Consider the following 72089-nt stretch of genomic DNA (forward strand, 5'->3'; position numbering starts at 1 on the left):
TATTATTTAATTCTTTACTTTCATGGATGAATATTTATAGAAGAAGATATATATCCAAGCATTTGAAAGGATAGATAAAAAATAGAAATATATAAACTCCTTAGATTATGTATATTTTTCTAGTGATATAAATATTATTAATTTATTTTGGCTTAGGTATTTTGAAAATTAGATTTTATTTCGTGAAAATTTCCTTGCTATAACTTTTATATATCAATATTATATACATTTCATATATTAAATTTTTGAAATATATAATGTAACACAGTTGTTGAATTAATAATAATTAAATACTTATTGTATGGACAATATATCTTATACGTTTTTTTTTATATAATTTAGTTAATTTTTTTTTTTTTTGTAGTTTTGTATAGCTTTATTATAATACCCCTATTATTATAGTGATAATTATATGAATATTTGAATGCCTACTAAATAGCTATTGTATTTAGTTCTAATTATGAAGATTTTATTTATGTGTTATTATAAATCCATTCATTTAAAAATTTTTTAAAATAATACTAACTTGTGTTAATGTATTGAACATTTATGATTAATATTTAATGAAAAATATGACTGATTAACATATTTTCAAGGTTTCGTTTCATTGTATATATTCCGTACGTAATTATAATGTAAAATCTGAAACTTAAGCACAGAATCCTAAGCATAAAATCTAAATAATGAAACCATGAAACGTAACATCTTTAGTAGTAAAATAGAGGAAAATTTTATAAATGTTTTAATATTTATTCTTAGATATAACACTTGTTTGATTTACCTCTATGTTTTTTCTAATTTAAAGCTTCTTATTCATTTAGCTATCAATTCCATTGTTTATTATTTTTCCTTTTCTTAACAAAGGAATACTTCTATTAATTAAATAAAAGAGTTTATCCATATTTACTTCTTTTTGTAGTCTCGAAATATTAAAGTAGATAGAATTTTTGTAAATTATCTACTAATTTTTCCATTGTTTTGCCTTTTTGTGAATAGTTTTCAAGTTATCAGTCAATTTTTCAATACGAATATATAAACGTTATCATTGTAGGCCATTCTCATAGAATACTATCTATCGCACGTATTATATTCTTAATATTTGACATGTATATAAGTGAATTTAAGATATGTATGTTTTGTCTACGAACATATTTCTATATATGTTAAATTATATAATTTTTAATTTTTCGTTAATATGGAATATTGAGTTACAATATATGTTGATAATGCCAAAAAAAAGGGAAAATTAGTACCTTTTATTTTTTGTTATTAAAAATTAAACAAAAAAAAAGGATATATATTTGTATGTAAAGAGGTAATACAATGAAATATATTTTTAAAGGGATACTTTATTAGAATAAATGAAGAAAAAAGGAAATAATAAAATTTTAGATAATATATTAACTCTGCGACTGTAGAAAAAAAAAAAAATATTTAATTAAAAACCATCTTCCAGAAGTATAATAAATAAAAAAAATATAAAAATGTACTAGAAAGTATTTAAATATTTTAATCCTTTATAATAATAGTTAAATATATAGCGTGTAATCCTTTCAATTTATATTATATAAAATAATACAAAAACTATATACATATAATTTTGAATAATATTATTAAATGTCATAATGTGCAACATTATGATTAAAAATGATTATTAAATCTTATTTATCTAATAAAAATATAATAACCTTTAAGTCAATAAATTGAGGGTAATTTATATATATACTTTTACAAATTAAACAAAGCTCATGTTATATAGTGCAAAGTACGCTTTTTTTTTATTCAATTTTTTTTTAATATTAATGAAATAAAAAAATTTATTCAAATGTGGATTTATATACTCATTTTTTTTAATATTAACTGTAGAATGAAATGTTTATATTCTCACTAATAAATTTAAATATAAAGAAAAGTGTTTAATTATATGAGATATACTAATTATAGAAGTATGATTATGATATATGGAAATAAATATAGTAATAACTAAGAATTATCTGTGTAATAAAAACACATAATGGTATATATGATTATAAATATTAAATTATTTTTATGACTTACAAGAAAAAAACAAAAGTACTTTTTTAAAATATTATATTTTACATATACTAAATAAATTCAATAAAAAAAAAAAAATGTAAAAAAGTAAACACTATTTAAACACAAATACAATAAATGCTAATAAATTTAAAAATAAGTAGTGATTTTTTATTTAGGTTTCTAAAATTACATTTACCATTATATAAGTATTCTATGTTTTGAGTTAATGTGATTTTTCAAATGTAAACACTACCCTCTTCAATTTTTGTTTTCAGTGATCCAGCTTTATTTTTATTCTACTTTTTTTTTTTTAGAATAGCCATCTTCTTCCTTTAAGAAAAATATAAGATATTCACTTAACATGACTCTATAATGAAAAATAGTTAACTTATAAATCGCTATTTTATATGTTTTTCATTATGCATATTTTTCTGTCTCCTAGCCTTCATTTTTGCATGGTGAAATATCCACCTTGGAAATTAAATAGAAGAAAATTTTGTAATTACATTCCGTTCATTTTAATATAATATTAATTATTTTTATTCACAAGTCTATTTCATCTTTTTTTCTTTAATCCACCAATTCCATTATTTATTTTCTATCCAATTTATATTAAAGGATGTTAACCAATTATTATAAGCCCCCGTAGTTTTTTTGCACCACTGTGTCAACGCTGAGTTTTTATAGTCTACATATTTTTTTTTAAAACGCTTAATTAAACGGTCCCACTGTTTCTCTTCATTTTTTTTTTCTTTTTACCCAATATAAATAGGCTGAAACTTTTATATTAATATCTGGATCTTCATATAATGCTTTTCCATTCCAATGTATCCAATAAAGCGTTTCGTAATATCTATTTGGATTTGAATTCCATTCATATTTCTTCCTTTTACTCCAGTTAGTCAGTTTGGATGTCATAATTTTATTGTAGGCGGACACATTTATATTTTCGTTGAACCAACTTTCAAAATCTGATATTATATAATCTAATCCACGTGTTCTGAACCACTCTATCCATTCATCGTCACTCCAGTTAGATCATACATCATAAAGATCTGACTGATATTCTTCGTGCATTCTGGGATTATAATGCGACAATTTTTCCTCTAATCTGTTCAAAAAATTATTAAATGCCTCATTTTTGTTTTTTAACCAAGCAGCATGTTCCTTTTCAAAATCTTCTATCATTTCTTTTTCCTGCTTCCTCAACCATAATTCCCAATCAAATGTTTTACGTGATTTTTCTGATAGAATGTTTTTCTCTATAGTTTGTCTTAAATATGCTATTGGCATATCTTCAGAAGTAGTATAAGATTTACAAAGTGCAGGTTTTGTTTTTCCACTACATATCTAAATAAAATATAAAAAGGAATATATGTTTTTTATATTAACATAATTTTTAAATAGAATTAACTAAAATTTAAATATATTTATTTGAAATATTTTATATTACCCCATTACAGCAACCATTAACATTTTCAGAGGTAGAAGATAATTTAAATATAATAGCGGAAGCTGATACAAAAAAGAGTATTGATTTCATCTTAAATATTTTATAGTTTTATTTTATATTATTTATTTTTCAATAAAATATATTAAATTACAAAAGTATGAACTCTAAAATAATAAGTATAAAAATAACGCGGAACATGAGAAAATGGTTTACAAAAAGTATTTAAATTACTATTTAAAAAAAAATAATAAAATAAAAATTTTTCAATGAAAAAAATATGGATCCAAAAAATTAAGAATTATAATTTTATAATAAGGTTAAAACAATTCTATAGAGAAACACCTATATTTACTTAAATGTAATTAAATATTTATTTATGTACTTGTGTCAACTTACAATATTTTAATAATATTTAATTATTTTTATTATTATTTTTTTTTTAAATATTTAATTTTAAAATATAAATAATAATAAAATATAGGATTATTGTAAAACTTAAACTAAACATGTATATGTATATATATATATATATATATATATATATAGATATAGATAGAAAGATAAATTTTCAAGCGTTATAATAAGTAATCCAATTCGTTACTTTTTAACATATAAGTATATCATCAATATTATCCATATATGTTTTATTAATAAATACCTTACCTCTTTATTAACATTCTTGTTATTATAAATTTTTTTTTTTATGAAAATATTATTCTGCGTAATTATGTGAATATAATAAATATAATAATTTAGAAATGAAGATAAAAATTAAATTAGAAAAAAATACAGAAAAATAAAAATTACAATATTGAATTTATACTTAAATTATGTTTAAACATAATTGACAATTATACAGAGAATAATAATAAGGAATTAAAAAAAAAACTTTTTAACATTTAAAATGGATTATATTTTCCTTAGGTTTTTTTACACTTTTTTTCAAAAATTTACTTACATTATTTTAGGAGTTTTTTTAATTTTGTTTTTTATTTTTCTACTCGTTCTATTATTTTCTGAATTTATTTTATGTAGTATATATATTCTTCTTAGTTTTTTATTTTTATTCTCTTTTTACTTTATATCATAATTTTTTAAACTTTGTTAATTATTTTTTATTTTTTCAATGTTAATTATTGTTTCTTTTTTTTATTTTATTTTTTGCTTCATATTTTATATTTTATATTTTTTGTCCAATTTTTATTTATTAATAAACGAAGTTCTCTAAAATACATTCTGATACTTGCCATTATTTTTGACACAATTTGTTTAATTAAAAGAAACATTATTTACATATTTTTATTATTTAATTTTTTTACTGATTGAATATTTCTGATATTAAAATATAAGAATAAATTTAATGAAATATCCTAAGAAAAAATTATTATATATCTCTTTGTTTGGTATGAATTTTATTAATTCTAAAGAAAACGGAATAACAGTTTGCTTGTATAATTTTTTACTATTATACGTTAATAACAGGAATATTATTTGTTATATTAATAAAATTTTATAATAAAAATATTTTTTATTTATTAATACATATTAAGAATTGTAATTTTAAAAAATTTTAATTAATATTTTTAGAATAATTTTAAAAAAAAATTTTTGTAATAGGAAGTAAAATATTATAAAAAATATGGGTACCAAACTTTTTATGGTTGTTGAAATAAGCGCAAAAAGGTAAAAAGGGGTTTATATTTTAAAAGAAAATATTAACTTATTAAATGTGAAAGATAGTATTTAGTCAAAAATTAATTAATATCATGTTTTAGTGAGGACAGAAAATGATAATATAGTAAAGTATATTTATATAACATAGCATAGCATGGCAAATGAATAATAATATTGCAAAATAGATTTGATATATCATTTCCATGATTTACTATAAAGTTGTTATTTTTAATAATATTTTATAAATCATTAATAATAATTATTTTACATTTTAGCAATTTATAAGTAATACAATAAATAATACAATCCTTTAGAAATATTATTATATAACACTTCCTAATTGAGCATGGCTCCCACATTTGTAGTAAAATATAAAGGAAAATGATTTATGCTATCTTTTTCCTATTTTCCTATGAATGGAAAAACATTCTTTTTATCAATATATATATATATATATGTAAATGTGTTTCGTTTATAATACCATATATATTATGGATAAAATGAATTTCGTCATTAAGAAATAAAATTTTTAAATATAATTTTTTAATTTGGAGAAAAAATAAATAATTTAAAAGAACACAAATATATCTAATAGATAAATGTTTAAAGATATACAATAAATGAACGCTATTAATATGCAAACATCAATTAACTCATAACAGATTAAGATGTTTTCATTAAGTACATAGCATATATTTTTCTATAATGTAACTTATAATATAAATTTTCCGTAAATTATCATTATGTTTTCATAAGTAGTTTTTTTCCTTTTTTTTTTTTTTATGAACAAAATCTTTATATAAATTAAAACATAAAATGGTCGAACTATGGGAATGTAAAAAAGATACAAATAAATATATTTATAAATGTGAAAATAACTACATATTATGAAGTAATAGGATAAAATAGAATTACAGAAATTTTTGTAATAATATTGTATTAATTCAAGAATAGTGTTACAATTTATTTATTTTGTTTTGTTTCCTTATTCCAAATTATAATTTTTTCCAAGTTTAACATTTTCGGAAAATATTAATATTAACTGCATTTTTGTATAGGTATATTAATATCTTAGTACTTTTATTGAAACAAGTATTAATATATTGTTTTAATGGATAATATTACAGAAAGAAAAAATGTATATATAATTGTAATATATTTGAAGTGCTTCAATTTTAAACTTCATATTTAATGATTTTTTTTTTCTTTCTATTACTTATTACTTTATATTTATTTTCTTTATTACCTAGAGACATTAAAAAATTTAAATAATATTTTTCATTAATAGCCTTTTTTCTTAAATATCATCTAAATATATTATGGAAGTATACCTATGAATTTATAGAAACGGTTTTTCTGCTATTTCATCCGATTTGTCTACTGTTCTATCACTAACTATAGGATTCGCATATACGTTATCTTCTCTTACCCAGTTTTCTATCTCATTCCTGAAAGTATTATTCCCTATATGAGCATGGATTTCTTTATTTTTTATATATTCTAAATCGTTACTATTATATTTAATTATATTTTCTGTAATTACTGGTTTTTTATATGAATATACTTCTTTCTTTGATTCATTTATGGATTTATCCAAATATGATTCCCTATTTTCAAAGTTCACCTCCTTTTTACATTCTTCTAATATCGTCATAAGAACTAGAATACATAGCCTTGTTATTAAGTTTTTTTTTACATATTTATATAATTTCTCATAATTTTCTTTTTTTTGGAATTCTTCTATATTCATTAATGATATATAGTTTTTAGTATTTTCATTTAGATATTGATCTGATATATTGTGAAAATCCTCTAAGAATTCATTGAAGCATTCCTGTTCCAAATACTGTTCTATAATAATAGCCTTTTTTGATATCCATTGTTTCCATATATCTTTTTCTCTTTGTAAAAATATAACATTGCTATTTTCATTAGCACATTTCATTTTTAATTCTTCCATTTCTTGTATATAATATAGTTCTTTTTTCCATTCATTTTTTAAATTAATAAACCAGTTTGCTTTTTTCAATTTTTCAGAAATATTTCTGTTACTTTCAATCCATTTATTCCGTAGAAAATTTTGTTGTTTAATATCATTACTACTTTTAATATTTTCTGTTATTAGATCATCATCAATTAAATTATGATAGGTTATATTATCCTTTTTTTTGAACTCATCTATGCATATTTCTAAGAATTCGTCTTTGTTGTTTTCCCATTTTTTATTTCTGAATTCTTCGAGTACTTCCATATGTACTTCTACTATGGTTTTGGTTCTGTCTCTTGTTCGCTTTGATAAATTTACATTTTTTGTAAGTTCATTTATTTTTATTTTTTTTATAATCTTTTCATCATCATATATTGGGTGTTCTAAACGATCATCCGTAAAAATTTTACTTTTCTTGTGAGAAAATGAAGGTACAAGAAATCTCAGAAATTTCACATGTCTTCTTCTTTTTTTTTTTTTTTTAAACATTCCAGTTAAAGCAAACTATAGTATAAGAAAAAAATTTTTATAAAATAAGTTATTACAATAAATAAATAATTTTCATATTTTTAACCTTTTATTATTATATTACTTTAATAAAAAGAGAAAGTATAATAATAATTACCAAGCTTATTAAAATAGATGAAGTATATTTATCACTTGGATTTAATGTCGTACCTATAATTGTTTTTTATTAATATATATATATATTATTTAGTATACTTATTTCAAATGTAGAAATATATGTAGAATTAGTGATACCTGTAGTATGGGATATTTGAGGAGGACTACGTGCTAAGGTATACGTCGACGCTTTATCAGTTTGCTGGGTATTCTCAGGATCAGGAGATAATTGTATGTCTTGAACAGTTGGAGAGGGTAATTCAATGGTATCTTTTGATTCTACATGTACATCACCAGAACTATTATCTGCTTCTAATGATGGATTTGTTAAAGATTGTGAATTCTCAGCTTCTTTAGTTGAATGTTGAATTTTTGAAACTTCACTTTTAATATGTTCTGGTGGAGGTTGTGGTAAAATATGTGATTCAATTTCAGTTTGATCTTCGGGTGTAACTTGCACATCTGTTTCCTGTTGGACGTGAGAGTTGGGTATATTTTGAGCTGTATTTTGAATTTGAGTTTCTAAAACTTTTCTTTCTGCGGAATTCTGGGTTATACATTCAGGAAGTTCTTTAAATGTATCCTGATCCAATATGTTGCATACAGGTTCTGGGGATTTGTTTTTTTGATTTTTTTTTTGGACTTTCTTTTGAGTAACAATTTTTAAAGACACTTTTCTTTTCTTCAAATTGCTTCTGCATCTGTTTAATCCATGCATTATATGCTTTGCATTTTTCTAAACATATAGCTTCACATTTACCTGAGTTAGTTTTTTTTAAGCCCTCTATTTCCTTAAAATCTCTAGTTCTTTTTTTACAAAAATCCTCTTCTTTATATTTTAATTCTAAAAGTTCTTTATGTTCTTTTTTTAAAATCATAGGACATCCACCATATTTAGTTAAATCCTTAAAGTATTGATGTAGATGAAACTTTAATAAGGATTCCCACATATGGGTGGCTTGTATCCTGAGGAGGAGACATATTCTTAATTAGATAATCAGCTAATTGTTTGCATTCTTCTCTAAATAAATTTTCGTTATTTGCCGTTTTTAAGAATTTAGTTCTATTTTGTACGTAAGTTCTAATAGTCCTAAATTGTTCTGTGAGGGTTAGCGAAAATCCTGCCGTTCCAGAAAGAGCGAAATGCTGAATTTAAAAGAATTATTAAAAATTACCTAGGTATTAAGTTTTGTGTTAATTGCACTGTAATATATTTTATCATAAATAAATAATTTATGTATGAATTTAATAGTTTAAAAAAAAAATGAATATTACCTTAGGTATACAATTTTCCATAATGACCCTAATTGATGCTCTAGTTCGTTGAAAATAAAAAACTTAAAGAAAATTAATCGTGTACACTTTGTATCAGTAGCGTATTTTAAAAATGAAGATCTATTAAAAGCAATTACATATTTATGAGCTACGTAGTAATTTATATTAGAAATATAAAGTAAATAAATTTATTATTATTTATTCTCTGAGAGTTCTATCTTATTTTACGTTAAATAAATATAAAACAACTTAATATATATCCTATACATGCTTTGAAATTAAATGAGAGTAAGGTATATTTTCGTGTATAAAATTTATATAACCTTCATTAAAGGAATCCCAATAACTTACAAAAAAGAAATTACATATAAATTAAATGAAAAATAAATTAAAATTTATTATATAAAACTATCATTAATCAATTTATTTCTTTTTTTTTGGCTCTTTTTTTTTTTTTTTTAACGCAAAAAAATTATATAAATACTCTTGTATTAAGGTAAACAATTCTTTTTGTTCAAGTTTTTTTGGAAAATAAATAATCTATAAACCAGATAATTATTAACACTTATAGTATGTTTGTTATTATCTTAAATTTATCATTTTTCCCATATTGCGTACTACACTGTAATTATATTGTTAACGGATTTTTATTTTTAATACCTTATATATAGATATGGGAAATAAAAATATATAAATTATACTATATTGTTTCTGTTTTTGAGAATGATAAATAACATTATAATGCACTTAATCCATTTAATAATATATGCAAATAATCTACCAAAAATTTAATAATTTATGCTATATATTATGCTATAAAATAATTTTAAATAGTATACATTATCATACATATACATACATATGTATATTCTGTACTTGTCTATTACCACTTTTGAAAAAAATTGATTTCATTTGGACTAAATGTTAATTAATAAAGAATAAGTTAAGGTATATTATTTATTGAATAAAATGTTGAGTGCTTATGAAATATATGAAAAATTATGAGAATACACTTGTGAGAACGTTATTCGTATTATATGTCTAAAAAAACGTAAAATGAATTATAACTATGTAAAGAAAAATAATAATAAAAAATTTCACGTAAATGCAATAATATATTAAATTAAATAATACAAAATTATTGAAGTTTCGTAACAGTTTTTTTGTACTTATTCATATATATAATCTAATAAATACATCAAAAAGATTTTTCTTTAATTTTATTTCTATTTTTATTTTTTTTTCTGCATTTGTTATGAATATGAAAATATAGTTTTAAGACTATTATTAAGTATTCATTTATGATTTAGAATGAAAAAATTAAGTATTAGCTTATAATATATTTTTAAATATTAATCAAAAAATGAAATCACAGAACTTTTTAAAAATATTATTGCAATATAATTTATTATTTGTTAATGTAAATATATTATTACTTATTTTAAAATTTCTTGTGAAACAAGCATATAAAAGATAATGAATAAGCAAGAAATTAAAATAATATATATATTAATAAATTTTAGTAAATAATTATTTGAATTAGTGGTTGATGTAATATAATTATGTATAACCAATCTGTTATATTAAATGATTATTGGTTTTTACTTATTTGTAATTTTTCAATTTATTTTTACTCAATTTTTTTTGTTTTTTTTTCTGTTTTTTATATTTTAATCCCTTACATTCCATCTCATTTTTTTTTTAAATATTTATATTTATTACATTGTACATGGGAATATATGTGATAGTAATTCATCATTTTTTAAGATATTATATATTTAAAATATCTCATTTGAATGTATAAAATATGTGGAAAATATAGTACATAATATATATGTAATAGTGGTTGATTAGGTAGCAAAATAAAAGAAAATATAATTTTCTGAAATATGTGAAAGTATACTGGAAGAACATTATTATAATAGTTATCAAGTGTATATAAAACAATTTATTTCCTATATTTTCTTTTTTTTTTATTGTTTTATATATATATATGAAAAATCTTACTGTTTCGATGTATCCTTTATTATTATATTTTTAATATATTATAAAATTTATTGCATAACATTACAGTTTATACATAACATATAATTTATGTAAATGAAAAAAATAGTAAATATTATTATGAATTATTTGATATTTGTCTATATTACGATGATTATTTTATTAATTTATTTAAATAGTATATTTTAATGTTAAAATAGATATATTAAATAAGTGGAATTTTCATATAAAATGGACTAACGATATTCCATTATGTATATATATATATATATAAATAATATTTTATTAAGAATACATTTAACGGAAAAAATATGCAAAAATATTTGTATTCATTGTGTGTTAAAAACAAATTTCTAATAAATATAAAAAAATTATATGCCCAATATTAATTATAATAACGTAAATACATTATACTATTGTTCACTTAAAAAAATATTATTATTCCAAATGAATAATTAAAAAATAATAAAAAAAAAAAATTTACAATAATTAACAATAATATATTATTATCTTTTTAATATATATATAATTTTGTTACGATAGCATTTATGGAAGCGCTCATTTGGTTTTTATTAATTTTTAGCACAACTAGGTTCTCTGACTATCTTACATATAGCTGATGTTTAGAATGAAATAAATAATAATGTATTTTTATATATTCACAATAATACAAATGTAACTTACAAAACAGAATAAAAATAAACGTTATATATAATGAAATTCCCTTAAACATTTACAATTAAAGAGGATTTTTCTATTTTAGTAAAAATCCTTGTTCCTAAATATTTTTTTGAGGATGTTTTAATAAAACAAAATATATATATTTGAATAACTTATTTATGTTTTTTCTATATTAAATAATACTATAAAAATTATTTATTATCTTTGTAAAATATTATATTTTCTCCTTATTGAGTATATATTATATAAGGAAAATGCATTCTTATATGTACGTCGGCATAAAGTTCAGAAACCTTTCACATTAAGTCTTTTTTATATTTGCTAAATTATACATACATAAAAAATAAAATATATATAAAATAATATTAACAATTTTTAAAGTATTATTTATATATTTATGCTAGCTATATATTAGAATATATACAAAAAATAAAATGTTCGATTTTTATGGAATACAATGTTTTATATATGAGTTTTCAAACATAACTTGAAGATATCTATTTTTATACTTTTCTAAAAAGAAGATTACTTTAAAATGTTTTTCTTTAATATACATTTTAATATAAATTATATGTATTAATGATTCTAAAAAGTTTACTATGAATCAATTTAATACGTATAATTATGGCATCTATGATGAAAAATATTATTAATTATATAATAGTAATATAAATAGATATGCTGAGCAAAATTGAAATAATTCATATAATCAATTGCAAAAATTTTTAAATGAATATGGAACTCGTAAAAAGTATATATCTAACTTTAAAAGTGTAGAATAGTTAAAATATGTTAATGAACTACATGAAGTTGCTGAATCTCATTCATTTTTAGTTTCAGTAAAATACTTATTATAGAGATTATTGTCATATAAACAACCTTATGATGCTACTAGGTGTTAATTTAATTATTAATTTTCCATAATTAGATTAATATTTAATGCAATATTTTTCATGTATTTCCTTTTGTATTACACTATATATCATTCTAATTAAAAACGTGAACACGTTTCTACAATCCTAATATATAACGATAATTATTTATTACTCCATTAGAATTGTTTCTCTCTGTATGTAATTCTTAGTAATATTTGTTTTTTCCATCTTGGCAATGATGTTGTTTTCAATAAAAAAAAAATTAAAAGATGTCGAAATGTGCAGGTGAACAAAGTGGTAAAATGCTGATAAGTGCTTTTGAAGGTCATGACATATATTAGTGTAACAAGGGATATTAAACAATATATACATAACAAAATTCTAATCTATAAATTTCCAAAAACACATATCTTTGTGAATATAAAAAAAGACCTTAATAAACTTAATGAAATATATTTTAAAAGAATGCAAAAAAAAAAAAAAGTTAAAATAATTTTTTTTTAATAATAATACTACTAATGTAATATATAAGTGTATGATTCTAACAGAATTATAAAACGTTGATAAGTGAAGAGCAGTATAAACTATTGTAACAAGGTTAAAAAAAAAAATATTTAATTAAAAATCAAGTATTTTACTAAAAGACTAAGTTATGAAATACATAGGATGAGAAAATGACAAAGCATTAATTTTTATTGTATAAGCAATATTCATATTATTGTTTAGTATGAACATAGTAAGGATATATAAAATTTCTTCTAAGTAACTTATCTCATAATATATATAAATGGATAGTAAAAAAGAGACTTTTATTAATTGAATAAGTGTAACACGAATAGAAACTATTAAATGTAAACAGAATTAAGATTAAATTAACTAAAATTTCGTAATAGATAGAGTATATAATATATTGTAATGCAGAATTAATATATAAATTATGTTTTTTGTACTATAGTTATATATTTGTCAAAAATATCATAAAGTCTGTAATCCAAAATTTGAAATACAAATGCTATAAAATAGAATTTTATATTAAAAATATTTATAGAGAACAAAAATATGTATTCCAATATTATTAAAAAATTTTAATTATATATTAACAATACTATCTGATATTTTATATTAAGATAATGGGGATATAATTTATTGAATTTTTACTAAAATCAAAGATATAGACAAATTTCATGTATAGTGTTAGTAGACTATATATTTACTTGTATTTCTAAAAAATAAAACGTAAAATTAAAAAATATTTAAGGTAAAATAAATTTTTATGTTATAATTTTCTACTATATTATGCTTTAATACTGCTTGAACTATTGTAATATATTTATAATGACATATTGCAGAAGGAAATAATATGAACTATAAAATTTTAATACTTAATTGTACTTTTTTTTAAAATAATATATATGACAGTAACTTAAATTTTTCATTTATACAAATTAAATATGAGAAAATTATATTGTGTTATATGAAGTAATCGAAAAATATTATATAGGATTGTTTTTTAGTATATTTGTAGCTAGAAATTGTGCTGCTTAATATATAATGTAATACTGTTGATGTGTTTAATGTGAAATGTTTAAATGACAAACAAATCTATTTTAATGTTAAATATTATTTTTTAAATAAATAATATATTCATGATGCTACGAAAAAATAAAATATTCAGTAATATGTTTGAATTTTTATTAATTTTTCATTACTTTTAATAAAATAAGAAGCATAAATTTCGATAGGATAAAATAATTTTGATCATTTATAAAAGCAAAATCATAAAAAATACATTAAGAAAAAAAAAAACATCTCGTTATATAAATTTTTGAAAGCAAATTTCACTTATTTGTTTTCATAATCTAAATTTATTTTGGGAAAAACTTATATTGTTTTATGTTTGTACATGTTCAAATACAATTTTAAGTTTTATTAAGTATGTAAATAATGTATTCAATTACAACCTAAATATATAATATCCTAAAATACAATAACATTATATTTATATATATTCCAATGTATACGGTTATTAAAGAACATATTTCAAAAAAAAAAATTGCATATATAGTAAGAGATTAAAATAAAAAGATTGTGTTTGTGAAGTAACAAAAAATTGTATATAGATAAATTGAAAAGTTAAAAATGCTTTATTTCAATAAATCTTATATAGAATGAATAAACTTAACTATAATAAATTTAATTGTATACTTGAAAGTATTATTAAAAAATTAATTATTAATTAATATATATTTTTTATATAATTTCTTCAATATTTTTAATCTTTTATTTACTTAATTCAATTGAAGTATTAAAATTAGATATAAATTTACATTGTAATGGAATAATATATAATGTATATAATACATTTAAATTTTTCTGTAATTTCTTTTGTAAATACATATCTTAAAAATATAGTAAAATAATATATGAATATTTTTATTTTTTATAGTAAATAATATTTACTGACAGTGTTAAAGAGATATATTCATACAGTTATCAAATGCATTAAAAATTGAAAAAATAAATAACAAATTTTAATCTATTTATTTGAACATTTATATTAATAATTAGAGAAAAATTATTACGAAAGTTCAACATTTTTGTTTAATTTCATATAATATTGCATTTACATGAAATTATAATAATTTTATTTTTTATTGTAATGTTCTAACAAAATCTTTTTTTTTTTAACCATATTGTATGATTATTTTCTTTATAAGTATAATCTAATAATTTTTCATATTTTGAATAAGTTGTTAAACGTATTTTTATTAATAAATATACGTTAATGTCCATTTTACTAATTGAAATTTAGTCCTAATGGAATCATTCGTATACAAATGTGGCAACATATATATCCAGTAGAACACTTATATATAATAAATTATACTAATTTAAAAATATTAAATTTCATAATGTTTACCATGAGTAATGAACTTTATGTAATTCACATATATAGAATGATTAGACAAGTTCGTACATATTAATCCCATGTATTTGCATTAACTATAGCAAAAATTTAGTGTAATTTATATATTATTAATTCTCACCAAGGGATAAAAGGAATTAAATATAAAAAACTATTTATAAAGTTATAACATTATAATGGAATACATCAAAAATAAATAACAAAGAAGAATAAAAAGAAACATACTATAAGTACTTATGACTATTTTTCTTAGAGATTATATGTTATTTTTCACGTAAAAGTTTAAAAAGTGTCATTTACATTAATACAGGTAAAAAATAATTATACATATAAAATTTATAACTAAAAAATAAAGGATATAATACATATTTTATTGATAATTTTATACAATAATTCTTGTATTGCTTATTATTGTTACTTATATGTAATTTTTTATATTTAGCTAATGAGATTTTTTTTATAAGAGGAAATATTAATTTTATAAAAAAATATATACTCATCTTTGTTTTGATATCAAAAAGGAATAGGATGCATCTACTATTGTGATAAATTCTTTTAATGTAAAATGAGATAAGAAGATTATAAAGGAAATAATAATGTATTCAATTAATTTCTAGTTATAATATAAATACTTCTGTATTTTATTAATTTCTTTTTGCTCTTAAATAATAATGATTTTAAAATTACTATATTGATAAATAAAAAGATATAATTTCATATTTTTTCTTCTTCTTTATTATTTACAACGAACTAAAATAGCAACGAATTGTCATTATGAAATGGGTAAAATATATTCTTCCTTAATATACCTAAATTTAGATATAAACTGTTTATTAATAAAAAAAACCGTCATATTTTAAATAATATAAAATTTGATGAAAAAATAATTCCTAATTATTCTTTTAATTTTAGAATTTCAGTGGACAAGGTTATGGGGTTTTCGAATATTTTAGTAATCCACAATTTAAGGAAATTATAGAATATATTAAAAAGGAAACTCCTAAATTAAAGTCTATAAGACGTAAAAATGAATTTAGAGAAAAATGCTTACGTTTTGCTGAATATGTAATTGAAAAAAAGTATAAAAATCCACCTATATTTAAACAAGAAAATTGGGAAGCAGCACTTAAAACATGGGTAAAGCATTATTTCTTCAAGGAGAAAACTAAATATGGCATCTGTCCTGTTATTTTTGAGCAGAACGATAAATATCTTTTAGAATTAACATATAAGGCAGAGGATTTCTTTGAAAAAAAAGAAAAAGAATTAAAAAAAATAAAACACTTAAAAGAAAAAAACGAAATTTCAAATAATTGCATTAATGATAATAAATGTAAACGTTCATGTGAGAAATATAATGAATGGATTATATCTATGAAGAAAGAATTTGAAGGAAAACAAGTCTTTATTTTAAACAATTCTAATAAGGAATTTACAAAATTAAAGGATAAAAAAACATTGAGCGACTTGCTTAAATCTGATACATTTGAAGAAATTCCTAATTGCTCATACAGGGAAGCAGCTGTTAATGCTGAACCTGTATCTGAGGAAAAAGAGGAAGCTCCTGTAGTAAAACCAAAAGGAGCTCCAAAAGAACAAATTATGAGTTCAGCTGGAGAAGATGGGCAATCTATGGAAGCTGGAGTTCCATCTGAAAGAAATGATCAAATGCCACAAGAAACGTGTACTTCTCATTCAGATCAAGTACAACGTGAAAAAGAATCCTTACATGAAGGTCCCCATAAAGATACTGAAACTAATAGTGGAGAAAACGCACAATATGAACCGGAAAGTATGTTACAAATTCCAGGAGATTCTGAAACAACAGTTAAAGGAAATGTAATTTCACCTCAAGAAAAACCCCTAACTGATGTCCATGCAACTACTTTTAAACCTGCTGCACTATCAATTCCTAACTTACCTTCTGTAACATCTGACATCCTTAAAAAGCCTGGTAGCACTAATGCTTGTTATTTTTATATTTTTGAAATAACTACAATATAAAATACATATATATAAGGTTTAATTACAGGTGACAATGAAGTACTCGTATGACGCATATACCGCTCTTTTAATAAGCCTTCTAATTATTATATTATTTTCTTTTATTATTAAAGTAAAATAAATGTAAAACATTAAAAATATTATAAAGATTTCCTTACTAAAATAATTTGTTTTATAAATACATTTTGCTAAAATTGTAGTATTTTTTAACAGGGTTGTTTAAAAAAAAAAAAAAGATAAAAAGAAGAGAAGTTAAATTTCTGAGAATATTAGTACCTTCCTATTATAAAAGAAGTAAATTTTTAAGACAAAGTCATTTGGAGCACCCAATAAATGAAGAAGAAGAAATAATTAAAAAAATAAAAATACAAGAACATAATATGAACAAAAATGAAAATGTATCATACGGAAAAAAGGACAGATCCATAACTATTATAGAAGTACATATGGAAATACTGGAAGAATGCAGAAATAAAGAATGGGAATATAACAAAGGAGAATTTTTAGCAATATGCCAAGAAGTATTAACAAAAAAAGAAAATAGAACCTACACTAACTTAAAAGATGATGAAGTAGTAATGGATAATATTAAAAGTACCAATGAAATTGAAAAACAAAAAAGTCTATGGAGTAAATGGGTGGAAAGACATAAAATATGTTTGGAAAAATTGAGAAAAAAGGATTGGTTTAACAATCTGAAAAATGATTGGAAAGAAGAAAGATCATACATAAAAAATAGTGAAAAATTAAGAAAATATCTTTCAAATGAAAATGAAAAAGATCCATTTTTAGAAAGAAAAAAAGATATATGGAGACATTGGGTGTCAAGGAAGGGTACTATTGTAGAAAAATATTTGGAAGAGGAATTGTTTGAAAAATTGACAGAGGAAATATATAATATGTTAGATACATATGAAAATGAAGGAAGAAAGGATGATATATTATTTATGAATAAAGAAGAATTGGAAAACAAAGAAAATTATGAAGTATTATGTAAATACTTTAAAACAAAATTATTAGAAAAACTGTGTATACTAGTATTTATGATGGTATTAGAGGAATGTAAAAATGAGGAGTACATAGAAAATATGGAATCACATTTCGATAATTCTATAAATGAATGTATAACAGGAAAAAACTTAGATATTAAACCAGAAATTGAGGAAAATTTAACTGATATTAACGGAGATGTTTTAGGGAATATAAAAAATAATAAAAATTATACTTATGAGGGAGAAGACTGTTTCAGAGAAGAATTGAAAGAATGGATAAGAGAAAATGATGCATACATAAATTCCTTAGATAGTGATAATAACATAGACGAATGCTATCAAGTGGTAGAATAATACATACTATATATTAATAAAGACAAATTCAAAATATATTTGAATAATAATCAGGAGAAGTTGTACGATATCTATGAAATAAATTTCTTAAATTTTGTTATAATCTAAGGAAGAAAGAAAAAGTAGAATGCAAAGAAATGTGTTATGTAAAATAGAAAAACAGGCATAGTATATGAAGATTCAAACGTTTTTATTTAAAAGATATTCCAAGATTATATAATTGTTTATATTCTTATTAGAATATTTCTACAAAAGTTATAGTTACACATGATTCAATAAAAATTAGCAATATTTTAATGTGTATATAAAACAAATAGTAATTTTTATATGTTATATAATAGCATATTTATTTAAAAAGTTTTAAGCAATGTTTTTTTTTTTTTGATTCCTTAATAAAAGTTTTTTTTTATTGAAATATTTGGATATATTAAATTTTTTACATATATTATTAAATTGTATTTATTTTATTATCTATATTTTAGATAAGTATATAGTAAAATTGTCGGTGCCCGGTTCCCATGAAATTGATATTAATGCGTATATCAGGATCTTATATAAAAAATTTTTTTTAGTATATATATATTACATTATTTGTTAATTCTTAAATTTTCATAAATTTCACTTTAGAAATAATAAAAAGAATGCATTATTTTATATTATATAAAAACAATAATATGTCAATTAAAATAAGATGGTACAATTATATAAAACTGTTAAATTGGATAATACGTTTTAAAATAAAAACGTTTGTACGTTAATTGAATCCTAGAATATAAATTTTATATTTTTACAGTATAAATTTTTTTCATGTCGTAGGTTCATGTCACATTTTAATAAAACATGTGTCATATAAAAAATTTGTGTTATTTTATTTTTTTTTTCTTTCATTCCTATCAATACTGTTGTATGTAGTACAAAATATTTATATTTTTTAATTATAACGTAATTTTTAGAGGGTATAAACTATATATAGCCGAAAGATCATTTTTTGGATGATAAGCAACAAATTAATAACTATATACATTGTATAAGCTAATGCACCAATTTTCACAGCATATATTATATTTATACTAATTCTGAAATAAAATCCCTATGAACTAAAGAAGTCATTTTATTTTAATTTTATTATGGAAATTATTGATTATAAAAATTTAGAATTGTTCTGTTCGAATATTAATATATATATATATATATATATTCTTTTTTTTTTTGGAACGTTTAGGAATATTATTGGATTTACAAAAAATTATTTTTTTTTTATTGCTTTTTATATAAATTTGTTGAAAATATTTACAAAAATATATTTAAAATTATATATGATTTTTATACTTTATATTTATATTCTATTTATATATCTTTATGCGTTTTTAAGTATAAAAGAACAATGCAAATACATATATATTTATATCGCTATCTTGTAGATAAACAGTTATTATTTTTCTTAATTAAAAATATTGTAAAATTAAACAATACTAATATGAAAGAAAAAATGTAATCTTTTATTATAGTAAAAAATCAGAATTATATTTTTTATTTAGGGATGTTCTAATTTATATTGCATGGCCTAATGATAACATAGCTGAGAATTTAACTTATAATTTTTGATATCTGAAATTAAATGTATTATAAGAAAATTTCCATTATATGTACATTTATAATATTATAAATAATAAAAATATATTTTTTTCATTAATCGTATCCTAGATAAATATTTTGTTAACTAGAACTGTGAAGATGGAACCTTAATTCAACAACCGATATATTATTATCAGAAAATGAGAAAAAACAAATAATATATAATTAAAGATATATTATTTAAAATTGGATAAGATGATTCTGAAAATGAAAGTGATTATATTGAGTCGACTTATTGATGAAAAGGTTAGTGTAATGTCAAACACAATTCAAATTCTACAGAAAATAAATTAATCAAGGAATGAGTGTTATTATATGTTAATCATTTGAAGTGATAAATATATTTTTGTTTTTCAAAAATAATTATATAGAGGATTTAGTTCTATATATTAATGTCGGAAATATACCAGTACTACTCAGAAAAAAAGTATACAATATTTAGCTTGTATGAATATCTTTTATTATTTACCTTGTAGGAATACTTTTGTTTATAATATTTTTGTTACTTTTTTATTTTTAATTTATTAGAAAATTTATTGTTTATTAAGAAATAAATTACGGAAAATAATATTTTACTCTAACAATAGGGTACAACTACAATGAACTTAGTTACTTTATTTTGTAGTTTAATGACCATTTATGTACTTGTAAATTTTTAAAATATATCGTTGGTGTTTGAGAAAATTATTTATAACCTATTTACATTTCATATATTGTTTTTATAAATAATATTCTTCATGAATCTAATGAAGTTTTTCTTTATACTAAATGGAATTATATTCTTAGCAAGAACAATTGTTTCATAATTATAAATTTTTTCTTATGAGCACTGAATATTATATAAATATATATGGATACATAAAAGTAGAAAAAAATATATTAAATAGTTTTAACATTCGCTTGTTCATACATTAGCTTTATTATAATAATGAATTATTTTTGCGATAATTTAATAATCTTCTGAATTGTATATAAATATATATTTTTCTCAACATATATAATTGAAATTTATATTTCTCATTATTCACAATATAAATATGTGCATTATAAGAAAAAATTATACGTACAACATGTATCATGTGTATTTACATTGTGATAAGTATGAGATCGTTTAAATTAATTTATAAAATTAGAGTTAATATAATCTCTCTAACCTAGTGAATTAATTAATATTTTTAAAAATTATATAATTTTTTTTTTTTATTGTTCTAAGTGATCACTTGAATGAACTTTTAAAAACGTATTTTATACATTAGTTTTATTTTCATTATATTACGTTGTTCTTCATATATTAAAATCAAAACCATATCTGTTCTCATGTTTATATGTATTTTCTATTTAAAAGTAAATATAACAAGTCATATTTATAAAAAAACTCTTATGTGAAATATATGTTTCATAACTTATTTGATATAAAGTTTTTTTAAGTAGATATTTTTTTTTGTGCAAGTATGAAATTATGAATACATAAGTATATAATTCTTTTTTATGGTATAAATTATTAAGAGAAAATTATCGATTTAAGAATTCTTGAAACATTATTTTTATATTAGAGTTTTAAAAATTTATACGATTAATTTTTATGTTATGTAATTTTTTGAGCTAAGAACTTTTTTAAAAAATTAATTATATGTGAAACATATATTGATAATAAAAAATTATATTGACTTTGCTATCGAATTAATTAAATAACTAAATTATATTAACTATAATGTTATTATGTTATATACCTTGGACAAAATTTCTCTATAAATATTTAATAATTTTTTATTATATTTCTTATAAATATATATATAACATTAAAAAAGAAAAAGGTAATATAAAAAAAGTCGATGAATTTATAAACATTTCTTATAGATATAATAATATAAATAATATATAATTAAATACTATAACCTTCAATATTTATATTAAGGAAGTAAATGATAAGTTCTTATATATCTTCCAAATATGTACTTTTTCAGTAGTTCATATACTATATATTTGATGTTATAAATACATTACAAATCATAATATAAAGTGAATTTTTATAAAATAATTAAGAAATATACGGCGAAGAGAATAAAAAAAAATGTTGTAATAAATATTGTTTTCTTCATTTATTACTGTATTGTTAAATTTATTAATAATATTATGGGAATAACCAGTTTTTCCTTGATATATAAAATAAGAAGATATACAAATTAATAAGGATACATCAATTAAATGAGTTATACTTTACTTAATATACAGAATAACGTATTATGTATGTTCTCTACATTCTATATTTTCTATATATTCCATACTTGGATATATTATGAAAACATATATATAATTTTTTATTTTATTTTGTAAATTAAAAACATTATTATTTAATTAATTTACTGTATTTAATAAATAACTTATATACTTTGAATATTTATTTATGTATTATATTTATAGTATATTTTGTAATGTTACCTTTTTATAAATAATATTAACATAACAATTTTAGATTATATTTTTGAAGTTATAATTCCCTTTTTCACTGTAATATAAATTGTAATTATACAATATTTTTAATAATTTTATCAAAAAAAAAAAAAAAATTTAATAAATAATAATAGAGTTCTATACCATTAAAATTATATTATATTGTTGCTAATTATATCATTTCTGCGTTTATTAGCGTATTAAATACTTATATTATGGAACAAAAATTTAAGTCATTCTTATATATTAAAATTTCTACCTTTATAATTTTAACATGGATATGTCATTTTTACATTTATATGGTTATGATAATGACTTCTAAGTATATATGTATTATTTATCTTTTGGTGTTTTACTATTGTTAGTGTTTTATTTTACTGAGAATTTATTCATTTGATTAAATAATAATTTTTTTCTATTTTTTAGAGTAGGCAAGGTAAATCTTTGGTTGAATGCTACAACCAACATAGAAGGTTATACGCAAGAAATAACCGTTTACTGGCAAAATATATGCAGGATAAGTATACACGTATTTTGTATTTAAAAGAAGAGATACCAAATAGACAGAACAATGTTAATGATATATTTAATAATGTAAAATATTCCTCGGGAAAAACTAAACAGTTAAATTGGAGTTCACAAGGAAATAAAAGAAGACATAATAAAGATATGAAAAATAAATCTTGTATATTTGAAACGAAAAAATATTCCCATTTAGAATAAAAAATCTTCAAAGAACTTGATTACGTAGATTTTCTCAAAAACAACAAAACAATTAGTGATAAGATTTACAAAAAAATAATGATTAAAAAATGCGGATTACGAGTAGCCTTACCAATATTACTGTTTTTTGTATTAGTGATATCGTTCATATTAGATAATTTTTGTGGATGTGGGCTTACACATGGTTTGCTTAAAGTAATAGTTCTTACTTCACCTGCCGTAGGTATTGCTCAACTTAGAGAATATTCATATCTTAAAGGAATTGGAAATCTTTCAAATATAATTAATGAGGGGAAGGCTTCTCCCGCTCTATTAACTTTGCATATCTGGTTAATGAAATCACCTTTAAAAAGGTTCACACAAACACTGATAGTAAACCCATCTACGAAAAAGTTGAGCAACTATTGTGCGTCAGGATTCTTGGGATTTCTTATATATTTTGTACCTATTTTCATATTAAGTATAATTCTTATATCAGGACTTGTTTATTATCATAAAAAAGTTAAAAAATATGAAAAAATTAAATTCAGGAAAAGGTAAAATGAATAATAAGCAGTTTTTCTTTACTGTAATGAAACCATCCATATGATCTAACACACTTAATATTTTAAATGTTATTCATAATGTATATAACTATAAATGACTAAATTTTATAATTGTATGTTAATATAACTGGTTTAATTCATACGCAACAGTAAAAGAGTATATTCGTATTTTTTGTTTGTAATTTTGAATGTTTTAATATATTTCAATTTATAGTTTAAGGTATCGTCTGAGATTTATTTACTATTTTGTCTTAATGTTTATATATGTATATTTTCATATATTCCTAGGATAAATATGTTTTTGTGTGTTATAATTAATATACATTATGAAAATTTATATAATTTTATTGATACCATGTGTTAATTTTTATTTTAACTATGAACAATATTTATTTATATTATTTTATCATTTTCTAGTTTAAAATGATTATTTGTAGACTTTATTTAAAAAATGTTTGACAAGATTTAATTAAATTATTATATGTCCTATTTTGTTTTCAATGACTTTACGCAAATATATTCTGTTGTATTAATGTAAATATATATATTTCATAAAATAAAACATTATATTTATTACGCAGAATACGTTTTATTAGAAATACGTTATGAAACAATTCCATTGTAAAACACTTTTCAAACGTTATTAATTTTTTTTTTGAATGATAAAAAAAACAAATTACGAATAAATAATAAAATATTATTATTAAATTTAGGACACATATAATAGTTCAATAACTCAATAATTCTATGTATTCAGAATTAAATGGACAGTTATCACGATTTATTATTTTGTTATTCTTGTGAATTAAAGAGTCATTTCTATGTTGTAAAAATTAAATAAATATATACTATATTAATAGTTTACATATAGAGAATACATATTTTATATATTTTACAATATCTAAAGTTTAATATAATGAAATAAATGTAATCAAATATTAATTAATAATATACATAGATATTTTTTTTTTTTAATAATGGTTAGATTTTAAATACATTCATATCTACAAAACAAAAATAAATTATTATTAAGGGAAATAAGAAAGTATATAATATTTATACATTAATATAATAATGTGATAGTGTTTTTTATATATATTTTCTTATTTTTTCTGGCTATCAGTATATTATGTAAATAGTTATTATTATTTAAAGATGAATACAAATATATTTAACTTCAGTTGAGAATTTCTAGTTAATCTATATTAACAATTATTGTTTTTTAAATAAAATAAAATTATAAAAAAGTATTATTTTTTTAGAAAAGTATCATGAGTACATTACTTTTTTTTTTTTAAAACAGTTGTTTTAATTTGATCCATTAAAAAGAATATCTATATTTTTTGGTATATGTTTTAAATAAATAAATATAATAATTTTATACTAAAAATATTAAGTAATTATTTACTGTTCCAAAAAAAAAAAAAAAAAGAAAGAAAATATCCTGTGTAAATGTAAAAATATTTTTAATACATTTTAGATAATAATATTGAAGAAAAAAATGAACTTCTCTATGTACTTATAGTTTTGAATACATTATCAACTAAATATTTAATATTTAGTATAAATAGTGAAATTAAAATATAGAATTGAGAAAAATGTTATAAAACGTATATACAAAGGAATACACAATAAGAAATATAAAAGAATATTCAATTATAATATTATAATGCAGTTGTGGTATAAATTTTTAATAAAGACAAAAATATATATTTTATAAGGATATTAACAAATTTCTATATTAATTGTTAAATAAAAAAAATCATATATAATTTAAAAAAAATATGAATTATTTTTAAATGATAATGCTAAAATAATATTTAGAAATCAGAAATATTACAAAAACAGAAAAAGTATATTTATAATTAATTGTTTAAAGGATTATAATATATAGTGTTTTCATTTCTCGTAATTAATTTTATAATATATATATTAGTTATTATTGGTTTTTAAAATAGGTTGCATTATGATTTATATAGAAATATTATCTCCCACTTAAAATATAAAATGTTCAAATCATTGTAACAATTAAGGGTAGATAAAAAGGAGCCTTCATATATATTAAGATAAATGCATAAATAATTTAAAACTATATGAATGCAATGATTTTAACTTTTGTGATATTTTCACTTTTTTTTAATGTTACCTTGTAGAAATAATATTTCTTAACGAGAACAATAATTTAACTTAATATTTCAGATTATTACAAATATTTTTTATGAGTATAGTATTTTAATAATTATCACTGTTAGAATTACACATAAAAAAATAAATAATGGGGTATAAAATTTATTGTTGTTAATAGTTTATTTAATAAAATATTATTTGTTATTATGTTTATGTTGACTTATTAAGCTTCTACTCTGAAATATATTCATAAAATTACTAATTCATAAAGGAATATCTAAAACATAATATGAAAATCCTAAAAATAACAAAAGCAAAATTAACAAAACATGCATTTTAGTAAATTATATTGTACTTTCTTATGTTTTATGGGAAAATTATACACTATACATATAATACATATTTGTACAATTATTTGATTTGAAATATCCTTTAATTAATATAATTGCTTGTAATATTTCTATAAATATTTTAACTTCAACGGCTTTTATTACTTATACTTTTTTACTACATTTGTATATTATATAAATATATATATATTAAAAAAAAAAATTAAAAAATAATATAGTTGAATACAATGATTTTTCATTTATAATTAACGGAATAAATTAAACTAAATTAATAATTGTAATTTTTAACAATAATGGTACATATATAAAAAATATGTACATATTTGCTTTTATAGGCGATATTTCTTAAATGATTACTTGGTATCGTATATATTCATAATTTAAAAGGATTATACAAAATAAAATATTTTTTTTAAATGAGAAAGTAATGCATGTATTATAATCATCATAATACAATTAATGTTTCAATAAATTATTATTTAAGTTACTATATTATTATAATAATTAATGATTTATAAAATATAACCCGTTTTTCATAAATACAATGTTTACTAATTCAGAATTATTATTGGGATAACATTCCTAAAATTAGTAATTTTTATGTTAATACTTATAGGAATATATTATTCATATGTTCCCTATATTCTCTGTCGTAGACAAACTCAATATTTACATATAATAAGAATTCACATAATTATTTCTATGTTTACTTTAAAAATAATTAATAAAATGTATTACTAATTAGTATACTATCTTAAATTAAATATATATTAAAATATTTTTGAATTAGTTCTAATTAATTTATTTTTATGAAACTTATTTTTATTTTTAAATAATATATTTTTAATATTATTTTACTTTTTATATGTGGTATAATCAATCATATTTTTGTACTTTTTTTTATATATTTATAATAAAAGAGTAAAAAAATTTTTTTTTAATAAATATAGAACTGTTTGTTATTGGAAATACAATATATTATGGTTAGTTTTTTCATTAATATATTATAGTATTAAAGAACTTTATAATGGAAAACAAAATTAAGCTAAACATATTTATTAGAATTGGGATGTTTTCCATTCTATCATGGGTATGTAATTTTAACAATTATGTGGTATAATGTCATCAAATAAGTATATTTATTATTATTTATATTTTTACTGTTTTACATTTATTAAAGTAATATTTTACAATTAGTTTATTTATTCTTATTAAACATATATATTTACTTTGAGTTTTTAGTATATATTTAACAAATCATTGGATGGAATGTGTATCTGTGATAGGGAAGCATATACAAGAAATTATAGATTACTATCAAAATATAAAGAGGATAAGGATTCAAATAATCTATGGCTAAAAGGAAAGCTTTCCAATAATGAAGTCGTTGGACAAAAAATCACATCTAATAATGAAGGAGGAACTAACAGAAAAAATAATCAATCACATAAAAGTTTATTAAATAAAGCACAATATTACACAGAAGTTATAGATTATAATAATGGAATGTTTGACGGAAAACATTTCCATTTTCAAAAGAAATGGGTAAAAAAAAAAGATTATGATACTTTTCTTGAAAAAAAGAAGAGAATTGGTGATATATCTTTAAAAAAAATAAAATTTAGAAGTTATAAATTTGGAATTGCCATATTTTTTGTTTTTTTTCTATTGGGAATAGGATTACCTATATCCAGGGCATTTGGGCTTTCCGATAGTAGTGGCATAGATAATGTTATTTTATCTTTTCTTGAAAGTAATCTAAGTTTAGGTAATAAAGGAAATGCTTATATATTATTATTTGCAGTAACATTCATTATGTTGGCAGTCTTGATTATAATAGCTATTTATAAGATCTTAAGAAATAATGAAAAATATCAAAAAATTAAGTTGATGATGGAGTAAAATAAACAATAAGTAATTTGAATTTCGCATAAATTAATTATTAATAGAATATATTCTATGTATTATCTATACTGTTATATACTTTGTAGTATTATTTATTATATATATAATTTTATAAATACACATGTGTATAAGGTATCATTTTTGCACGAAGATTAATAAATTAAGTTTTTATCTTTTTTGTAGATTTAAATGTTTTAATGATTTTCATTTTGTACTATAAATTATTGTTTCAGAATAGATAAATATCATTGCTTAATATATATATTTGTGTATTAGAAGAAGATTGATATTAACTGTGTATGAATTGAATCATAATTAATATATAATACTAAAATTAATATAATTTTAATTATTCTATATTAGAATTTATATTTTAAATGAAAAATAGCTATGTTCTATTTTTTACCTTGCTCAATTCTAAAATAATTAAAGGTAGACTTGATGAGTAAGTTACTTCGTTGACATTATGTTGAAAATAAAAATGTTTATCTTTATATATAATAAAACGAAGTGAATGTATTATGCTACATTACGTATATTTTACTCAAAAGAAAGGTCATAACTTTTATTATATGAAATAATTTTTATTATAAATATATTATATAATATATTTATTACCTAAGACTTTTCAACAAACTTCTTTTTTTTTTATTGGTAGAATTGGGGAATTATAAATATATAATGAAATAATATGATTTTTTAGAATGGATTACATATAGTTGTTTACTAATTTATATATTCTAAGCAATTAATATTAAATGGAAAGTTATAGTTATTATTTTATTATTGGGACTATTTGTAACAATAATAGACTTTTGACAAATTTACTTAAATATATTTTATATGAAAATATATATATATTAATATATATGCTATATATTTCTATTATTTTTTAAATATTTAAAGAATATATTAATAAATTAAATTTAAATAGATACAAATATATAATATGTTGAAATTAATTATTTTTTTCCTTATTCTATGCCATATAATTAAAATATTATTATATATACAGCATTATATTATATTGGAAGTGATATAATAATTGTTGGCAAAGATTTTTTAAGAATTCATAATAATTGTTAATTCGTGTGCTTATATTTAGTGTAGAATATCTCATAAAATTAATCTCATTAAAACATTTTATTAATATCAAGAAAATTATAAGGTAATATAGTTATGTTTTCTAATATTTAACAAATAAAGTGGAACAGTTACATTATTTTTATTGAAATAAAACGAAATTCGGGTTAATAATGAAACAAAAAAAAACAATAATAATTCTGTTTGTATATGAATAAATTCATTGAATATATATTCATTAATAATTCGTTTTCATATATCAGCACAATAATAATTTATAAGAACAAAATATATAGTAGTAAAAGAAAACAAAAATAATGAAATTAATATTTAATATTATAAATAAATGTATCATTTACATATTCTATACAATTTAACAAAAATTGTCTTATTTTAAATTCTAAAAAAAAAAAAAGAAAAGTTATTTTTTCTTATTAATATATTTACTCAGCGAATTGTTTTCACGAATAATTCAGAAGTTAATATAATTATTAAAAGAAGTACTTTTAAAAAATTATTCTGCTATGGATATTCGATGCTTATTCTATTATTACAGTACTATTATTAATATAAATAATATAATTATTTTCGCATTTTATCAAATTTTTTTATTTATAATATTATTATGTCTTTCTTTAATTTTAAAATATGTTTCTTTAAATAAAATAGACATTTTGAAAAAATATTAAATATAATATGGAATATATTTAGGTATTAATATAATGACATTTACATCACTTTATAGTTGTTTTTATAGGTTTATGTATGATAATATTGTTTTAGAATTATTAGTTTTTAATATATATTTAGTATACTCGCAATAGTTTTATGAGATTATAGGTAAATTAAAAAATGTATTCGAATTTCATTTAAAAAATATAAAAGAAAACGCTAATATATATTGTGCTTGTAATGTATGCTTTATATTAATTAAATATGTATATGCTCTTTATCTTATGTTGTAGAGCATAAGAATATTTATTGAAAAGTTTCTTATATACGTTATGATAATGTACTATAAAAGAACATTCGTTTTTTTAATGGTAATATAATGTGATAATATCTAAATTCAAATGATTCTATTCAATAACCATTAAATTTGGATTATGTTTATATTATTAATTAAAGATAATTATTTTCTAAATAAAATATTATTAATATATAATAATATACCTTTTTTATATATTATAAGGATATAATATTAAGAAGAATGAATATATGCATTTTGACTATGATTTTATTACCCTCTCGTTATAATTATAATAAATAAGTAGAATATATATTTTTTTATTTTATTTATTAATATTATTTCTGAATTAATTATATTATCGAAACAATAAACAAAATGGGATTGTAATATTATTTGCTTAATAGAAAGAATTAAATAGAATTTTATAATATACGTATTTTTATGGTATATGGTAACAAAAAAAAAATTATTACATATCGAAATGTACCTTACACTTTAGCACTATGAGACAAATATTATTTTATTTTATAAATTTAAATATTTAGATACTGTTATAATAGAAAAATAATATGAAAAAAAAAAATATTCAATAATCTTATTAACTAAGATGAAAATATAAATAAATTATTCTGTAATTACAAAAATCAAAAAAAAAAAAAAAAGATGAAAGTCAAAATGTATAAATTATCATTAAAGAGTTAATGAAAAGTAAGTCAATATTTTTTATTAACATAACATAATATTAATGAAGTTTTAGGTTTAACTGAAAGGGAAAATATAAAAGATATATAATGTTTTTTAAAATTTCTACAAAATAATTATATTTTCTTTCATTTCCTTTTTGTTTTAAAAAAATGTTGAAGCTTATGAATTTAGTACTTTTTAATTTACATACATATTCATATTTAGCTTTTATTTTTTTGATTTCATAAAAATATTTAAAAATTATTATTTTTGCTTTTTTTTATTTTTCAAAATATTAATTTTTCCTCAAACGTTTTTGGAAAATATTAGTATTAATTTATATATAGATATATTTATTAGAATTTTGATACATATATTATATTAGGTATTATATAATTTTATAATAGTTATTATTACATAAATTAAAATAAGTATATATAATATGAATATTTTTAAGATACCTCTATTAAAAATTTTACATTTCACATCTAATTTCTCCTTCTATATTACTCATTAATTAATAAACTTTTAATAATGATCCCTTTAGATTTCGCAAAGTGTATGAAATATGTTTTACAAGCATCATCCGATTATATATAAATATCGTTCTATTATTTTTTGGATGTGAATTATGAATTTATAGAATGTATTTTTCCAAATTTAATAAGATTATTCTACTATATTCTCGTTATATATGGAATTCTCCTGTGTGTCTTCTACTCTTACCCATTTTTCTATTTCCTGGCTAATACCTTCCTCCCCTGTATAAATAGGAATTTTTCTATTTTCTATAGTTTCTAAAACATTGCCATTAAATTCAATTATTTCTTTTGTAACATCTGGTTTTCTCCCTAAGTTTACTTCTGTTGTCCAGTCTTTTATGTAACTATCCAAACGTAATCCCTCATTTTCTATAAAATCTTCTTTTTTGCATTCTTCCAATACCATCATGAATACTAGTATACACAATTTTTCTAGTAATTTTTTTTTTATATAATTATATAATTCTTCATAATTTTCTTTTTTATGTAGTTCTTCCATATTGAGTATTGATATATTATAATTAGTGTCTTCATTTACACACTCATCTATCATATTGAGCAATTCTTGTGTCAATACTTCATCCCATTCCTTTTCCAAGAATCGATCTATAATCATACGATTTTTTGATATCCACTCTCTCCATAAATCCTTTTCTTTTTCTGAAAATGAAATTTTTTGAATTTCAATTGAAACATTCATTTTTAATTCTTCAGTTTCTTTTATGGAAGCTTTTTCTTTTTTCCATTCATTTTTCAAATATTTAAACCATACTGTTTTTTTTAATTTTTCAGAAATATTTCTATGTTCTTTTATCCATTTATTGTATAAAATTTTTTGTTTTTCAATGTCATTAATACTTTTAGTATTTTCCATTATCAGTTCTCCATTACTCAAATTAGGATATGTTCTATATTCCTCTTCTGCAAACACTTCTAGGCATAACTCTAAAAATTCTCCTTTTTTGTGTTCCCATTCTTCATTTCTGAATTCTTCGAGTACTTCCATATGTACTTCTATAATGGTTTTAAATCTATCCTTTTTTTGCTTTGACGACTTTATATTTTTTATCATGTCATGTTCGTGTATTTTTAATTTTTTTATGATTTGTTCCTCATCATATATTGTATTTTCTGGATGATCATGCGTTAAAATTTTTTTTTTTCTGTTAGAATGTGAAGGTTTTAGTATTCGAAGTAATTTTACTTGTCTCCTTTTTATGCTTTTTTTTTTTTTTAATAATCCTATTAAAGCGTACTAAGAAAGAGAAAAAAAATGCATATATTTAAAATAACTTACGGCCATATTTCAATGGTTTAAACATTTTTAATACTTATGTTTTATCTAACTTTAATAAAAAAGGAAAATACAATAATAATCATAAAGCTTATGAGAATAGATGATATGCTTGGGCTATGAGCATTTTCTTCTGAACCTATAATATCTTTTTAAATATATGTATTTTTTAGTTTGATTGTTTTAAATATAGTATAATAGGAAGAATTAGTAATACCTAGAGGTTTATAGAGTGAATGGCGTTCAAAAGTAGTTGAGACAGGTTCTGAATCTTCAGGAGACGATGGAATAGTCCCTTGAAAATGGGGTGACTCCGCTATTGCAGTACCTGAAGTAGTTGATAAAGCTTCTGGAGGTATTTCTGGGGGTAAAATTTTTGGTTCTGTTAGAACACTTGATGTTTCAGTTTGTACAGGTTCTGAAACATCATCTTTATTTTTCATGTTTGGAGAACTTGAAAATGATTTCTGAAGTTGTTCTTCATGTTCAGATGCAGGCGGACGCTGGCCTTCATTTTTTTGTTCGTTATTAATTGGAAATATTTGAGAAGATTCATCTTTAGCTTTAGTTAAATCTTGTTCCGTTGCAGATTCTTCTTCTTCATTTTTTACAGTTTGCTTAAGTACAGGTGGATCCGAGGCTTCGCACTGAGGAATTTCTTCGAATGTTTTATCATTAAGAACGTCGCAAGATCGTTTTGGAAATGGTAATAATGAATTTATATTTTTGCATTTTCTATTAATTAGATCTTTGTTATTCTTAAAATACACCTTTCTATTTTTAACCCATGCATTGTAAGCCTGAATTTTACTTAAACATGCACTATCACATTTCTTGTTACTACGTTCATCAGTATTAATGCAATTTGGTTTTTTTCCCTTTTTTTCAGAACAGAAATCTTCTGCTTCATATATAAAATCTAAAACTTTTTTATCATCTTCATTTAAAATCATAGGACATATGCCATATTTATTTAGCCCTTTATAGTATTGTTGTAGCCAGTACTTCAGTGCTAATTCCCACTTATCTTCTCTTTCATAAGGTGGTGATTCTTTCTTTTTCTTAATTAGATAATCAGCCAATTCTAGGCATACACGCCGGAAAACTTGCTTATTTTTTTCATTTTTCAAGGAATTAGTTTTTTCTTGTACATGTGTTATAATCTTTTTAAATTCGGGTTTTGTACGGAGTCTCCACGCATCATACCCGAAAATAGGAACATACTAAAAACAAAAATATTATTAAAAATTATATAAGATATAATTTTTAAATTAGATATGTATAAACACCTTCTTTATTATAAATTACTTATGAATAAAATTAAGCATCATAAAGAGCAATGAATATTACCGAGGAAAAACAAGAATCCATATGGATTCTAAGTTAATATTGCAGTTTGTTCAATATAATAATCTGAAATAAAAATACAAATTGGTATAATTTTATTTATTTCTAGTGCAAATTTAGATTAATATTTTTATATAATAAAAAATTATAAAATAATAATTTTCATAAGTATTTAAGTTTTTCCTACAAAATAATTGAATACATTACTATTTATTTTGTACGTTACTTATCTGCTTTTACTATATGTTAATATATTATAAATTGATATAAATTCTAACGATATTTTTATATGAATGAATAGCAATTTATATACTTCTATGAACAAATAATATCCTCTTTATAAACAAAAAGTCAAGATATTAACAATAAAGAAGAACATACAAGTTATATCAACATGTAATATAAAAAATAATCTGTAAAAATATCATCAATCTATATAGTAAATTTTTTTCTTTAAATACAAACATATAAATATATGTATTATTATCTATATTAATGTAAAAAATTTTTTATATTCTTACTTTTTTCCAGGAATATATGATCTGTAAACCAAATCATTATTAGTACGGATACCATATATATATATATATTTTTTTTCTCTCTTATTTTTTCTTATTTATTTTTGGTAGAGACATTTATAGTGTTATAATTATTTTTTTTAAATTTTTAAACACTTACCACATTGTAAGTACGAATCAGTATTAATAATATATAAAATATACTAAATTGTTGCTATTTCTATGGAAAGTACTTATCATTAAAATGTGACTGTAATACTTAATATTATATTTATATATTTTACCCAAAGTTTCTTTATTTCTGGTATATATTATTCAGTAGAATAATCTTAATAAAGTATATTTTATTAAAGATTTATTTTCTTTTTTATGGGATAATTATCACTTTTATAGAAGAATCATTTTATTTAGACAATATTTTAATTAACGAAAAGTATATTTTGGTGTAATAATTAATAAAAATATGCTTGGCTGCTTATTATAACTATGAAATATAATTAATAAATAATTACAACAAAATAATTTATAATATATTGTTGAAGAAATGTAAAATATATTATAATTTTGTAATAAAAAATATTAAAATAATAACTGAATGTAAATAGAGTAATATATTAAATTACATTAAACAAAAAATAATAAAGCTTTGTAATTATTTTTCATTAATTTATGATAGATATATTCTAATAAGTAGAATAAAAATACATTATATACTTTTTTGATTGTTTATACATTTAACCATCATAAAATAAATTTTTTTTTATAACAAATATTTATTTAGTATACAAAATAAAAAAAGTTGTATATTATTTATAATTCTTTTTATGACGCGCATAATCAAATGAAATTGCAGAAGAGTTTTAACTTATAACCAACAACATAGGTTATTATATTAATATGTACATATATTATTACATATTCTAATGTTTCCTTTGAAATAAGTACATATGAGATAAAGAACGATTGGAAGATTAAACAAAAATATACTAATTATAAATTTCTGTTACTGATTAACATACATATAAAATTGCGTTATTATGGTTATATTTAGTAAATAATTTATAATAATGAGTTATATATTAAATTATTTTTATGCATTAATTTATTTATATAAAATTTATTTGTTCAATGTTCTGTTCTTTTTATTTTAATATCATATATTTTTTTCAATGTTTTTTTAAAATATATTATTTAATAACAGTATATAGTAGAATATACATAAAAATAACTTATTATGTTTTTGAATGTATTTTATAAATATATGTAAATATAATTTATATAATGAGCGTATAATTGTGAAATAATTTGGAAATGTAAAATAGTACATGATTCTCTGAAACACTTGAAATTATTTCAACAAAAAATACGTAAATTTCGTTTTAAAATGTTTATAAGAAAATTTTTTTTTTTTCTTTGTTTATGTATTTTTAATTATATTTTTCATTATATGATCAGAATTTTTTTATAGTACTTCAATTTATATATTATTTTTGATTTATTTATAAATAATACAAAAAAAATAACAATTCATATGAATTAATGAAGTTTACTTCATAATACCATGAATATACTACTTGAATTTTTATTTAAAAGATAATATTTAATATAATAAGAATTATATATTTATGTAAAATATTAACATAATATAAGCTAGTAGAAATGCTAAATGCATAAAAAGAATAATAGATTATAAGTAGAAAAATATGTAAAAGTAGATGCACATGGAAAAATGCACAAATTTAAATAATAATATATAGTTTTTTTTTTATTTAATATATACAAAAATACAATAAAAAGGTTTTAGTATCTATTATTATAAAATGATACTTTTGTATTTAAACATATAGTTCATGTTATTCAATGTAGAGTTAATAATTCTTAACATATTTTTATAGTATAAACAGTCTTAAATAATAATACACCTTAAAAATAAAATAAAAAAGTTTATTTTTATGTTAATCAGGACTTAATTTTACTAATATCTTTTTATTTATGCATATAACTATATAGTCTTATCATATTATATAGGAAACTTATTATAGTAAGTATTTTAACGAATAAGAAATATGATAAATTTATTAAGAATAATGTAATATAAAATATGTGATATTATTTTTATAATTTAATTAGTGTCATATAATCTTATTGATATAAGTAAGATTATTCTATGTATAATTTATTCTTCATAAAATCCTATTGTTCTGGTATGCATCTTTTAAATTTTGAGGTCTCTAATATACAGCATATCTAGTAATTTATCTTAGTGTAAAAATTATTATTTATGTAAAAATAGTAAATTAACAGAAAATATGTTGTTAATATTGAGAATTATTATTTGATTTTAATTATACTTTTTCTTATTTACTACATATACTAAGAATATTACGTTTATTAAATTATTAATTTGTACTTTTTGCTTTATTTCTATTCATATAAAAAATATTATATATACTGAGAATTTTAATGTTAAAGAATAAGTGGATATTGGTTATTCAGTTAAAATTAATTCTCGTTTATATTTCTATGTCTGTATTACCCACAAATTTGAGTAAAATATTTGTCTTTAATTTCAAATATTTTCTTTATTTTACGTTATTAAATCTTTTACATGGACATTAATATAAGAAAAGTTTATAGTTATATTAAAATAATGCACATATTCTATTACATTTGTAGTGCCGTTATTAAAAAAAAAATTGTTGTAATCATTTTTTTTTTAATTTTTTTTTATATATATTTCTATTAAATTATTTGGGGTTTTTATTTTATATGCACCAAGATGTATATACTGAAAACATGCAGACTATAGTTTTGTAGAATAAATGTTATGTATTACTTTCTGTTAACAGAAAATGAACTATTTTTTTCAGGAAAATATATCTATATTTGGGTATTTCTTTCATATACATATTTTTATATTTTCTCATTAAAGCTCAAATCAAAGTACAAATCATGTAATCTAGTATTAACTAATTGCATTTTTGTATGTACAACATCATTTTAACAGGAATTTCTTGTCGTAACATATTAGACGTATGGTATAGAACATTCAGATTTTTGAATAAATTAATTTGTAGTACTAGTAAAAGGGAAACATGAAAAATAATATCTGAATATTAATGTAATTAATGAAAATAAAAATGTAATTTCATACACCATATTTACAGATGTTATTTTTTCTTCTGCTAGTAAACTTACAAATAATAATTTTACTGTAATTGTATAACTTAGAGATCCATTATTTTTATGTAGTTTATTAATATAGTTTAAGAACTCTATTCTTATGCGCTACAACATATGATATTTACGAAGTTGATATTTATTATTAAAATTTTCCAATTGTGTACAAAATTCATTGAATTAAGTATAACATATTTATTTAAATGACTATTACATAGTCAATTATATTTTTTAGAATAAGAGCGACGGCTACAATTATATATGAAATATGGAAAGGTTTTAGAGATAGTGAAACAAATAATTTGTATTAGATAAATAAAAAAGTGAAAATTTTCAACAATTTTATATTAGTAGAAATGTAGAAATAATAATCTCTTTAAGTAAATTATATATTAAAGCATATAAATAATACAGTACATTCGATAAAAATTGGATACTTAAATGAATATATCATTTGGCGGGGATATTGGAGCGTGTAACTAGTATAACTATGGAAATCATATTTTGTTAACTGAAATGTAATATTACTTTTTATTTATCATATTATTTGAATTCTTATTAAATATTATTAATATTATTAAATAAATATAAAAATGATATAACTTGAAAAGTATATAAAATTTATTGATATATATATAAAGATAATCAATGTAAGTATACATGCTCAATAAGGGAAAAATTAAATATTTCAATGTAAATTAATGTATTTGCGTATGACTTCTTAATTTATAGGATATAAATTATTTAGATAAATGCAAAATTTTTTTCTAAAAATATATTAAAAAATGTTTTGGAATAACTTGTGTTATTATCATTGAAGATAATTAAACTAAGTAAATATCAAGAAGAATTTTTTATACAGTGCACTTATTTTTTATAATTTATTTTACAATTTTTATATATAGGATATTATAAAAATTTTAAGTAGATTAAAGAGCATTATAAATGGAAACATTAACCAATATTAAGGGTGTTATATGTTCATATTGTTTAAAATACTACGATAATCTAAATAAGAATATTCATGAATGTTATAACGAAGTTAGTATATGAGAAAAAGAAATAAATATATAATAATATTAATTTCTGTATTTTTTAATTTGTTTTTTCGGTAACTTAAATAAATTATTTTAGAGTTACCTATTTTTTTCATATTTTTAACTATTCCCATTGTATTGTGAAATTTTTGATGGAAAAAATGATATAAATCTAAATTTCGGATGGTTACGTTAATATATGATATACATGATATTCTTATAATTATAATTCGTATGGTTACAATACGTAAATAAAAATATTTTATTGGCATAGTATGTTTACTACTGAAAAAGTATTTTTAATAAAATATTCTTTATATATATATATAGATTTATGATGATGTATCTGTAAAAAATATTACTGGAACTAAGTCTTTAAAAAAAAACAAAAAAAAAGATATATATATTCGTTATAAAATTATAAATAAAACAATTACTAAATCTTATATTATAGTAGACTATATTGTTATTCATCTTTATATGTTATGTACTCATTATGCCCTGCAATTTAATTGTAAATTTTTCTCGTTTGATATGTTCTTAAAATTAATATGCAATATTTCTATATTAATTTTATTTTTAATTTGTTTTCTTATTCTTTTAAAAAATTTCGCATTTATATATATTTAATTAAAAATATATACGATGATTAAAGGAAAAATGTTTCATTAAGGTTTAATAACATAAATTAAATATAATTAATATTATAATTTTTAAAAATGATTATACAAAAATGAAAATTCAGTCTTCTTCTTGTTTGAGATATATATTTTTTCATATATTAGATAGTAGTATATAAATTAGATTATTTGAATACAATATAAGCTGTAAAAGAATTTATAAAATTATGAAGAAACTAAAGTATTTATCATAATTTTTATTACATAAATGTTATTTTTTTTCATTTTTTATTATTATATTATTATAATAATTTACATTTTATTGTAAGTTACTACCTTTTTTAAAGTATAATATTTATTAAATTAGAATTAATAGTGGAGTAATATCTTTATGATTTGTACTTGTATTAACTTATAGAACAATGTATGATCTATATTCTCTACGTTCAATATTCTATATATACTCAATAACTCAAAATAATAGGAAACCTCATATTCTTACTTTGATTATTATGAAACGTATTCAAAAAAATACTACATAATAATTGCACTTAATCAAATAATTAAATAATATATTTAGAATATTTATAAATAAATTCGAATTATTTTATTCAAATGAAAATTAATTTTTTTTTTATAATAATATTAAGATACACATAATATAATATATTTTTAAAGTTATGTTTCTTTTTATATATTGTAAAAACAATAATAACTATATACATTTTATTACGTACTTACAAAGGAATAATAAAAATTTTTTTTTGAATAAATAAAGATTCATTTATTAGTACAAATATGTTATATAATTTAAATTTTTTTCTTTACTAATTATATCAGTATAATAAAAATCTATATAATGGAAAAGCCAAAAAAGTTATTCTTATTTACTGAAATTTTTTTTTTTATAATTTCAACTTGGATTCTAAATTTTGAAAATGATGTAGTATTAGAATATTATTTTAATTTATATGTATTTTTTATATATTTTGTTCTTTTTTTTTAATACGAACTTTTAAAAATAAATTTTTTTTTAATTAAAAAAATCCTTTCTTTTCATTTTTAGATTTTATTTAACAAAATATTGGATGTGAACTATAACCTTGTTCAGAAATTAGACATAAAGATGTACAGATTACTAGCTAAATATAAGGAGACCAAGGATTCAAATAGTGCAAGTTTAAAAGATGATATACCTAATAATAGAGGTTATTCTCAAAGAGATATATTTAATAAAGTAGAAGACACAATGAAACGCAAAAAATCAAATAGAAATTCACTGAATAAGGCGCAATATTATACAGAAGTAATAAATCATAATAAAGGAATGTTTGATGGAAAACATTTCCATTTTAAAAAAAAGTGGATCAAAAAAAAAGATTATGATTATTTTCTTGAAAAAAACAGGAGAATTGGTGATATATGTTTAAAAAAAATAAAATTTAGAAATTATGGATTTGGAGTTTTCATATTTTTTATTTTTTTCGTGTTGGGAATAGGATACCCCATATTACAAGGATTAGGTTACTTGAAAGATGCTGCGGAAAAGATCTTGAAATCAATAAAAAGCGCTTTTGAGTTAGCAGAGGATATCCAAGTACCAACCTATACTTATCCATTATTATTTTCTATACTTCTTTTTATATTAGCTATTATAATAGTAGTAGGAATTACAAAGATCTTAATAAATAATGAAAAATATAAAAAAATTAAGTTGATGACTGAGTAAAATTAATAATATGGAATATATATTATTCTATCAAGAAGTCTTAAATATGAAGTCATATATGTAAGATTCTCAGTGGTATATTATTAATAAGCATACCTGGAATTGTCATAATGTTACGAATGTACGTTTGCATACTTAGTTTATTAATTAACAACAATAAAAAATTATTTTTTTCTTTTCTTTGGGGATTTTAATGTTCTTATGTTTATAAATGTGTATACTAAATTATTATATAAGTTGCATTAATTATATATAACCTAATGCTTATATTTATGTAGTTAAATATATTTCTATGGAAGATATATATTTGTTCTTTAAAGCAAATATAGAATATCATAATTCATATATATTTATAGAATTGTGATAAAAAAATTAGTAATAAATATGGTGCTTTCCATTTTTAACCTTCTATTACAATAAAATTATTATTTGTTCATTATATGAATTAATATGTATCATTATATTAAAATTAACCATAAATATATCTTGTTTAGAATTTAATAAAATGTAGTGAATGGATTTTGTTGAAGTGATATTTATATATACATATATTTTTTTTCTTTAAAATTAAACTGTTATTCTATAAAATAAATTTATGAGAAATGTGAAAGAAGAAACCTTATTTGTAAAGATATTTTTATCAGATATTATTCTGTTTTCATCATATAAATGTGAAATTATAAATATATAATAAAATAATATCCTTTCTATTTATAGAATATATTAAAATATTTTCTAAATTATATATCCTGAATTTTTACAGTTATATGAAAATTTATACGTATTTATCCATGTACAAGTATGCTACATTGTGGTGTTAATTAAATTTTACATAATTATCAATACATATGTATTATAGTGAATATTTATAAATAAATATACTATATATTGTTATCATTCTCTATATTATTATAGGACCAAAATAAGAAAATATATTTAATCATATATTAATACATAGCATATATAAATATTTTTATTTTTTCTTTGACATAATTGTAAATATCAAAAAATGTGATATATAAATAAATTTTAATTTTCATCAATATTTCAAGAAAAAATTTTTTTTTTCCGTTTTTCCTAATTATTTGTGGGTATTTATTTATGTATTTTATTTGTAATTTATAGTTTTGCATAAATATATTAATTAAAATTTAATATTATTTCAAATATATATAAATAGATTATATTGACAGTTACTAATTCATTCATATTTATAACAATAATAGTTTAAATAAATTAAAAAGAAAAACAATTTTGTTTTATGCATATAAACCATAAATACAGGTTTATATTTTTACTTTACGGATAATAAGTTGTCAACATGTATAAGTGTAATTTTAATCTTAATAGTAACAGTATGCAGGGTATTACTAGTTTTGTGTATTTGTTTAGTGTTCAATAAATAGAGAAATAACAATATTTATTATTTCATCACAGTAATTTCGTAGTTGTTCATACACTTTTATTTATAGGTTTATTCTAAATAACTGTGATAATGTACCCTCATGAAAAAAGTGATATTCATATATGTTATTGTCAAAATTAAGATTATGAATTAATGATGTATATTACGGTAATAATATTTTTAATACAAGATTTACAATATTTTTATTTTTTATTATATTATAATATATTAGTACGTGAAAATACATATGTAAGTAGAAATTATATAATAAATAAAGTCTGTAAATTTTAAAACATCTTATATTTATATAATGATATAAATTAAACTTAAATTAGTGATTTTCTAAAATTGTTGTACAATAATAAAAAATTATAATTTATTCATATTTAAAATATATTTTGTTGTATATATATGGTAATATAACATAAATTCAATTTTTTAAAAATATTATTTACTATTAAAGAATAAAAGTGTTATAATTAAAATATCATAAAATATATTACACAATATTTTTAAAAGCATTTATTGTACTATTATAATAATTAATATTATTTGACTATAGTAACTTGTTTTTAAAAAATATAATGTTAATTAGTAACAGGAAAACATCATTAAAAAATGTTACTATAATCTGAATAAACAAAGCAAAAAATTATCTATATTCTCTACATTCTATATATTCCATGATATATATAAACTCAATATAGACAATGATTAAGAAAACTTATATATTTTTTATTTTATTTCTATAAGTATAATAAAAGAATTACTTAGGTAATATAATATATTAAATAATTACTTTTTGTAATTTGAATAATTATAAATAAATGTATATTATTTCATTTTAATGATAATTCGACTATTTAAAATAAAATTAATATAAAACTTATATAAAAAAAAGATATATTTCGTTATATTTGTTGTACGAAGTATTTGATTTATAAAATTTTTATTATTATAGAGAAAATATTAAAAAAAATTTATAAGGATAAGTATAGCTTCCATTTTCCTTAGAATTGTACTATATTATAATTAATATTTTGCTTAGTACGTTACAATATTATAAATATAAATTATGGAAAAAAATATTAAGTTACTCTTATTTATTAATGTTGCTTTTTTTACCTTTTTAATTTGTATATGTAATTTCACCAATGATATGGTATGATAATAAGATTTAAACGTATATATACTATTCGTATTCTACTTATTTTATTTTTATTAATACTTCTTTTTACGTTTATATTATTTATTACTTCAAATGTTGAACATTTTTTTTTTATCTTTTTAGAGTTCAATTAGCAAATCATTAGATGATGAAAACTATATTGAAAGAAAGTTAAATGCAAGAAATTATCGACTACTTGCAAAATGTAAGAACAATAATGATTCAAGTATGATAGGGTTAAAATTTTTTCCATATAATGAAGAGATAGAAATAAAACACAAGACTGTTGAAGAATCCTCCAAAGCAAAAAACAAATATTCAAATGGAAGTTCTTCAAAATATGCAAAAGACCATAAACAAATTGCAACAGATAAATCTAATATATTTGAAACAAAAAAATATTCTAATCTTGAAAAAAAAATATTCAAAGAACTGGATTATTTCGATTTTCTTGAAAAAAACAGGACAATTAGTAATAAGGTTTACCAACAAACTATATTTAAAAAATACAGATTACGAATTTTTGCCCCTGTAGCATTAATATTGTTGTTATCAATATATATCACATTAGATATGTATTCCTTTTATGGACTTGAAGGGATATTGACTCAGATACTTGTTTATTGCTTCGGAAATGATTGGTATAATTCTTTACATAAAATTTTGAAAGATCACAGTTTAAAATGGTTGTTTAAGTCTACGGAAAAAGTAAAAAATTATCTGGGCAAGATGGAACAAGGAAAATGGAAGGCAATAACACAGCATGTTTATGTAGAGAATTTTTTTGGTTATATAGTATATGTTGTACCATTAATAATATTAGGTATTACCCTTATATTAGGGATTTTTTACTACCATAAAAAAGTAAAGAAATATCAAAAATTGAAGTTCAAAAAAAGGTAATATGAATAATAAGATATATATTTTTTATTTATTTAAGTTTTTAATTTGAAGTAATAATATTAATAAATTTAATATTATGCTTAAGAAAAATGAAAAATATTGCTTAAATTTTATAGATGTTTACATATATACCTATCTTATTTGATATACATCTGTTAAAAAGTACGTTCTTAGTTTTTTTGTGAAATTAAAAGTATTAATATTTTAAATTGTATATAATGAAATATTTTCTGTCTTTAATTAAACGTTACAACATATTATATATATTTGTGTATTAAACAGATCTCTATGAAAGCAATATTTTTCTTAATAATAATTTCTATATAATAGAACAATTCAGATAATTTAATTGAAGTTATATGTTAATTTATATATGAACTATTAGAAATGATACTGATTGTTTTTCACCAAGTTTCAGACTAATATTATTATTTGATAACACAATTAAAAAGATGAATCATTATTTTTAAATAAGTAATTAATGTACCTGATTTCGTGTTTATTGGAATGATGTAAACGCGTTTGTTTCATCAATATATATAAATGTATATTCATTCAAAAAAATATTAATATATACATTGTGAAATACGTCGTCTGAGAAGTGTTTTAAAGAATATATTTATTGTAATACTTTATTAAAAGACTTATTTGTTTTTACGTAATATAAAAGGGCAAATATATATATGTAATATAATAATATTTCTATAAATATGCTTTAATCATCATATATTTATATCTTAAGAATTAAATTCATTCATTATTTTATTATTGTTTTTAATTTTGGTGATAATTAAATTTTGAAAACTATAATTACATATAAACAATACTGAAAAAATACATATAGGTATATATATTTTTATTTTTTTCATTATTATAGTATGAATGTAAAGAAAGGAATAAAATTCTATATTAATGTAAGATATATTGAAATACTTTTAGTCTTTGATTATTCTTGTTCTATAATAATAGACTTCTAAAAATGTATTATATATGTATATAAATGTAAAAATATATATTAAGTTTAATAAAATTAAGTGTATTCTTATTTTCAATAATATAATTATTTTTAGAAAAATATTTGTACATTCGTTCTATGTTTTACGATTTTACATAAGTGCATTATATAAAAAGTTAATATTATTTCAAAGGTACATAGAAATATGTACTGTTTATATTAACAGTTAGTAAATTCTTCAAAATAATATGGATAATTTTGTATACAAAGACAAAATGAAAAATAGAATTGTTTTTTATAGATGATATATAAATAGTTAATATTTTTTTTATTTTTTACATAAATATTAATAAGGTATATTTAATGGGTTATTCTATGTTTGTTTTTTTTTTAGACCATTTAATTAATTACGTATATAGTACAGTATTTCCCATTGAATCATTTTTCCAGATAGTTCCATTTTGCAAATTTGATTTTGTACAGATTTAGAGAAAAATTATAATGCGATGTTAATATATTTTTTAATTGTCCCTCTCACATAATCTTTAAAATGTATTGTTTAGTCAATTAAAAAACATATAAAATGTATTTTTTTAAATAATATTCTAAGGAAATATGGAAAATTACATTAAAATAAATGAAAATTTATTAATAGTGAAAGTAAAAATATTTCTAATAGGAATATTAATAAATAATTTTTATATATATTTTCTTTGTAATATTGAATATTGCTCTATTTTCTTAATATATTTCGTCTATGTATATGATATATATAAATATATAAAATAATTATATTACAATAATCTATGTTTCTTTTTTTTAACTTTGTAATATTTTTAAATACGTGAATGTATATATAAATAAACAATATAAATTACATATGTACATATGTTACTAAAACGTTCTTTAATTTACTATTTAAATTCTCCCTTTCATATCACAATTTTACCTATACTTATTAACTCTTTTTTTTTTGTCATGCTTATTTTTAGAAAATAATACTTGAAGAATTAAAATTAAAAAATAAAAATTTATTAATACTTTATGCAATTATCTTCTTATACATCTGAAATGTTTCACAATTCTTGTGTTTACTCCACAGAGCAGTCCTCTTCCAAACAATGCATTATAGTAATACCCTTTGTTATATCCGCTATCTCTATATATATTTTGCTTTTTCTAAAAATGGAAAATTTTGAATGTAATTCGATGATATTTGTTATAATGTTTCCATTTAATTTACGTAAGCTTTTTCTTTTCTTCTTTTGTTTTTCATGTTATTAAACAATTCTAATTTTTTCAACATGTCAGAAGGATTTTTATGTGTCTCTATCCATTTATTCCATAAAATATTTTGTTTCGTAATATTATTTTTACTTTTAATTTTTCTAATTCTTCCTTCTTCATTTGTTATATTAGACTAGATTCTACATTGCTGTTCTGTGAATTAGAATAAGTATATTTACGAAAATTATACTTTTCATAATTCCCGATCATCATTTATTCATTCTTTGAGTACTTATATATGTACTTCTGAAATGGTTTTGGACATTTTATTTTTTCTATTTGACTCTCTTACATTTTTTTTTATTATCAATTCATTTGTTTCAATATTATTTTGGAAGAACTTTATCATAATTTGTTCTGCGCTTTAAGTGATTATGCGTAAAAAACTTACTTTTTCTGGACGAAAATGAGGGCAGTAGAAATATAAGTATCAGTTATTTTATTTTTATATTTATCTTTTTTTTTTTTTTTCTTTGTTTCTATTTTATAAATATATTAGAATATATTTTTATTTTTGTTAGTATATTTTTTATTAATTTGTTTTAATATATGCCTAAGATTATTCTATTATATTAGAGTTTAAATATTACGTCTAATTAAGAGTAATACAAAATAAATAACAATTCATATGAACTACTGAATTTTGCTTCATAACATTATAATTAAATTATTTATTTAAAAAATATTATTTAATATTAAAATAGACATTTTACATAAGTAAATTTTTCCATATCAAATACAATATTAAAATTGATATAAAAACATACGAAAAAGCACAGCATGTATCTGAATATATACATAAAAGTAAATCTATATAAAACACTTTAGTTACTTCAAATAAAATATCCAAAAATTTTTTCATTTAATATATATATATATTTTCATTGTAGTGAATGTAATGTATATTTCTATAACTAGTCACATTGTAAAATTTTTATATAATATTATTTTATAATGTGATTCATAATTATAGGTATATTATTATAGAAATAGCATCCTTAAATAAATTATGTATGAAAAGTGTTATGCAAGACTTTGTATTGATGATAAATTTATTTTAATTTTACATATATATTTTCATCAATATATATAAATATGGAATTACGCGATAATGTGCAAGAAACATGTTTTTATATTAAATTGTATTAATAACGCAGTGAATTATTTTTATTTACATTATGTAAACGTTATTTATGTGATATTATGGTTAATATTTAATTAGTATTATTTATTTTTTTTAGATTTAATATAATCATTCTGTTTACCATTTATTTAATATCAAATTATGTTGAATAACTGATATTTAAATGATGGATTTTCGTAATTTATCAAATTTTTTAAAATTTTATATATTATAGCATAAAAATTATTATTTATCTTTTAATTTTGTATTAATGTATGTCACATGTTTATTATAACGTTTTTTCAGAAATATAATGAAAATGTTTTTTTTCCATTATACCTAGAGGTATTTTCATATTTATTCACTTAATAAATTTTAGTTTTGAATAAATATTCATATATGTATATGTACTATATAGTTGTATTTTTCATTATAACTATTATATGTCTTAACCACCTTAATCTTTTGCATTAATATTTTCTATGTATTTAATATTATCGTATTTTCATATTTTCTCTGTCTATTCTTTATAACGTAGATATCCATAAAATAATTGTACTTTTTTTAAATATTTTTTCTTTTTTTTCAGACTACTAAACTTTTATGGGTGTTCTTTTATATGAAAATTTTTATTGCATTAGAACTTTTCTTTATCCTACTACTCTTGATAATATATTACTAAAAAAATTGTATTCGAATATTTTTTCTTTTTTTATTTATTTTTTCAAAATACATTCGATTTATATTTATCACTACAATTTATATGAGAAATTATATCTTTTATTATATATCCATGATTTAGAATTTTATAAACTATGATATGTTATATGATATCTTCTCAGACTTTAGTATGTTTTTTTTTTTTTAAGAGCTATTTGTTGCTATTTGTTCTTTTTTCTCATATATATATTTAAATATTGTTTCATTTATTCTCATTTAAGATAAAAGCAAAGCCTAAATTAGTTAAACGAATAGTTAAAAACTTACTTATTTGTAGCTACAGTACATATGGAACAATAATTTTCAATCTAAATAGATTGAAGGAATTGTAGAAAAACATTCATACTTTTAATTGAAATAATTTATTGTGGTATAAAAAGGAAAAATGTGAAAAAAACTACAATAAATATAAATATAATTATTGGATAAGAAGAGATAAATTTGCTACTATCATGTGAGATTTTGATTCTTGGGGGATAGTGAACAGGCAAGTGAAGTTTTTATGAGAAATAAATTTTACTGGAATTGAAAAAGTTCCTAGTCTTCATTGACAAGGTTTAATATTTGTATACATTTGTTCTTGGTAATATGATATTTACAAGTATTATGTCCATTTTTTAAATTTTAAACTAGTTTACAAAGTTTATTGCAATTTCTATTGAATAACCATTTACGTGATTATTATATAACCAAATATATTTTTCATTATAGATGAGAAGACTACGTATATATTGAATAATAGAAATAGTTTAACAAATAATTTACGCTAAAAATGTGAAAAATTGCAAAATTTTGTAGAAATATTTCTTTGTATAAATGTATAAAAATAAGTGTATTTAATGAATTCATATTTTAACCAGATATATAATACATATTATAAATAGAATTAGATCATTTATATGAATATTTTATCCTTCGCGATTATAGTAATATATGAGTCGTAAAATTATGAAAATATTATTTTGAAAATTGAAAATTAACATTATTTTATATTTAACATGCTTTAATTGCATAAATTAAATATTTATAATATTATTTATTAAATATAAATAAGGTGTAACTTGAAATGTGTTAAATATTTATGTATATATATATATATATATAAATATAATCATGATATAATTATGATATAAAAATATTATATAAGAAAAAATTAAATAAACTACTTGGAAATAAAAATATTTGTGTATAAATTTCAATGTAGAAAATGTATAAATATTTTGGGAAGATATAGTTTTGTTAAAAAAAAAAAAATGATTAAAAAAATTCCTTAAAAAAAATAAATAGCGCTAAAACTGAAAATATTTATTTATAAGTAATATTTAGAGGGATTTTACTATATAATAAAAATGTATTTTAATACATCATGTTTCGATGATTATAAATGCATAACATACGTTACATTATATATTATATATAGGATTCAAGACTGAGTAATATTGAGATGCATTAAAACACTGAGAAAATATAGAAAAAACTAATAAACTACATAAATATTATTATAATAATCATATATGTATTAAAAAATTAAAAATATAATGACGTTAATTTTTGCAAATTCTTTTTTAGTTAAAAATTAAAACGTAGCGTTTTAAATTTATCTATTTATTTCTCTTTTTAAATATTTTAATTATTTTCATGGAAAATATTAGTTTTTTAGAAAAATAATGAAAGGTAATATTTCACGTTATTACCATAATTGTTTTGTATGTAATATTTTTATAATTATACATCCATTCCCTAAAACGTTTAAGGAATTGAGATAGTTGAACATAGAATATTTTTTGTCTTAACGGATTTTTTAATAAAATATTATTATTTATATATATACGTTCATTTATTATACTGCATTCCTAAATGTGTTCAGAACATTATGCACTTTTATAAGAATAAATAAAAAATAATATAATGTAATAAAATTATTGCTAGAAAAACTAACAAATCATATATTTTTGCAGATTATTTTGTTGATCTTTCTAATTTGTCATATACATATTGTATATTGTATATAAATTTATTTCATTAGATATGTTATTAAATTAATGATGTTGTATGGGATATTTTCATAAAACTCTACCTTTAATCTATCAAATTGTTTTTTTTTCTTTGTTTTTACTACATATGTATTTCTTTTAAATATATGTATTAATTTAAAAGAAACTTAAAATATCATGTAGATGAATATAAAAAATTTTCATAAATAATGGCATAAATTAAATTTTATAAAATATACAATATTCAAATATTATGGCAGGAAAGTAAAAAGGTCAGTCCATATTAGATTTTAGTATATATCTTTTCTTATAGAATAGATATTACAGTGCAAGAGAGAATTTTTAATTATATAACATACTATAAGATATTGTATGATATTGAGTAGTAACTAAGATATATATCAATAATATAATACAAAATTATGTTTGCTTTATTTATTATTACTATTATTATTATTATTATAATTAATATTCTATTAAAAATAACTTGCTTTTCGAGGATACAATGTTTATAATATTAGAACTATTAGTAGTATAGAATCCTTAAAATTATTTACTATTATCTTAAAAATGGAGAAATCTATTATATATATTCTCTACATTCTCTATAAAATATAAATTCAATATATATATATATACTGTAAGAAAGCACATACCTATTTCAAAATTTATTGTGAATATTATTAATAAAAAAATTATATAATTGTTGCACTACATTAAATAATGAAATTATATATTTAAATGTTTTCAAATCAATACAAATTGTTTTATTTTAGCTAGAATGTTTTTTTTTTAAATAAAATTATAGTAGAAATTATATTATATTTTTAAAGTTATTTTAATTGGTATGTGCAGTAAAATTTATTATACTTATATAAATTTTATTATATATGAAGGAATAATATAAAAAAAATTTTATAGTGATATAGAATCCTTTATAAGTGGAACTATACTACATTATTATTAATATTTCCTTATCGAATATATGAGTATATAAAAAATTTGTATCATGGAACAGAACATTAAGTTATCTAAAGCTATTAAAATTGCTTCATTTATCCTTTTACCAAGGATATGTCATTTTTATAATGATGTGGTATAATAATATTATTTAGGGATATATACATTATCCAAATTTTTAGTGTTTTGTTTTTATTTATACGTTTTTTTAACGTTAGTTTATTTATTCAATTAAATAAATAATATTTAAATTTTATTTTTTTTAGGTTATTTTTAACAATTCATTGTGTAATAATTGCAATATTTTTAGAAATCTACGTTCAAGAGATTATCGATTACTAGCAAAAAATAAACAAAATAAAGATTCATATAAATTATGTTTAAAAGACAATATGCCAAATAATGAAGAGGGTAAAAAGGAAAAAAGCAAAAAATCTAAAAAGAATTCATTAAATAAGGTGCAATATTATACAGAAATTATGGATTATGATAATGGAATATTTGATGGAAAACATTTTCATTTCGAAAAAAAATGGATAAAAAAAAAAAATTACGATTATTTTATTGAAAATAACAGGAGAATTCGTGATATCTCCTTAGAGAAAGTAAAATTTAAAAGTTACGGATTTGGAGTTACTTTACTTTTTCTTTTTTTCTTGTTGGGATTAGGCTACCCCATTTTACATCATTATAATTTGTTGGAAAGTGTAGGTGGAAAGCTCGTAAGTTTTCTATCAACTTTTAACGAAAATATTAATACAGCAATTAATGCGTCTGGAATGTGTATTATATTATTTAGCATAATTATGATTATATTATCTGTCATACTAATAATAGCGTTACCTAAAATCTTAAGAAATAATGAAAAATATGAAAAAATCAAGTTGATGAATGAATAAAATTATTAATAATGAATATGAATATTTCTTCGAGGGAACTTTTAATATTAATAATGCCTATAATATATTTAGATATATATATTCTTAATGAACATACATATTATTGCTACAATGTTATAAAACAATGTTTGTATACATGATTTTTAATAAAAACTATAAAAAATTATGTTACTTTTTGTATGAACGTTAAAGTTCTTAAGTTTTTTAATTTGTATATTAATGTATTCTATAAGTTGATGTAAATATGTATATGATCTAACGCTTATATAGTTAAATATAATTTTATATAAAATATAATTTTTTCTTGAAAACGAATATAATGTATGAAAATTAATGTAATTATTTACAATTATTATGTTTTGGACTTGATATAAGAACTGATATATGCCATTTGAACTTAGCTTTTACATAAATTATAATTTGTTTAGGTTAATAAATATATATTATTATATTAAAATTAACAGTAAATTTGTCTTATTTTTTATATAATGAAATGAAGAAAATGCTTGTTATTGCAGAAATAAGCATAAATAAGTGTATATATATTTTTTTTTAAAATGAAATATTTATTCAATAAAAAACTATTTTATAAGAAATATGCAGGAAGATATATATACTATGAAAATGGTTTTATCAGACATTTTTTTTTGTTCATCGCAAACGTATGAAATTATAATTATATAATAAAATAATTCCATTTTTATATTTAGATTATTAATAAAATTTTGGTAACGTGGGAATTCTAAATTTTTACGATTATATGAAAATTTATGTCACCTTATATATCCGTTATTACGATTAATTGTGGTATTAATTTAATTTTACAATATTTCCTAGATATATACATATATTTTATAGAAAATACATAAATAAATATATTATATATTGTTATTATTTTCTTCATAATTATAAGATTAAAGTAAGATATTACATTTAATTAAATATTAATAGATAAAATAAGAAATTTTTTTTTTTTACTCTGATATAATTGTAAATTTCAAAAAATGAGATATATATCTGTAAAAATTTAAATTGTCGTTACAGGTAATTAAAACATGCATATTATTCTACAATAGTTTCTTAATGTGCTATTATTTATTTATGTATTTGATTTATATTTTATTATTATCTATAAATATGTAAAGATATTAGTATTTTTTCAAAGATATATAAATATACATACAGATTATATAGTTAATTACTAATTTATCGATATCTATAATGATAATTTTTAAAGTAAATTAAAAAAAAAAATAATTCTTTTATTATATATAATAAATACAGATTTATTTTTCACGTTCTTGTGAAGTTATATTTTACATATATTAATATAATTTTAGTTATAGCAACAGCTTTATGTAGGATATTATTAAATTTATGTATTATTACGGTCTTTCATTAAATTTAATGATATTCATATTTTAAGTACTGCGTAATTGTTGGTATAATTTTATTTAAAAAAATATATTAAATATCTATGTTATATTATAACAATAATAAAAAAAAATATATATTTTCAATATTGTTAAAACTAAGCAAATGCATTATCGTGATAGCGTTATTCTCAGAATACATTTAATATAAGCTTTAGTGCTTTTTGTTTTGTTAATATAAAATTACTTTTATATATAAATATCTATTTAAAAATATAATATTAAAATAAATCTAAGAATTTTAAGACTTCTCTATTCATGATACAATATGATTTATATTTAAAAATTGTAACTTTTAAATATTATTATACAAATATAAAGAATTGTAATTAACTTACCTTTTAAATATATATTGTTTTATAGATTTGGTAGTATTTTATAAATTAAATTTTCAAAATATATCATGGTCTCTAAACATTATACATACTGTTAGGAAGTAATTAACGCGCGAGATTTAAATAATATAATACAAGTGCCTATACATTATAGATTTTTCTTTATTTATTATTATATTATCATAATAAATAATAATATTTAATAATCATAACGTCTTTACAAAACATAAGTTTCATAGATAATCATTATTAGTAAAAAAATATTTTTTAAATTATTTGTTATTATGTCAACAGGAGAAAACACATTATATCTATATTCCATATACTCTATAGTGTTTATATTCTATACATTCTATACTCTATATAAATAAAATATTTATAAGAACTAAGAATTATTATATTTTCTTTTCCTTTTATTTTAAAAAAAATTATGTAAGTATTATTTTATTATTCTTCCATATTAATTTATCAAATTATATATATTGAATATTTTGAAACTATTAAAATTATATACTTTAATGAAGATTAGCTTTATAATGGTAAAATTAAGATAAAATTTTTATAATATATATTTAAAATTATTTCTGTTTATCACTTTTTTTAAAACCATTATCGTTGTACATATGTTACTGTGTTCTTAGGAAGTGTTAATTAAAAAAAAATTTTTTTAATTAGTATAGCATTGTAGATTATTAGATGCATATACATAGTTACTAATTTTTTTCTGCTCAATATAGTACATTATTGATATTTAAATTATGGAAAAACAAATTAAGATACTTTTCCTTATTAAAGTTACTATCTTTATATATTTAAATTGGTTATGTCATTTTACCAATGATATGGTTTGAAAATATTATTTATGTCTAATTATATTTTTCATTATTAATTTTTGTTTATATTGTTTTTAAGCATTATAATCTTTATTCATATAAATAATAAATACTTACACTTTTTTTAGTGTACGTTTAGCAAATCACGGTGTAAGGAGCACAAAGATGGGGGTACACAATACATAATAACTTATAGATTATTAACAAAATGTAAACAGGATAAGAATTCAAATTATGTGAGATTAAAAGAAGAGACACTAAATAATGAAGAGCACAAAAAGATATATATAACTAAAAACGAAAAAGGGGGCAAATGTATAAATAAACAATCCTATAAAAATTTGTTAAATAATGCAAATTGCCATAAAGAACGTAAGAAAAATAAATCTTTTGTATTTGAAACAAAAAATTATTCACGTGTTGAAAAAAAAATATTCAAAGAACTTGATTTTATAAATTTTCTTAAGAAAAATAGGACAATTAGTAATAGGACTTACGAAAATATTATTTGTAAAAGACATAAAATGCTATTCATATTACCTGCAACATTGTTGTTGCTTTTATCCATATCATTCATGTTAGATAGTTTTTGTGGATGTGGGCTTATAAAGGGGTTATTCCTAGTATTTATTAGTACATTGTCAGCGGGGTGGCAACGTACCTTAAGATCATGGTTTCATAATAATCCTATAGGTTCGTTTTTTAGGTATACTACTCAAGTGACCGTTAGTGGTAAATCTAAAACGGCACATTATTATATAACAGGTTTATTTGGATTTGTAGCGTATTTCTTACCCTTCTTTTTATTAGGTGTCATACTTATATCAGGAATAATTTATTACCATACAAAAGTTAAAAAATACGAAAAACTTAAATTTAGGAAAATATAATATGTACGAGGAATATGATAGATCGTTTAAGGAAATGTTCTATACGAAATAATATATGTAATAAATTTAACTACATATTAATTAAGAATATCCATAATTTTTATAATTTCAAAAATACATCTGCGTTTACGTGTTAATATTGATAGAAAACGGGAAAATGTTTATGTTTTTATTTTTCTGTAAATTTGAATTAATTAATGTTATTCAGTATATGTTTTAAAGTACATTTTTATTTAAAAATATTGGTGTGACCTAATATATACAGTTATTAATTTACATAGATTTTTATGAAAAAATATATATATGTGCATCAGAATTAATATGTAAGAGAAAATATGATATAATTTTATCGAAATCCTTTGTTACTTTATACTTGAACTATATGAAATAATATTTTATATTTTTTCACTTATCCACTGTAAAAATATTACTTGAGCACACATTTATAAAAATGTATTATTAGTTTTATATTAAAAATAAAAGAATGTTATTTTGTATTTAATGAAACGAAGTAAATATGCCTTGTACCACTGATATATATATTTTTATTTTTTGTTCTTACCAAATATAAACTTAATACTAATTCTATAGAATTCGTTTAATGATATATGTATTATAAATATATTTATTATAATTGTCTTTTTAATAAATGATACGATCATTTTTCATAATTTAAAAGGAAAATATAAGCTCACAATTTAAAAATATATTTATTAAATAAGGTTTAGTTATAATTATTGAATAAATTAGGAATATTTAATTCTCACAGTTAAATTATGAGGAAAAAGCATATACTAATTTATTATTATGTTTAGTTGAGGTATTAATGCAAGATTGTAAAAAATTAATTATTATATATTATATTCAAAAATTATATATATATGTATAATATATATTTTTTTTTATTTTTTACATTGCTACAAGATTAAATTAAAGAATTAAATGTAATCATCTATTTATATATAATATGCATATATTCTTTTTATACTTTTTCTCATTGGTAATATCTTAAATCTATAAGAATATAAAAAACTACATTATCATTGAAGATATTTAAAATAAATATATATTTTGAATAAACCTATATTAATGTGCAGATATTTTTTCAGATATATTTAATATGTTTCATATAAATATATATATTAATTAATGAACTAATATTATTTTAGAATAAAATAAGAATTTTTATAGTTTATTCTATGGATTAGATATTATTTTATATCTATATAATACATTTTTTAAATAAAATAAAAGTAAATAATATATATATATATTTTTTTTTGATAGACAATTCATAAATACAAATTATTATTTTTCGTTGTTAGGTAAGGTTTATGTAGAGGTAATTAATAATTTACTATATTCATTTGTTCATGTTCTAACTGAATAGATGTAATATTTATGGTTTTACAAGCAATGATATTAATAATAATTTAATTTTTTATCTTTGTTTTTTTATCTATTCAAATGAAGATGTAACATAAATATATGTTTTAGTTATACATATACCTGGTATATCTCATTGTTTTATAAATTAAATAATGCATGAATGTTTTTTCTTTGTATTAGTATACTCATTCTGTCGAAAAAAGAAGACCAATACATATAGACAAACTTATATGATGAAAGTAAAATATATTGCTATTAAAAATTTTTAATAAAAATTTTTCATATATATTTTGGTTTTTTAATATTATATATTAATTTATATTATAAAAATATTTTTTTTTATGTACGTAAAATAGATGTGCGTATACGTGTATATAGAATAATTATATTACTATATTATATTTATACATTTTTTTTTTTTCTACATTTCTAATTCTAATTAATAAAAATAATATATTGTAAAAGAGCCAATTATATCAAAACTGGTATTTTTTCAATTATAATATATATAAATGCTGAGGATATCTAAATATGTGTTCATCTGACATTCGAAAAGATTTTTAATAATATATAAGCTATTATATTTTGGGGATTTCATATATATTATATTGAAACTCTTGATATTTTAATATTTATGTTGTTCTTATTAAGATAAAATGTACTTTTGTGAAGGAATTTTTTATTATCATTTGAACTGTTTGCTCATATAATAATGTTTGTAGTATATATTTGAAATATTGAAAAAATTTCTCATGAAATATACCCTTATTTCATAAAATGATAGTTTCAGGTGCTAAATTAAACATTAGTTACATAATAAATTTATGTACGTTAATTAGAGGTGGATATGATATTTTAATAAAGATAAATACATAAAGATATTTAAAATATTATGTATTTTTATTATATAATAATTATTATAAAATGCATGATGAAACAAATGTATTAGAGAGGATATATAAAAAGTCATTTTTTTCTAAAACTTTTATATATTTATTTCTGTTTAATTAATATGTAATGTTTTAAATATAGTTAAAATATTATTATGTGCACAATAATTAATCAAGTAATGTAATATTATTTTTGATTTTTACTATAAGACAACCATTAATTTTAAGTTATATGGAAGTTAAAAATATAATTATTTTTGTATGATAAGAATAGGGAAAAAGGTTAATAAATATATATAGCGCACTCTTGTTGGATAAAATATATTAACACGATATATAATTATTATAAATACATTTGTAATGTTTCTCAATTTACGTAATATTATATTTTATATATTAAAAAGTATTATTATATTTAAAAAAGAACAAATGAAATAAACTGAAGAAAATATATTAAATATATTAATTAAAATAAAAAAAATGGAATTAATTAAAATTTTCTTGTTTTTAATTAGTAAAAAAATATAATTTGTAGAAATAAATATATAAATAAAAAAATAACATATGTTTAGTAGATAAAGTGTTATATGGTAATTTAATTCCTCTCATAATTTAATGTATACGTAAATTTTATTTCATATGGTATAATATGGTGACATATATATAAAATATTGTAATATAATATTTAAAATAATTATTAATAAATTAAAATAATAAAAATTTTTGAACTTGATAAAATAATTAACTATTATAAAATATAAGAAAATAAGGAAATCCTTTTTGTAATTGTTACAATGTTAATATCTATAGTTCCTTTTTTTATTTATAATGGTATATTTTAGAGTAGGTAAAGCTATAAGTAGGAAGAAAAAAATATTTATCCTTATTACTTTTATTATTTATAGAGTAATAATTTATTACCAACATTGTATGGGTTCTTGTTTGTCACTAATATCTTCCTAAGTTTGGTTTATTCTTTTTTTTGTTTATTTCAGTATTTGATTAAATTGTTATTATACAAATTTGTTCATGTATATCTACATTCCATATTCATATTTTATTTTCTTTTTCTTCTCTATTTTTCTTAATTTTTTATATGTATTTCCATTTACATATGAGTAACTAAATATATATTACTTATGTATATATATTTTTAAAACGTTCTTCACTTTTTTTTATCTCTCCCTTTTATCTATTTTTTGATTTCCCTGTTTTACTTCACCTTTTTGCATCGTTTTTTTATTGAAATTAATATGAGAAAAAATATAATTAAAAAAAATGAAATTATTGAATGTTTTTTAATGAAATTGTATAGCAATTATTATAAAAATGAAAAATTATAATTCCGATTGTGACATTGAAAAATCGTTGAAGTGTTAAATGAGTGTCGAGATGTTGTAATAATTGTTGTAATATATGTAAATATAATTCTATAATTTAAGTCACTTTCCGTTTTTAGTATACTACGTATCGTGCTATTAATTTGTATATTGCATGAAAACATTTTAGTAAAATAGATAATGAAGAATATGGAGTACTAATAATATGTACATTATAAGAATAGTATTATGCATATAATAAAAAAAGGACTTTTTTTTTTTGGTTACATTATTTTGTATTAGGAGAGCTGAATATTTCTAAAAGAAGGTTTATCTGAAAAAGATAGAATGAGAAGTACTAAAATGGTAGATGAGTATATATACGAAAGTAAGACAAGAATAAATGAAAACGGGAAACATAAAAAAAAAAATTTATATAACATAATATATAATTAAGCATGAAAACAAATATATTAGTGTACTGTATATTTTAATATCTCTTTTTTTTTTTTTTTTCTTTGTTCTCATTGGTGAGTGAACAACTAGAAAGGTATTCTTCCAAAAAAGGGAAACGGATAACAATATAAATGGTTAATGCAAAAGAAAAATGAAAAAAAAACGTATGGAATGGTAACAGTTTAAAACATATTCTTATTTATTCTTTGTCCTCTTAGTTCGTGTGCAAAGATAAAAAACTAAGAAAATAAATTCGTAATTATGTATTCCGTATAAATTTGGGATAATAAGTAATAATATTTATTTATTTAGAAAACTTTTTATGTATCATATGTGTTGCTATATTGTATACATCTATGTACACATAAGTATGTATATGTGAATGCATGAAACCGATAGAATTATGTGTCCATTCATGCATTCTCACATAATGTATCTTACTAAATTTCATAAAATGCATATTTATATTTATACATATTAAAATACTTTGAATAATTTAGTCATATTTTTAAAGGTCTTTATGGAAGCCTCTACATCTGGACAGAGTGCATATGATAAATTTTGAGCAAATAAGAGAAATTAAATTAATTTTATGTCATTCTTTATCTTTCTGTATTTACGATATCATTTCATCAGTTTCTTATTATAATTAAAATTTATGCACATATATGTAAAAGTTTTTTATGTTATTGTCTCCATCATAAGAATACTTTTACAAAGACTCTAATGCGAACATAGACCAATTATAACAAAATAAATCATATATTATATTATCTAGTGGAAAGTAATTTTATATATAAAAATAACTGAAATATTTTGAGTACGTAATTGTATAAATGCCATTTTATATACATATGATATCGCTACTCATTTATAAATTTTTTTATGCATGTAAAATTCATGTGTATGTGTATAATTTTTCTTTTTTTTTCGTGATCTTTCGTTCCTTTTATTTGTTAGAATATTCGCATTAAAAAATACTAAATGCGCGTACATGCTTATGTGTATACAAACATTTACATATAGGCATTTAGTTACAGGAACCTTCTTGTGTTACCATCTTATGCATCAACACTGTAGATGTGCATATGTAAAAGTTTATATATATAAGATGATGAAAATGTTAAAATTCTGATACATATCTAGGAAGACTACGATCAATGTATAATGAGCTCTGAAATAGTTATTTTTCTTAAGATATTAATAAAAAAAAGGAGTATGAACAAAAATATAAGCCACCTAAAGAGGACGAAGATTAAATTAATTATTTGTGAAGTATACTGTTTTAACAGTGTACCATATTATATTACGTCAAAATTGCAATCGTACTTTTTATTAACTTTATCAAGTATTACTTTACTGGGTCTTAACTCATTTATTCATTCTATACATTAAGAAAAATAAAACACTATTTTAATTAAAATGTATAACGTGAAAAAGCACAAAGAGAAAAAATAAAAGATATTAATGCGTTGTTGTGCTATATGACAAAGTTTATGAATACACATATATATACACGTAAGGCATACTTATGAGTACATACACATTTTTCTGTTACTCACCACGCATAAACAGGCATGTAAGGATATATATCCACGTACTAATGAAATTGATGCACAAACAATATGAATATGCATATTTTGCATATAAAGTATTAATTCATTTTTAAATAAAAAAAAAAAATTATACCATATTTTTTGTTATTTTTTTTTTTACTTAAACATAATAATAATTAATATATGTAAACTTATTTGTAATATGAAACTATTATATATGGTTTACAAGAATAAATTAATTAGAATTAATATGTCAGTAAAATTTTAGTCTAAAGTGAAAGACACTTTGATAAAGCTCCTAAATATCCTCAATTTAATAATAATATTAACATATTTATGCTTTTGTTAACATATTTCAATAGCGCTCATAATAGTATTAGTATTATAGAAAAAATTTAATAGTTCTATAATAATGATGGTTGTAAAAATATTACTTAATAAAGCAATAGGTAAATAATAATTTCATTGGAAATATGAATAATACACGTTAATTAATTTTAAAAAAAAAATTAAAATAAAAAAGTAATATATCTTATATTATTATTATCATTATAACAGTAAGGACAAATTAAAAGGGACTTAATCTAATATTGCAAAACACATATTTATGAGAAATGAATATTATGAGCGATTTTGTATCTACAATATTTTAAGAGATATAAAGGGATTACTACAAATATATATGTATGAATTAACAGGTATGAATATATAAAATAAATATATATATCTAGTAATACTATTTGCTGATGTTGCATTCACTAATTTAGGACTTAGTTAAATATTTCAAGAAAAATGAAAATTACTTATAGTTCATTTTTTCATTTTACTGAATATGCATAATTAATTTAAATTTGTATGAATATTTTTAAAAATTATAACATGAATAAATAAATATAGGAAAAAGTTAATTATCTAAAAATTACCAGCTAAATTAATTATGCCGAATTTTAGAAAATAATATATAATTATAATCTAGTATGTTTATATAATTTTTATCATTATGTGTTCTTAATAATATAGGCTATCATTTCCTAAGGTGCGCTCTTACAGTTTTTTATATAAAAATAAATTTAAAATTTATACATAATAATTAAAATGCGAATAAAAAAAACATTTAATGATCTAAGATCCAGAATATTTATAACTATGTTTATATGTATATATATAATATATGTGTATGAAAACTTGGAATAAAAAATTTATTATCTTATACTTAAGCTATTCTATAAGGTAATATTTATTGTATAACATTAATTTTAAAGATTTTTTATATTCCCTTTTAATTATTTTTTAGAAAAGTAATTTGATTATACAAATTAATATCGATAAATTATTATACAATTCAAATAGTACAGTTAATATATTATATTTTTGTAATTGTCTACATTCACTATAATGAAAAAACATTATGGAATATAAATATTTATTCTTTGTAGATAAATTTAAAAAAATATATAGTTTATTTTATTTTGTTAAATTACAAGAAAGTTGTAATTTAGTACATGTTTTCTGATAATATTTATTTATAAATCAACAATAATATGCACACTTTTCCCTTCATTTAAAATATCAAATAGAAAAATAATGCATTAAATATTTTGTCAAAATTTTTTTATGTTTTATTATATATATTGTTCTGTATTTTTTAAAGATATTAGTTTCTTTTTGCTATTTTCTCTTAGTACGTTCCTTTTTACATTTTTTTTTAAATTTATCTTAATATAATTTCTCTAGAACATGCAAATTTATATGTTAAACAAAAAAAAAAAAAAGAAATTAAAATTTACTTAGTTTTTAAATTTAATTAATTTATTTTTAGCCATAATACGAATATTGTATTATTTTAAGTTATATGAAGTAATAGTATTCAACATTTAATAATATTATACGTATATGTAAAAAAGTTAAATTGGATAGTACTTTTTGAAATATAAGTATTTTGTGCGTTAACTAATTTTTAGAATGGAATTTACAAATTATTATAGTATAAAATTTTTACATGTCGTAGGTATATGGCACATGTTAGATTATAATTTATATTATAAATAAATATTTTTCTTTTCTTTATACTATGTGCACTGTTATATTTAACACTATAATTTTTGTTTTTCATTTATAAAATAATAGTATTTTAAGATATAACATATATATATAATTAAGCATATTATTAGTCATCTTACAAAAAAATTAATAACTATATTCCTAATATGTGCTTATGTTAATATTTTCATAGCATATCTATTTTTTTTATTCTAATTATAAAATAAAATCATTCTCCTCAAAAATGATGGTTTTCCATTCTATTATTTTTCTGAAAAGCTTCGATAACTAAAATATAGAATTGTTCTCTTATACCATAATATATATATGTATTAAGGATTTAGTAATATAATTAGTATTACCAAAAATTATTTTGATATTGATTTTCTGATAAATAACTTCATTGGAAATATTTACAAAATTATTTTTAATTTTATCTTTTTATTTTTATACTTTAATTGGTATTTTATTTATACAAATTAATACTTTCTTAAGAAACAAATTTGCAATACAAATAACTGTATACTATTAACACTACTTTGTGAATAAACTGTGCATTTTTTAGTTAATTTTATATATATTATAAATTTCATTAATTTGAATATAAATTAAAAAACATAATTCTCTTTATTTCAGTCAAAACATTCATATTTTTTTTTTTATTTGGATATGTTCTTATTTCGCTAATGAGTTATAATAACCTTGCAGATAATTAGTCTTAAATTTTATTTTGCTTTATGTTATATAATAATATATATGGGTTTATATGGAAATTTCTTTTATGTGTGTTTAATATATTATAAATAATAAAAATTTTTTTTTCATTGTAATATAAGTTTAATAAATCTTTATTTAATTGGAATCTTGTTCATGGTATATTAGACTCAAGAACGTATATATTATTAGCAGAAAATGAGAAGGGATCATAAAATATAGAATGAACCATATGTTATTTCAATATGGACATTATGGTTATGACAATTATGCTTATAATATAGAATCAGAATATGATGAAAATTTTTAGTGTAAATATAAAAATAATTAAAGTACTGCAGTCAAATAATTGGTTAAGAAATGGGAATACCTTTTATGTAGTCCATTTACTAAAGTAGATATATTTGTTTTAAAACAACTCCTATAAATGGGTTTCAGTATTATATATAAAATGAGGAATTCAGCGATTATACTAAGTAAAAGAGTTCAAAGCATTCAGCATATATGAGTAATCGTTCTCATTTTACAAGTATACTTTATAGTATATTTATCACTTTTTTTATTTCATGTTCCACCGTGTTATTTATTATATATATTATATCAGAAATACTAAGGTGGTTATTTTATTCTGATAAGGGAGATACATCAGTATTAGACATAGTTACTTTATTATGTATTTTAATACTAGTTTATATAATGGCAAACTTCTTAAAATTAACAGTTAAACTATGACAAGATGAAGTATAATTTTATTTATCATTAATATTTAGTTTATAGAAATAAACTTTTCATGTATCTAATGGAGTGTTTATTTGTGCTTAATGAAATTATTTCATAAAAAAAAATTAATTGTACACTTATAAATTTTTTCTTACGTACCAAGATAATATGCAAATATATGTTCATACAGAAAAGTAAAAAAATATATATTAAATATTTTTAACAGATAGCATGTTTCTATGTTTGATTTGGTATTATAATTCATTGTTTTAAAGTAGTTTATTATCATTATCTAACTATATATAATATTTTTTTTTTGTTATTATAAATGTAATATTGACATTGCTAAATATTCACTATAAAAATATGTGCTTTATACTCAAATATTATACATGTAAATATTTTTTTTATTTTTGTATTATAACAAATATGTAATGGTTTATTTTAATATATAATGTTAGAATTAATATAGTTTTATTAATCCATTGAAATAATTTATTCTATTATGAATTATATGAATTTTTTAATGATTGTATGTAATAATTTAAGTAATTTTTTTAAAAAAATTAATATGTATTATTTTTAATATTTACGCTGTTCTCCATTTAATGGTAACAGAATCATTTGTTTTTTTTTTTTTTGTTATATTTATTTTTACTTTAAAAGTAATTTTAACAAACTATCTTTATAAAAAAATTATTATTGGCATTATATGTTTAATAATTTTTTTGATGTAAGAATATTTTTAATAGGTTTTAAAATTTTTCTTTATAGTTCATGTGTGAATAAATAATTAATGACAAAATAATACTTTAAAAAATGAATTATTAATGGAATATTATCAATTTTTGAATATTATAAGGTTTATATTTAAATGGGAAACTTAAAGCATATTACATATTTTGTTTTTTATTATAAATAATTGTTAGAATTAACCTTATTTTATAAAAATTACTTATATATAAATGTTAAAATATAGATAATGAAATACAAAGTGCATTTATACGTTTGATATAACTAAACAACAACATTATTCTAATATTATTATGATTAGGTTAATAGATTTTATATAGCAGTTATTCATTACTTTATATATTTATTTATTATTACCATTATGATATTATAATATAAATAAGTATTAACTATAATAGAATGTTTTTCCAAATATACAGTTTTTATAAATTAAAATTAGTAATGGAAAAACATTAATGAAATCAATAATACTTCCTTAATGTATAGAACTATAGAAATGCGTTATCTATAATCTCTACATACTATATTCTACATAAACTAAATAGTTCGAAATACAAAATAGTAATACATATTTTTTTTATTTTACTTTGTAAAGAAATAATAAAATTATTTAAATCATATAATATAATAAATATATAATTTATATATTTTGAATATTTATTAATAAATTCAATTAATATTGTTATAATTAAAAATATTTTTTTATAGATAACATTAAGATATAAATTTTATAGTACAGCTTTAAGTTTAAATTCCTCTGTCTCAATTGTAAAAAAAAAATTATATAATTTTTATTATATTTTTACAAAAAAAAAAAAAGAAATAATAATAAAATTAAATAAATAATAATAGCGTCCTTTATAATTATAAAAATATAACATTATTGTTAATTATATCTTTTCTCAGTATATTACAATATTAAGGATATATATCATGGAAGAAAAAATTAATTCAATGTTATTTGTTAAAATTACTACCTTAATCGTTTTAAGTTGGATATGCTATATTTATATATATACGGTGTGGCAATAGTATTTAATGATATTTATATTTTTTGTATTTTATTTTTATTTGTACTATTTTTTAGTGTGATATTATTCATTAGATTATATGATAATCTTTTTTGTGTTTTTTCAGAGCACGAAAAAAAATTCTTTGGATAAATGTTACAGTTATTGTAAAAAATTATATTCAAGAAATTATCGTTTAGTGGCACAATATAATGAGGATAAGGATTCAGTTTTTGTATGTTTAAACGAAAATGTACCAAATGGGGTAAACTATAAAAGAGATATAGCTAATAATGAAAAATTGGTCGTAGAAAAAGAGAAAAAATTAAATAGACGTTTTTCAAGAAATGTAAGATGCCATAAAAAAAATATGAAAAATAAATCGTGTGTATTTGGGACAAAAAAATATTCCCGTTTGGAAAAAAAAATATTCAAAGAACTGGACTATACAGATTTTCTGAAAAACAGCAGAACAATTAGTGAAAAGACTTACAATAAAATAATGCGTAAAAAATACGGATTGCGACTAGCTTTACCTGTTATCGTAATACTATTACTATCAACATCGCTCATATTGGATTTTGGCGGATTTGGACTTATAGGAGCGTTGATTAAGACATTGAATGCAATTACAACAGGATGGTTGGAAAGTTTACATATAGCATTGAAGGGATCGTTCTTATGTGATTTCCTCAAATCTGTAGGTAAAGGAGTGAAATCAACATCAATGCAAAAAAGTGGCAATCCAGATCACTATTATGTAACAGGTTTCTTTGGTATTTTCATATATTTAATACCTTTCATTGTAATAGGTGTAACAATTATATTATGGGTAATATATTATCATAAAAAAGTAAAAAAATATGAAAAAATTAAATTTATGAAAAGGTAAAATGTATAATAATTAATATCTACCTCTGTATAATGAAGTCCTTAATATAAAGGATTTACTATATATCTATAGTTCTATTCTTAATAGAAGTTTAATAAAATTGCTTAAATTTTATAAATCATTAAATTTATATCTATCATTTTTGATATACAGCTACAAAAAAAAGTTAGTTTTTTTGTGAATTTAAAAGTTTAAAATTATAAAATATGCATTGTAATATAATAATTCCGTTTAAATAAATATTAGGTCTTAGTATTTGTGTATATAAGTAGATTCTTATGAAATATATGTATTTGTTAGTTATGATTAATATATGATACCACAATTCGTATAATATTATTCTGGTTGTATGTTAATTTATATTTGAATTATTAGAAATAGTACCTTCCATTTTTTAACTAATTGTAGTTTAATATTCTTATTATTGGTACTATTAAAAAAATTTATGATTAATTTTAAATTACAAATGAATGTGTCTTGTTTTATATTTAATGAAAATAAATAATAATATTTTGTTTCACCGATATATTTATATATATATATATTTATATATTTTTACTTGAAAACTTAACTTCTATGTTATAACATAATATTTATGATATATAAGTTATATATTTTTTTTAAAAGTTTTTATAAAAAACTTTCCATCGTTTTTCTATATTTTTAAGAGGAAAATATAAATATATAATTAAATAATATGATTATAAAATATGGGTTATTTTTAATAGTTTACTAAAATTGGAAATATCAATATTCAAAATTAACTGAAGGGTCAAAAAGTTTTAATTTATTATTATTGTGCTTCGTTATGGTGATAACTAAATTTTGGAAGGTCTAGTTAAATGTATATTTATTCCAAAACTATATATAAATAGACTATAGTTATATTTTTTTTTTTCATAATTAAAAAGAAAATTTAATTAATTAAATGCAAAAATATATTAGTATAACTTATATTGGAATTATTTGTCTTTTTTTCTTCTTTTTTTCGTAATTGACATCTAAATATGTGTTATATATCAATATAAATCAAAAATATCATTAAAATTAATACAAATAAATATATATACTGTAGAACCACATAATAATGTATCGGTATTTATTTATATATTTGTACTATATTCATGGTCATTTATAAATATATAAGTAAAGATTTAATATTATTTAAAGAGTGCAAAATGATACATATAGTTTATATTCACTGATAAGAACTCACATACATTTAAATTCTCATTTTGTAAATGAAATAAAACAAAACAAAAAACAAAAACTGTTTTCATATATACAATTCATATATACACATATATTTTTGGTTTTGATGCGCGAGTTAGTATTCAAGTTATTTCTAAGAACTGTTCAACACAAATTAGTGTATTTTCGTTTTTACTATAAAATGCATGTATGTTATTATTAATATGGTGTATGACAAAGTTGTAATAATATATAAGTTTATACGTACTTTTAATATTTTATTATTACTATTACGTAGTTCTTTAATTAATTCTATTTTATAGTTATTACTTATATGTGCTTAATGTAATAAAACGTAAAGAATAAAATATATGTGTTTTTATTGTTTATTGCATAAAAAAATATATTATTGAAACAATGATATTCTGATAATTATGCCTATATGTAACTATTAATATATATATTACTTTTATTTTATTATATAATATTAAAATTTCTTCTAAGTATATATATATATATTTATTTATTTATTTAAAAAACGAAATAAATAATAAATTATATAGTAGAATTTAAAAACAATTCATTTAGAAGTAATATGAATTAATCTTAATTTAAAATAGTAACTTACGAAAATTATTATACAAAAATAAAAAATTCTCATTTATTGAATTTTTAAATATATATTAAATTATATATTTTGTAATATCTAGTAAATTATATTTTTCTAAATACATTATAGATCATTAAATAATTAAAGCGCCGCAATTAATATAATACAAACTGTTGTAGTAACTATGCTTTATTTAACCTTATTATTATTAGAATATTATAATAATTTATATTATATAACATTAAATTCCAATTTTTGAAAACAAATGGTTTATAAAATTAGAATTATTAAAATAAAAATATTGCTAAAATTGGTTATAGTCTAAATACAGAGAAAATACATTACCTATATTCTCTACATTCTATATGCTAATACATAAAATATATGTTTGGAAATATTCAGTAAACTTATTTTTATTTTAACATATTTATAAGTGATGAATAAAAAAATATTTAATTATTGTTCCACATCAATTAATTAAACTATATTTTTTAAATATTTATAAATGTATTCAAATTATTTTTTTTTAAAAAAAATTAATTTGTTAAAAGCAAAATAAAGATAAGAATTTTATTATATATTATTAAAGATATTTTTCCTTGTGTCTACTGTTAAAGTTATTATATGTACATTTTTTTTTTATCGCTTCATATATAGATAAAGGAAAAATGATAAAAATACTAAATATGTAATAAATTATTTTTTAGCATTAAAAGAATATTATACTACGGTTTATTTATTCTTTCCTGAATAAGTTATAGTATTAAAATTTTATATCATGGAAAAAAAAATGATGATAATTTTACGTATTAAAATTTATGCGTTTATACTTTTATCCTGGACAAACCATTTTAAAAATGACGTAGTATGAAAATATTATTTGAAAATATTTTGGTTATTACCATTTTTAGTGTTTTATTTTTGTTAATAAGCTTTTTTAGCATAAAATATTTCATTTAATAAATGACAAATGTTTACTTTGTTTTTTTTAGAGTACATTTAAGATGTCTGAAGTTGATAACTACAAGCTTGAAAAAAAAATAAATGCAAGCACATATAGGATACTAGCAAAATATAAACAAGATAAGGATTCATGTGCTGTATATTTACATGAATATATACCAAAATATCAATCAAAAGAAAAAAGGTACGTATCTAATAATGAAGAAAAAAACCCAGAAACAAAAAAGCAGTCAAATGGAAGGGCATTAGTGAATGAAGGAGGTCATAAGCAACATATGAAAAATAAATCATTTATGTTTGAAACAAAAGCATATTCTCGTATAGAAAAAAAAATATTCAAAGAATTAAATTACATAGATTTTCTTCAAAACAACAGAACTATTACTGATAAGTTTTTCAGAAAAATAATATTTAAAAAATACAAAGTACGAATTTGTTTACCTTTATTCTTATTCTTGTTTTTATCAATCTCAATAATATTAGATCTATATTGTGGTTATGGAATTATTCGTGGGTTGTTAAAAATATTAAATACAACACTAGGAAAAAAATGGTCAAAACCCTTACGTGCTTTCTTGAAGAAACTCAATTTAGACATTTTATGGAGGACACCTAAGGTTCCTAATGGTAGTGGAACACAAAACTGGACTTATATAACTAAACCGTTTCTAGGTTATATAATTTATTTTATACCTTTTTTAGTACTGGGTATAACCATTATATTAGGAATTTTTTACTACCATAAAAAAGTAAAAAAATATCAAGAAATTAAGTTCAGGAAAAGGTAAAATCTATAATACGTAATACGTTCGTTTGTGTAATATTAAATATGAACTAATATCTGTATTATCCTTATAGCTATGCTTAATAAACCTTCCCATAATTTCTTATATTTTATAATTGCACCTATATACATGTGGTATTTTTGGGGTACAATAGTTAAAATATATGTTCTTAGTGTTTTTGTGAATTTAAAATTTTTCTTTTTTCTAAACATGTATATACTGCAATTATTATAGAGTTATTAAATATACATTATGAATTAGTAAATATAT

The 72089-nt window shown here is 19.2% G+C and overlaps 12 protein-coding genes and 1 pseudogene across 13 annotated transcripts; 10 read left to right on the forward strand and 3 right to left on the reverse strand.

Moving 5' to 3' along the window:
- Positions 1-2475: 2475 nt before the first annotated feature.
- Positions 2476-3580, reverse strand: MKS88_003981 (tryptophan-rich protein; the record flags this gene model as incomplete). Its single annotated transcript, XM_067217120.1, has 4 exons — positions 2476-2508; positions 2797-3037; positions 3098-3387; positions 3491-3580. 4 exons carry the CDS (start codon positions 3578-3580, stop codon positions 2476-2478), a joined length of 654 nt encoding a protein of 217 aa, XP_067072787.1.
- Positions 3581-6503: 2923 nt separating this feature from the next.
- MKS88_003982 lies at positions 6504-9071 on the reverse strand (annotated as a pseudogene). The gene is made up of 6 exons: positions 9051-9071; positions 8850-8875; positions 8380-8741; positions 7914-8312; positions 7777-7829; positions 6507-7655 (listed from the first exon to the last, which is right to left on the reverse strand). Coding segments are annotated over exons 1-6 (2010 nt in total).
- A 7239-nt stretch (positions 9072-16310) lies between these two features.
- MKS88_003983 (uncharacterized protein) lies at positions 16311-18886 on the forward strand (the record flags this gene model as incomplete). The annotated part of the gene is made up of 3 exons (XM_067217121.1): positions 16311-16319; positions 16449-17490; positions 17754-18886. The coding sequence occupies 3 exons, from the start codon at positions 16311-16313 to the stop codon at positions 18884-18886; spliced, it is 2184 nt and encodes a 727-aa protein (XP_067072788.1).
- Positions 18887-23187: 4301 nt separating this feature from the next.
- On the forward strand, positions 23188-23695 carry MKS88_003984 (uncharacterized protein; the record flags this gene model as incomplete). Its single annotated transcript, XM_067217122.1, has 2 exons — positions 23188-23274; positions 23399-23695. The coding sequence occupies 2 exons, from the start codon at positions 23188-23190 to the stop codon at positions 23693-23695; spliced, it is 384 nt and encodes a 127-aa protein (XP_067072789.1).
- A 78-nt stretch (positions 23696-23773) lies between these two features.
- MKS88_003985 (uncharacterized protein) lies at positions 23774-24235 on the forward strand (the record flags this gene model as incomplete). Its single annotated transcript, XM_067217124.1, has 1 exon — positions 23774-24235. One exon carries the CDS (start codon positions 23774-23776, stop codon positions 24233-24235), a length of 462 nt encoding a protein of 153 aa, XP_067072790.1.
- A 3509-nt stretch (positions 24236-27744) lies between these two features.
- Positions 27745-28619, forward strand: MKS88_003986 (uncharacterized protein; the record flags this gene model as incomplete). Its single annotated transcript, XM_067217125.1, has 2 exons — positions 27745-27831; positions 27960-28619. 2 exons carry the CDS (start codon positions 27745-27747, stop codon positions 28617-28619), a joined length of 747 nt encoding a protein of 248 aa, XP_067072791.1.
- Positions 28620-32028: 3409 nt separating this feature from the next.
- MKS88_003987 (uncharacterized protein) lies at positions 32029-34566 on the reverse strand (the record flags this gene model as incomplete). Its single annotated transcript, XM_067217126.1, has 4 exons — positions 32029-33156; positions 33249-33334; positions 33413-34418; positions 34546-34566. 4 exons carry the CDS (start codon positions 34564-34566, stop codon positions 32029-32031), a joined length of 2241 nt encoding a protein of 746 aa, XP_067072792.1.
- Positions 34567-40756: 6190 nt separating this feature from the next.
- On the forward strand, positions 40757-41626 carry MKS88_003988 (uncharacterized protein; the record flags this gene model as incomplete). Its single annotated transcript, XM_067217127.1, has 2 exons — positions 40757-40843; positions 40964-41626. The coding sequence occupies 2 exons, from the start codon at positions 40757-40759 to the stop codon at positions 41624-41626; spliced, it is 750 nt and encodes a 249-aa protein (XP_067072793.1).
- Positions 41627-44106: 2480 nt separating this feature from the next.
- On the forward strand, positions 44107-45102 carry MKS88_003989 (uncharacterized protein; the record flags this gene model as incomplete). Its single annotated transcript, XM_067217128.1, has 2 exons — positions 44107-44193; positions 44323-45102. 2 exons carry the CDS (start codon positions 44107-44109, stop codon positions 45100-45102), a joined length of 867 nt encoding a protein of 288 aa, XP_067072794.1.
- A 7088-nt stretch (positions 45103-52190) lies between these two features.
- MKS88_003990 (uncharacterized protein) lies at positions 52191-53040 on the forward strand (the record flags this gene model as incomplete). The annotated part of the gene is made up of 2 exons (XM_067217129.1): positions 52191-52277; positions 52408-53040. 2 exons carry the CDS (start codon positions 52191-52193, stop codon positions 53038-53040), a joined length of 720 nt encoding a protein of 239 aa, XP_067072795.1.
- Positions 53041-55566: 2526 nt separating this feature from the next.
- MKS88_003991 (uncharacterized protein) lies at positions 55567-56531 on the forward strand (the record flags this gene model as incomplete). The annotated part of the gene is made up of 2 exons (XM_067217130.1): positions 55567-55653; positions 55770-56531. 2 exons carry the CDS (start codon positions 55567-55569, stop codon positions 56529-56531), a joined length of 849 nt encoding a protein of 282 aa, XP_067072796.1.
- A 10770-nt stretch (positions 56532-67301) lies between these two features.
- MKS88_003992 (uncharacterized protein) lies at positions 67302-68270 on the forward strand (the record flags this gene model as incomplete). The annotated part of the gene is made up of 2 exons (XM_067217131.1): positions 67302-67388; positions 67506-68270. The coding sequence occupies 2 exons, from the start codon at positions 67302-67304 to the stop codon at positions 68268-68270; spliced, it is 852 nt and encodes a 283-aa protein (XP_067072797.1).
- A 2579-nt stretch (positions 68271-70849) lies between these two features.
- On the forward strand, positions 70850-71822 carry MKS88_003993 (uncharacterized protein; the record flags this gene model as incomplete). Its single annotated transcript, XM_067217132.1, has 2 exons — positions 70850-70936; positions 71064-71822. The coding sequence occupies 2 exons, from the start codon at positions 70850-70852 to the stop codon at positions 71820-71822; spliced, it is 846 nt and encodes a 281-aa protein (XP_067072798.1).
- Positions 71823-72089: the final 267 nt, after the last annotated feature.

Source organism: Plasmodium brasilianum, chromosome 11 (genome assembly GCF_023973825.1).
Source record: "Plasmodium brasilianum strain Bolivian I chromosome 11, whole genome shotgun sequence".
Taxonomy (NCBI): domain Eukaryota; phylum Apicomplexa; class Aconoidasida; order Haemosporida; family Plasmodiidae; genus Plasmodium; species Plasmodium brasilianum.